The sequence below is a fragment of the Panthera tigris genome, chromosome D3 (genome assembly GCF_018350195.1).
Source record: "Panthera tigris isolate Pti1 chromosome D3, P.tigris_Pti1_mat1.1, whole genome shotgun sequence".
Taxonomy (NCBI): Eukaryota; Metazoa; Chordata; class Mammalia; order Carnivora; family Felidae; genus Panthera; species Panthera tigris.
Window position 1 is genome coordinate 61,582,359 of NC_056671.1, and position 72,089 is coordinate 61,654,447.

Below are 72,089 nucleotides of genomic sequence, written 5' to 3' on the forward strand. Positions count from 1 at the left end.
GCAATTATATGCCAATATAATGGGCAATCTGAAAGAAATGGACAAATTCCTAGAAACATATACACTACTAAAACTGAAACAGGAAGAAATAGAAAATTTGAATAGACCCATAACCAGTAAGGAAATCAAATTAGTAATCAAAAATCTCCCAAAAAACTAGAGTCCAGGGCCAGATGGCTTTCCAGGGAAATTCCAGCAAACATTTAAGGAAGAGTTAACACCTATTCTCTTGAAGCTGTTCCAAAAAATAGAAATGGAAGGAAAACTTCTAAACTCTTTCTATGAAGCCAGCATTACCTTGATTCCAAAACCTGACAGAGACCCCACTAAAAAGGAGAACTATAGACCAATTTCCCTGATGAACATGGATGCAAAAATCCTCAACAAGATATTAGCCAACTGACTCCAACAATACATTAAAAAAATTATTCACCATGACGAAGTGGGATTTATAACTGGGATGCAGGGCTGGTTCAATATCTGTAAAACAATTAACATGATTCATCACATCAATAAAAGAAAGGACAAGAACCATATGATCCTCTCAATAGATGCAGAGAAAGCATTTGACAAAATACAGCACCCTTTCTTGATAAAAACCCTTAAGAAAGTAGGGATAGAAGGAGCATTCCTTGAGATCATAAAAGCCATATGTGAACAACCCAACGCTAATATCATCCTCAATGGGGAAAAACTGAGAACTTTCCTCTTAAGGTCAGGAACAATACAGGGATGTCCACTGTTATTCAACATAGTATTGAAAGTCTTAGCCTTTGCAATCAGACAACACAAAGAAATAAAAGGCATCCAAATTGGGCAGGAGGAGGTCAAACTTTCACTCTTTGCAGATGACATGATACTCCATATGGAAAACCCTAAAGATTCCACCAAAAACCTGACAGAACTGATTCATGAATTCAGCAAAGTTGCAGGACACAAAATCAATGCACAGAAATTGGTTGCATTCCTATACACCAACAATAAAGCAACAGAAAGAGAAATCAAGGAATTGATCCCATTTACAGTTGCACAAAAAAACATAAAATACCTAGGAATAAATCTAACCAAAGAGGTGAAAAATATATACACTGAAAACTATATAAAGCTTATGAAAGAAATTGAAGAAGACACCAAAAAATGGAAAAAATAATCCATGCTCCTGGATAGGAAGAACAAATCATCGTTAAAATGTCAATACTACCCAAAGCAATCTACATATTCAATGCAGTCCTTATCAAAATAACACCAGCATTCTTCACAGAGCTAGAGCAAATAATCCTAACATTTGTATGGAACCAGAAAATACCCTGAATAGCCAAAGCCATCTTGAGAAAGAAAACCAAAGCAGGAAGCATCACAATCCCGGACTTCACACTATATTACAAAGCTCTAGTCATCAAGACAGTACGGTACTGGCACAAAAACAGACACTCAGATCAATGGAATAGAATAGAGAACCTAGAAATGGACTCAGAAACGTATGGACAACTAATCTTTGATAAAGCAGGAAAGAATATCCAATGGAATAAAGACAGTCTCTTCAGCAAGTGATGCTGGCAAAACTGGACAGTGACATGCAGAAGAATGAACCTGGACCACTTTCTTACACCATACACAAAAAGAAACTCAAAATGCATGAAAGACCTAAATGTAAGACAGGGAGCCATCAAAATCCTTGAGGAGAAAGCAGGCAAAAACCTCTTTGATCTGGGCCACAGCAACTTCTTACTCAACATGTCTCCAGAGGCAAGGGAAATAAAAGCAAAAATGAACTACTGGGACCTCATCAAAATAAAAATCTTCTGCATAGCGAAGGAAACAATCAGCAAAACTAAAAGGCAACCGACAGAATGGGAGAAGATATTTGCTAACGACATATCAGATAAAGAGTTAGTGACCAAAATCTATAAAGAACTTATCAAACTCAACACCCAAAAAACAAATAATCCAGTGAAGAAATGGGCAAAAGACATGAATAGACACTTCTCAAAGAAGACATCCAGATGGCCAACCAACACATGAAAAAATGCTCAACATCACTCATCGGGGAAATACAAATCAAACCCACAATGAGATACCACCTTACAACTGTCAGAATGGCTAACATTAACAACTCAGGCAACAACAGATGTTGGCGAGGATGTGGAGAAAGAGGATCTCTTTTGCATTGTTGGTGGGAATGCAAGCTGGTGCAGCCACTCTGGAAGCAGTATGGAGGTTCCTCAAAAACTAAAAATAGAACTACCCTATGGCCCAGCAACTGCACTACTAGGTATTTATCCAAGAGATACAGGTGTGCTGATTCGAAGGGACACATGCACCCCAATGTTTATAGCAGCACTATCAACAATAGCCAAAGTACGGAAAGAGCCCAAATGTCCATCAACTGACGAATGGATAAAGAAGATGTGTCGGCAATCAAAAAGAATGAAATCTTGTCATTTGCAACTATATGGATGGAACTAGACGGTATTATGCTAAGTGAAATTAGTCAGAGAAAGATAAATATCATATGACTTCACTCATATGATGACGTTAAGACACAGAACAGATGAACATAAGGAAAGGGAAGCAAAAATAATAAAAAAAAAAAAAACAGGGAAGGGACAAAGCATAAGAAACTCATAAATATGGAGAACAAATAGAGGGTTACTGGAGGGGGTGTGGGAGGGGGGATGGGCTAAATGGGTAAGGGGCACTATGGAATCTACTCCTGAAATCACTGTTGTACTATATGCTAATTTGGATGTAAATTAAAAAAAAATAAAATTTAAAAAAAAAAGAAAAGTATCCTTACATTAAAACCATTATGAAGTTTATAGAAAAACTAAATTTGCATCATATAATAATGGTGAAAGTGCAGTATCTAAAAATCTTCTACAATAAAAATGTAAGAGTTATCGTACTTGGGTTGAACAGCTATTGGGTAGGGAGACATATCACTATATCTTCAAATGTGGAAGAAAACACCCCATATGTTGAAACTCTCATTTGTTGCTTTCTAGCATTCTGTACCTCACCCAGTCTTACTCCAGACTTAAACTGAGAAGCAGCTGAGGAAACAGAGGAGAACTAAGTTATAGTGTGGGGAAAATTTCTGTTTCAGTCTAAAGAAATTTTAAAATAGACAATATTTTCTGAAGCCAAATCTAGCCCAATAAATAGGCAGAATAAACCCCTACATATTTGATGTAATATAAAACATCTCCTACTTCCTAAAAAATATTTCCTCTATTAACCTACTACAGTGCCTGGAATTTCTCCAATTAGAATTTATGTTTGTATATTAATGGTTAGGCTATAGCAATGAATCTCTCAAAGATCTCTATTAAAAGGCAAACTACTCTGAGGAGATAATATGCTATGCCTTGGATTTGGACATGGATGTGTTTACACAAAGCCAATCCTAGAGAAAATAAGTTGTATTGTAAGAAATCTTTGAGGGAAGGAAATTATAAAGGAGAGAACAGGAACTCTGGAAGTTGCCTCAAGAGAGTAGTTGTGTAAAAAACAACACTGAGAGTCCAGGAAGATGGAAAAAACATACCACCAGACCTCTGAAAAAAAAACCAAACTAATAAAGGTTCTAACTGGAAAGAGCAGAAGACAGCACAAGGAAGTGGGAAAACTCCAAAGAAAAATGTTGCCTACATCATAATGCAACTGCAGTACTTCCATTGTTCTCACATAGATCTTTGACATTTATATGATTTCTGAGTCACTTATAGTACTTTGCTGATTTACTCAACAAGGATATTGAACACCTACTGTTTTCCAACTTCCTTAAATTGGCTTTCCTCAAAGTTGACTTTATGACCAGAAAGCAGGAGAAGATAATTTATTTTGGAGGTAATTTTAGGAGCCACAATAAGAAAGTAGAGAAAAAGAGCAAAAGCAGAAAAAAATTTAAAAAAATATTAATTAGAAAATTAACTGAGGCTCAATACTTTTAGGGATTCCCTGAGAAACTGAGGATCATGCCTTTGAATCATTGCTCAGAGGCCAGGGAATTGAGCCATATTTCTGTGGATGACTTTTACTCAGTTAAATCTGTGTACTTCCAGATTATGCCTGCTAGTTGTGAAGCAATCGCTTGTAGTACCAATTGTCCTTAAGCAGAGAAAAAAAAAAAAAAAAAAGATGACACATTAAGTGTCCTGAGACTTGTCAAGCCTTGCTACATATGATCTCAAAGATGGAGATCTACTACTACATTAGAAATTCCACATTTATGGTCTGGAAGAAATAACAGAGAAGTAGTCATAGTAAAAACTCAAACAAATAAGATATAAACTGTGATTCAAGTACATAAAGGACAAAAAGGAATATGTTAATTAAAAGTGTGATCAAATAAACTAAAGAAGGCTTCCTGAAAGAGGCAAGATTTGACCAGCTCTTAACGGTGTTAATATGAATTAACAGTCTTGATTGAGTAGTACTGGTGGAGTGATGAGTATATCAATATACTGACCTAATATATTTCACACTAATTTGGAAAGTAAAAGAGAATTTGTTGGATGTTACAACATTTATAATTGCCCCATCCTGGATTGTGAAGCACAACCAAAATCTTAATGTTCACTAATACAAATGAATAAGATTACAAAGTCAGAATTGAAACACACACACACACACACACACACACACACACACACACACACACATCTAAATTTTAAGCACTGAGTTTTTGGGGGTTTTGTTGTATTTTACAACACTTTGCGTGGGAAACCCAGTTGTTACCTAAAGGCTTCCCAAATTCAAAATCAGACATTATTGAGACCATCAGCCTAGAGGCTAGAAGAGTTTAACTTCAGCCCAAAAGCAATTAAAGAATACATTAACTATATGTTCTAAACACATTTCTGAATGACTTAGGGTGAATTTGTCTTTGGAAAGATTATTTGCTTCATTAACATGTGATTTGGAGCTCTGAACATGATATTTTTCTCCTAATAACATTCACATTTTTGTGTATATATATATACATACATATGTATATATACATATGAATATATATGAATATGTGACTATATACCTATATTCATATTTATTACTGTAGATAATTCTCTGTCAAATCTTTTTTCCTTGCTTTTTTATAACCTATATGAAAGTAAGAAAACATGCAAACATTTTCACTTTATGCACTAAATTATGCGATATTTTTATAAGTACCTATATTTTAATTAACCCTGTTGTACAAGGATCCAATAGGTATCATCAGGTTTAGATTTAAGGTACTAAGTTTCAGATACTCAATCTTTACCCAAAGTACCTTTCTCCAGCTCTCCAAACAGTATTTTTATTTTTGGTAAGACTAGTTGTGTTTTAATTATAACTAGTGTGCAAAACACTGGAGTAGGAATAATATTTTTAAAAATATAAACTGTCCGACACTAGTCTAACATAATCTATACAATTTATTCGTTTGCATAACATTAATTGAGACATTGTAAGTCAAAATTCTAGGCAATAGCCCCAAATTCTAATTTTTATCTTAGGATAAAATAAAATAAGACAATACATAAACATATAGTTACAATATATATGGCACCTACAATGTACCACATGTCTGTAGTGTTATATAATTTATTTGAGAAAATAGGGGGCACTAACCCAGGCTAGGTTTTTGTTATGGGGAATGCCTAAAAATTTCTAAGTGTCAGGACAAGTCAGAGTTGTATTTTATCTGGATATTTCTGGCAGTTGTTCTAATGATAAGTTGAGGGGTGAAAATCGAGACAGAGAAGAATATGACATAGACTGAGTACATGTAAGAAATAATAGGAATGAGGGCAAGAGGAAGAGTGAAATGGATCATAGAAAGTACTTAAGAGGAAAAATTGGCAGGACTTGATAACTGCTTGTGCCAAGAGCAGAAGTATTATTAGGGACCTGAGCAGATATAGGATAGAGGTCACAGCCAAGCATAAGTCTTAAATTGTTAGTATGTGTAATAGGGGTGGATGGTGATATATACAACTAAGATAAAAAACTACCTCGCTAAAGAGTGTCTTTAGAAGGCATTATTATAAGTTTGGCATTAGCTTTGTATTTGGACATTTACATAAAAATATTCAGCAGATATATCACATCTGAAACTTCTGGATATAAACCCATAAGTATAGATGAGCTCTCCCAAAGAAAACTTATAGAACAAGTGTCCTCTATCTAAACTACAGACATTCAGACTCCAGGTACCATTCTGCAGGCACAATTTTCTCTATGTCATTAAATAATTTTCTCCCCTAAGGAAGGAGGCCACTGAATTCATAAGTTTATGAATTCATTTGTGATTACTTTTTCTCTCATCCCTCTCATCCAATCCATCAACATATCTAGTTGATTTGACTTCGAGATATATATGCCAAATTTTACCCATTTCCACTTTGACACCTTTATACATCTGCATGTATTTTTATCTGTTATAGTAAATATTATATTTTCTTAGGATAATAGCCAACAACCCAAATGTCCATCAACTGATAAATGGATAAACAACAATTACAGACACACACACACACACACACACACACACACACACACACACAGAAACAGTAGTCTGCAATAAAAAGAAATGAAATACTGATACATGCTACATGAACAAACATTGAAAACATTACGCTAAGTGTAAGAAACTGGTCACAGAGGCTGCATATTGCATTATTCCATTTATATAAAATGTCAAGAATAAGCAAATCCATAAAGACAGTAGAATAGTGAGGGGCTGAGAGATGGGGGAGGAGGAACAGAATGATGAGTGACTACTAATTATCACAGGGTTTCCTTTGAGGGTGGCAAAAATGTTCTAGAACCAGATAATGATGATGGTTGCACAACTCTGTGAATATATTGAAAACCATTAAGATTTATACTTCAAAATGATGAATTTTGTGGCATATGAGTTATATCTTAAAGAAATCAACAAGTGCTCTTAATTTGGGGAGGAGGGTGATAAAGTCTTCAGTAGGGTGGTAACAGTAAAGGAAGAGGGGCAATAATAATCATATGGCAAAATTTGCAGGAAGAAATGAAACAACTTGGTGACAAATTGAAAACAGAGCAAGGGAAGGAAACCAGCCAGGACAAGTGCCTTACTGGAACGAAGTAATTTGAAAAAGAATCCAATTGTAGGGAGAAGATTAATTCAGTTTCAAATATGTTGAGATTTGCACGAATATGAGGTTTTTTAAGCAAAGATGCCTTTAGGCAATTGAACATGTGGGACAAAGTTCAAGCTGCTGGAGACACAAAAATGAGAGTCATCAACTTAGAGGAGGCAGGGGGAGCCATGGGGATAATGCAGAAATAAGAATAGAAAATTAAGGACTGGAATTCTTGTGGGAGTATCCTTCACTTAGGGGATGGTCTTACAAAGGGATCTCAGAAAAAAAGAAAGTGAAAAAGATGGCAGAAAAGTGCATTAGTACAGAGGATAAGAGGGGAGAGAGCTGCAAGAAAGAACAATGGCAAATCCTGAAGAGCTGTCAGAGAATCTGGGTGAAAGAAAACAAAGTGAAGCTAACTGTTAGGACTATTTCATTAAGTTATATAATTAATTAAAGGTAAGAGTATGTCAAATTAAGATCCAGAGGAGGCTAGGGAGATCTTAAACTAATTTCAGATTGGACTTCTGAAATGAATGAAGTTAATTTTACCTAAGAGAGGCCGTATGTATTGCCATGGAGAAAGAAAGGTTAGGGAAAAATCACTGAAGCTTAGAACATAAACAGAGTGCACAGAACACCAACCAGGGGAAAGGATTAGAATAGAGAATGCAGGGGGTGCCTAGGTGGCTCAGTTGGTTGATCATCTGACTCTTGGTTTCAGCTCAGGTCATGATCTCACAGTTTTATGAGTTCAAGCCCCACATCAGGTGCTATGCTCACAGTGTGAAGCCTGCTTGGGATACTCTCTCCCTCTCTCTCTGCCCCTCCCCCCCCCAAAAAAACTCGTACTTTCTCTGTCTCTCTCAACATAAAAAAAAAAAAAAACTTTAAAGTAAGAGAGAGGCAAAAAGTGACATGACACGATCCATTCTTAAAATTGAATTAATTGAGTTGAAAGAAGATTGTTTTAGTAATTGTATTAGAAACCCTCTGGAGACTAGAACTTGAAGAAAGTGATAGCAGAGAGATGGAAATAGCATATCCAAGTAGCAAGATAGGCATGTGTACAGTATTTGGCAATGCACACCATTAAGAACAAAGTCAAGATCTCAAGTACAGAAACAGAAATGATATAATTTTCTCTCTTCATAAACTACACATATTTTTGACTACACATTAGCAGAACACTGATCTTACAGTGGACATTTTGTGGATTTCTGCCTCCCTGATATTAATGGTTTGTGAATGCTTCTGACAGTCCATCTTTTTCCTACTTCCCCTCTTCTCTACTGCCCCACATGAAAAGACAGTCTGTCAAAAAGTGAAAATGATTTTATATTTACAAGGCAAAGGAACCTTTAAATGACCTTAGAGGTTTACATGAGGTAGTCACAGCTCCAGGATGATCGGTAAGTTTGCTGTTGACAGATACCACTTGATGGACTGGAAATCAATTTGATCAGATGTTTTTATGGATTATAGTGGCCTTGGCTAATTACAAAAGATTGTCTTCCTAGATCCCACAGTTTTCAGAGCTGACTTTGAGCAGATGTACACAGGATTAAGCTGCAGGCTTGACAGTTTTCCCTAATTATCTGTCGCAAGGGCAACCCTTGGATCATCTTGACACTTACGTCAAAAACAGTATGAACTTTTATTTCTTTGGCCACATGCCTTTTTGTCATAGTCACCTATGTTTAAGTGATGAGGCTGATCATATTATTACCAGTTACCTAGAATTGGAAGAGTGAAAGAGACTGCAAATATGAATAAATGTATATAAAGTTTTAAAACTCTACCTAAAGCAGATAATGTGATCATTGACATGAAGGGGAAAAAAATGAATTTTGTGTAGATTAATCATTACAGAAACAGCTAGAAAACATGGGTTCATAACAGCATGATTTTTTTTTGTAAAAGAAGTTATAAGATGTCTTATTAAAAGAAGGGATAAAAGAGTGTGTTGTATGTCTTGATCAACAACTTTCTTTACCTGGCCTAATCATAGGCAGGTCTTATGAAAATTTAGGTTCACCATCAGGGAACTAAATTGTGTCATCTGTAGGAAGATTGTGACCAATGTAGAGCTGAAGTAAATGTTTTGCTTTCCACAAGGTAACTATTTCAAAAGAGAAAGCATTCCTTTGAAATGTAAATTATTATACATCTGTTAATTTAAGATGGTGTTGCAGCTAAGGTAAATTAAAATTCAGATATGTCTGAATATGAGGAACAAGGGTCCCTGAAGCATGAGTAAATCTGCACGTAGGTAAAACAGCCTGCACAGAGGTAATTTTGTATGGAAACAGGGAGAGAAAAGAGAGAAAGAATGAAGGGATGATAGAGAAGGACAGCTAAAAATCCTATCCTTATTTTGGCTGCATGAACGGGGTATGAGGCTTTGGGGAGCAAAGTTTTAGACTGGAACTAAAGAAACTGAAATCGCAAAAATTTATGTGACATGGATCCAAACATTTTTGCTGGAGCCCATGAGTGGCAGGATATATCACTGAGTGGGGAAAAAAATTCTTCTTCTTTGTCCTGTCTAGAACCCAGCATATGTCTGGTAACATAAGAGATTTGGAAGGTCTATGTGAATTCCTGGGAGCAACTGCTGAGTAAGGTAGAGAGTACAAGAGACAGCATTAGTGCTTGAGCAAAAAATCCCATTCATAATGATAGACTTTTTTTTTTACATATGGCTGGCATGGCAGAGTGACTTTGTAGAGAGTTAAAAAGTTATGCTATCATTATTTAACAAATATTTTTTATAGTTCATGCAATGTGTACTCTTCATTTAGGTATTAGGGATTCATAGTGAAAAATAAAACAGAAAAAAATCCCATAATCCTGTGAAATTTGAAATATGAGACCCTTTTTGCACTAACAATCTTGTAACATCTGGTGAATATTAGGTCACATTAACAGAATGTTAAAAAATATATAAATTATATTATTATCCTATTGACCAAAAATGATTTAATCTATACTCTATTTCAAAAAATAATCATCAGTTCTAAAGAATTTACTCATTGAAGAAACTTATTCACATGACACTTTAAGTTCTTATCTAATGATAAGGCTTTATCATTTTTGTTCCGATAATTACTTTTAAAATTAGAAATTGAGTTATAGTGGAGGCCAGCGACAATAGGAGAAAACAAAACAAAAATATTTAAAAGATTATGTGTTACAAGACTGGTTTCCTTAGAAGGGACAGTGGTTTCACTGAGCCACTTTGGATTGTTCTTTCAGATGCTGGATCATAAAAACAGATGACGTGTAGAAGAAACTACAACCACTGGCCCATAAAATGGCTGTAATCCCATCAAATACCAAGAACAATTATAGTCCAAACTTATATCACTAGACCTATCAAGTCATAATTTGTATATACCTATTTTAGAAACTGCATCATTTAACCTCACTCACAAAGGTGTTAGGAAGATTAACTAACTAGATAATTTCACAAAGTGCTTAGATAATAAAAGGTAAAGGGATAAATGCCAAGGATTATTACTTTAGACCCTCTGCCAACGCTAAAAGACCAAAGTTAATGTTTTGTTTCATTTTCCACTGTCTAGGTAGCTCAAGTTCATTAGTTCCAAGAATGGGACAGTGGGAGGCAAGAAGTGTCTCTCCTGGAAAAAGAGAACATAGAAGCATATCCCAAGGGGAGTCAAAGTCATGAGATTTTTCAGAGTATTTCTCAACTTAAAAAGTGTCAGAAGACAATTTTCCATGAGTTTTTCATGCTTCTTCATGTCTTGAAACCAAAGACATTTGAATTGCCTTTATGTTTAATCATCTTTTCAAGGAGGTTTATAGCCAAGAGCCTTGGAAGAAAGAGATTTTTTCTCCTTCCAGAGCCAAGGACAGGTTTGTTTGCAGTCTTGGATGATAAAAATAGTCCCTCTCTGGAACAAAGGGTAGACATGTTTATTGCCCATTCTAAAAGATCTGGATTCTCTATACCCAAGGCTCTTCTCCTGTTGTGTAACTCATCTGGATCTCTTTGTGTCGTCTGGTTTTCTGTGGTATTCTGTGAGAACTGAGGCTTAGAGAACTGGTGTAAGAAAATGCTGATAATCTGGCTACTGCTATTGCTCTAAGTAACAAAGTTTTTGTCTCTGACCTGGGAGTCTCATGTCTTCTGCTAGCATCCATGAAATTGTGTCAGGTTGGATAAAATCTCAAACCTTTGACAGCTCTTGAATATATATAATACATAAGTGATTTATATTATTATATAATAATATACATATGATTGCATATATATATTGAATATATATTCATTTAAAATAAATATCCTGTGTTGGTAAATCTCTGAAAGGATTTGAGATTTATTCTCGACATTCTCTTTAGACCCCTGTAGAGAAGTAATCATAAGCCAGAGAAAGTAATTTTAGAAGTTGAGCAAAACAATATGTAGCCATAAAGCATTATTCTATTTGATGTGGGGGATTAGCTCATCAAGGGCTGGTTCAGTAATACTTTCCTCATGCCATTCCATTCATTTTCCTTTTCAACCTTGCACAGTTACTCACTAAATGATTGCCACCGTGACCTGTTCCTCTTTTACCCTAAGGGTGATAGACTGTGCTTCCCAATGCTCATTCTCTGACTCCTGATTTATGACTTTGATAGCACTTCATTGAGTAAGGATTTGTGGCAATTTATGTCATTATACAAATTATACAAATTGCCATTAACTGATGTAATGTACTATAAAGAACTGAAAGCATGAAGTAAAAACTATCTGAATTTTCCTTCCACATGTTTGCAATACTTTATTACTTAATTTTACCATTCAATTAATATAAATGTATACTCTTAGGATAAATAGCTTTATGTTTACAATATCCACCTTATCCCCTCTTATTTTTAATTATTTACTTATTTTTCTTGTTAAAGTACCTCTTCTTTATTAAATATTTTTAATCTAATAACAGTCTCTAAAATATCAAATCTGCTACTATATCTAAAGTTAGAGAAGGAAGGATTAAATGTGGAATGTCATATTTAAAAAAGTACATTTTATTCAGGGTGGTTGGATATTGAGCGAAAAAAAAAATCGAGGCATTAAGGAAATCAGGCTGTGTGGGACTTTATCTAATGGGTGATATGAGTAAAACTGAAGTTCAATGTCAGATCTCTCCTCATTTCCATTTCCTCTGCTTCCTCCTTGTATTAGCCCTGACTGTTGACTTCCAGGACAGTCATGTGAATTTGGATTCTGGTCTACCTGTTTCATGTTTACTGATGACAGCAATAATTTGGAGAGGTAATCCAATTACAGTGTCTCAGAATAGTCCAGGATCACCTTATGTAAATGCAGCTGTTCTTCTGTTGCTAGGTAGCCTAATGTTGAAATGGAGGTGAAACAAGAAGACATAACCAGTCAGTCAAACAAGTCTCAATGAGTATCTACTTCACATTACAGGTCTAGAAATACAGGAGATTTAAGAAAAAAAAAAAAGTTGGAAATGGAAGAAAGGGAGAGAAAGGGCTTTTGGACAGAAATCAGAATATAGTAAGGGAACAGAGGCAGAAAGTATCTTAATACATGATTATTCTGTTTATGATTTCTTCCTTACCCAATTCTACTTGTCATGTCACACTTTATCCAACTTCACAACATGCTGACTTAGTCATGACCTTCCCAATTACCTTCAAAGCTTAATTTCTTCTAGAATCCAGAATCTAGTCTTACAATATCTATTAAATCCTCTCCTCCATTATTCTCCCCAAACTAACTTCTACCCCAGGCTAGCTTGACTAAACCTATAGTAGGTAAGATAGACTACCAACTGTCCTTCAAAAAACTTTCCTTATCTGCTTCATATTCATCAATCAAAACACATATATCCTCAGGACAAATAACATATCAGACTCCATTAATATTAAGAAAGATCCTTTCCTAAGAGCAGGATGGGTTATAAGGAGAGAATTGACAACATTAATCCATCGAAAAAGAATAGGGAGAAAAGATGATAAAGAATGAAATTTGGAAGTGATAAGAATCAACCTCACATTGCTGATTAAACCAGAGAATCTGGATCCTCATCTTGAATCTTCACTTCCTATATCAAATGTAAATATGCCTAAAGAACCCAGTAATACCAATATCTTATAGGAAAAAAAAACTTGTTTATGTTTAATTTGGACCCCAATGTCTGTCTTAAGGGACCTGTGATTTGGTTTTATGAACCATCAGACATAAGTTTTATTAAGAGTCTAGAATTGTTACTTAGTGACAAATGGTATCCTCAACAATTAACTACACTGAGATGCTATGAAGACTGAATATATAAAGGCTTAAAAAATGGAATAGGTCAGAATGGAGCCCGAGGCAAGCATTTTGATGTTCCCACTTAAGTCCTAGATTTTATTGTTTATTGGTGCCTTATGTTAACAGCAAAATTCCTTAGTATTTCCAAAATGTTTCCACAACTGAGTTTACTTATAAGTGCGTGGTTTCTAAGAAAAAAACAATTATGGAGAAGATTTTGGGGTTCTTTAAACCTCCTTTAAATAATAGAATTTGGATACGGCCATGAAGTTCAACCTTGTTTTTCCCAGCAGTAAATCCCATCCATCCTTACCACTACTCCCATTTTAATGTGTGTGAGAATGAATTGTAGGACAATGGGAGTTGATAGACATATACATGGCCATGGGTACGGAATAGGAAAGCACAGAAGTTAGTTTGAGAGAGAGGGATCACATAAATCACACAAGATTTTGTTTTGTTTTTTTCTTTTCTATGAAGTATAGGGTTTTTATCTTCGACACTGTTGATATTCTGGGCCTTATATTTCTTAATTGTAGGGGCCTGTTCTGTGCATTATAGAATGCTTATGAATATTCTTGGCTTCTATGAAACTACTTGCCAGTAGAGACCTCCCCACAAATTGTGAAAATCAAAACTGTCTCCATTGCCAAATGACAGACAAAATCACCCCTGCTTGAAAACCACTATTGTAGGGCCACCCAAATGAATCTACACAATTATAATACAATCATGGAGATTTTGAAGAATGGACTCTGTGCCCTTGGTCAAGTCATTTTCCAATTCTGGACTACCCTCTCCTCTTCTGTAAAATTAACTACTCCAAAATATTTTCTAGTTTTAAGACTGGATGAATTTAAGGGTTCTATTCCATAAAAGTGTTCTGCACATTTTTTCGATGTAATTAGAAAGATTCAGTGACAATTTTGTTGTGAGCTACCTGGAATAGACATAGAACTGTATTGTAGAGCCATCCTTTTTCTGATGTAACTTACAGTTATTTGATAAGGAAATAGATGGTAACTGACAATGGTTTTTATGGCTATTTGGATAGATTATGAATTACAACAGTAATTACATCTTAGATATAATTTATTCAGAGTATTAAGAATCATACAAATAAGAAGACATCAATTTAGGGAAGGAGAGCTCTCCCAAATTTCTGCTCAACTCCCTTGCATACGTCAAGCCATCCAGAAAATAAAAAGGTATCGCCATTCTTTTTGTTTTCTAATACACTTAAGTCTCAACGTGTGTTATGTTGTTAATGGTCTTCCATTATCTAAAACATCAGTTAACGTTGTCTTTTGGATTAAAAAGATATAAGTAAGACTATGTTATTCAATTTAGAAAAATAGGATCTCCCCAGGCCACTACCATATCTCCAAGGTCTGACTTAGTTACTATGTAGGACACAAAATATGAAGGAAAATAAAACATTATCTGTCATTAAAAAGCTGAAATCCAGTTAAAGTGATAGAGATTCAATAACAAGTAATAATAAGACACCATATATTTAAGTTAAAAAAAATGTACTGAAGTATCATAGGAGGGCTTCAGAAAGAAAGAGGTGTTATATTAGGTGAGAGGCAAAGCTTATTCCATACTAACATATTATGCTAGTATGCTTGAAAAAAGCCCTAAAATACATGCTTAGATAACATATAATTATCATGTTGCATCATATTTGATCATCAATAAAGATGGAATTAAAAATATGTATGTGTGTAATGGGGAGCTGCCTAGCATGCTTTCAAAGACTAGTAATATAGCTTTCCTAGATTTCATTGAAGTCATTTTAATTATCCTGGTCCTTTTGGAAACTGTTAGTATTTTCTGACAACTTCACTTCATATGGTAAGAGTTACATGTTTATCCTGTGCCATTTTGAGTAGGAATGCTTTTTCTTTTCCCTGTATGTGTTTCATTGGACTACATTTTGTCAGAATACAGGGATCTGGCCTAGAGGCCAGAAAGAGGAAGATCTTGCAAATACAGGAGTCACTGGGGAAAAATGAGTTTCTTCTCAGATCTCTCTCTATTCCATATGATAGCTACCTACTAGTGACTAAAACTGCTTACTAAAGAAAGCCCATTCTTATCTTGTTACTTCATTAGTAACACATAGGATTAGCTTTTGCTAACCATAAAAATATAGAAGTTAGCTTCTAATACATCTTAATAACTAGGACTTCTATTCCATAAATCTAATATTTCTATTTTTCATTACTTTTCTAAAAAGATTTGATTAACCAAAGCCACATAACACCAGACTTTGATGTCAACCACTGTGCCCCCTTAGTCTAAAGTAATCATCAATTTGAAAGTTCCTCTTGAAACTACTAATAGTGTCTTTGAACCTTTGTATTTACAGAATATCCCAGCAAAAGTGGGAGTGACAACAGTTAATATATCTCATTAGGTAGCTATAAAAATGAATCATTCTCCCTCAAACAACACCCAAAATATATTACCCTCTGTATGTTTCAATGGTTTCAATGTTCATGTCATAATCAGATGGACTAAGTTTGAAAGTAATTTTATGTAGGTCAAAGGGGTATATTTGTATACTAAAGCAATTAAGAATGAATTAAATGGACTTAGAACATATATTTCTTCCACTGAATATAATTTGGTGATGTTACTTCCATAGAGATCCTGCTTCTGCTCTTGCTTCACTTAACCACTCCAATACTTACTATTGCCATGATTCGGACAAATCACATCATATGTCTGAATCTCTATTTTCTCATTTTAAAATCAGAGGGTTAAAGTAAATTGTCACTATGATCCTCCACCCCCAACAGTATCTAAAAATTTGTAAGTACAATTTTAACCTCTATTTTCATCAATCTTATATGCATTAATATGCAGAGTAATCTTACCATTTCTAATGCACTATTTGAAAAGCTGATTAGGTTTCCAAGCATTTATTATTTGTTCAATTGTAATTATTTCTATGAATATCTTCCCTTTTAGTTCAATTTTAAGTATTTTAGGGATAGATTTAATATAATGTATACTTTATGTACTTTCAGTGTCATGATTCATAGATAGATATATAAATGGCATTTTTTTATTTGACCATTTGATTTCATAATAGGGCATCTCTCAGGTCCAGGAAATGCAAGAAAGGAACCAACATTTATTTAGCACTTACTATGCCAGACACATCTATAAGGTAACATGTTTGTTTTTTATAGGGAAGGAAAATGAAGACAGTAATAAATGGAACATCCAGAATTTATCCCCTAAATGTCTGATTCCAACAGCCATACATATCTTCTATTTAACAGATTATTTTTTTTTCATAAATAACATTTCTTGACCTTACAATTTTGCTTAAATTGCTTTGTTTCACCATCCTGAGTCTAGTGCCATGGCTACCCATAAAATTAATATGCCATTGTCTTTCTCTTCCATAACATACATGCATGCATACATACACAAATGTAAACAGTGCACATTCATACACTCATTAGGAACACTTAGATAGAATTCACTCCTTAGGGAAAATAAAGGAAAATGAAAAACAAAGGTCATCTCACCTACTCTGTCTCTTAATCTCTTGTCAGTATATTTATATTTTTATTTTTCTGATAACAGAAACCACTTGAATCATTACTAAGCAAGAAAACTCATAGTAAAAACTAAACTAAACTAAACAATGCTTATTAATGATAACTGACCAGCTCTTTAAATTCTACTAGAGTATAGGGGCACCTGGGTGGCTCAGTTGGTTAAGCATCCAACTCTTGATTCGGCTCAGGTCATGTTCTCACGGTTCCTGAAATAGAGCTCTGTGTCAGGCTCTGTGCTGATAGTGTGGAGCCTGCTTGGGATTCTCTCCCTCCTTCTTTCTCTGCTCCTCACCCGGTTACTCTCTCCCTCTCAAAATAAATAAACATTAAAAAATAAATATTAGGGTTGCCTGTGTGGCTCAGTCAGTTAAATGTCCAGCTTGGCTCTGGTCATGATCTCATGGCTTGTGAGTTCGAGCCCCATGTCAGGCTCTGTGCTGAAAGCTCAGAGCCTGGAGCCTGCTTCAGATTTTGTGTCTCCCTCTCTCTTTGCCCCTCCCTCACTCATACTTTGTCTCTCAAAAATAAAATTTAAAAAAAAACATTAAAAAATAAATAAATTCTAGAGCATAGAAGACACTTGAGAACTCTTAAGCTGAAGAATGCAGGGAAAGAAATGAAGTTAATTAAGAAATCTTTCCAATTGAAGCAATAGTTAAGACCTTGCTGGAACCATTGGAAATAGAATTGTGAACCTGGAGTTTGAAACTTGATATGATGCTAGTATGTGCTTGGGTACTGACCAATGCAATTATAAAGGCAACCAACATCATGGGGTAGGGAAAAATAAGAATTTAAGAATTCATCCATATCTCTCTCTGCTGATGTGATCTTTCCATGGTGAAACCGCCTAGGCCCTGACATCATAGGTTATTTTATCATGGCCCTCAAAATTGTTCTCATGTTGTATTGATGTGTCCAATTTCGTTCTCTCTTCTACCAGCAATTACATCTGGCCAGAGATTTTCATGTCCCATTGTGAAAGTAACACTTTGATTCAATTCTTAGCTTCCCTAGCCTGTAGTTTACATAGAGCAATCACAGAGCTATACTATAGTTTTGCAAATTTTGCTTTGGAGGAAATACAGCAGAATTGTGGATGCCCAAAATGTTGGGACAAAGTTATGTTTGGCTCTTAGTTAGTTTGCACATGAGCTCTATCTCGTCAATGATACTGAGACTTTGATTCAAACTCTATTCGTGCCACTTTACCCACTTTTGATAATGTTGCAATCTAAGTGCAGAGCATATATTTAAGAGTTTTCTTCTGGAAAACACATTGGTCTTAGTATCTGGATCTAGTCTTATTTAATGCACTAATAAGCCATGTGATCCTACGTAATTTATTTTACAGGTCTCAATTATTTTATCTACAAGATAAATACATTGAAATGTATGTCCCGTCTTCCTTCATTTCTAAAATGTTATGTATTATTATTCAATCATTCATTCTTTGGTTATTACCAAATATCAAGGGTTTTTGTTTGTTCTTTATTTGTTTTGTTTTACATAAACTAAGTATTGTCCTTGATTTTTTAAGACAACTTTGACGAGGGAGGTGCTCACATCATTAAGAAGTTACTGCTTAGTAATGTAGAAAGAAAGAGAGAAAGAAAGGAAGAAAGAAAGAAAGGGAAGAGAACAGAATATAAATGTAAAATAAACATGCCAGAATCAATAAGTATGTCCCTCCAAAAACTTGATTTCAAGCTGCCTACTCACTGGTTCACCTTTTACCTCAAAATGCCCCAAATCTACTTAGGTATCCCAAATCCTAGCTTCTCAGTTCCCTGGCCTCGTCATTTCCAATGAGCTTTCCATTCATATCATGTGAGTCATTCACTCCCATTATTATAATCTTGACCTTACCATCACCCATAGCCGTGAAATATCAAATCTTAGTATCTTATTTTCTGACCACCACCTAGCTATTCCAGGTCATTTACACTAGACCTTCACATTCAGCCAGTTGACTGCAACTTTTCTACTCCCTGCCATCCCAATGACATCTTTATCTCCATTCTTAATCTATGTAGGTTTTGTGGTCAAGCAGTATAAACACACACTTGTAAATACCTTTCACACTTCTGTCCTCTGCCCTACTTAGGGTTTATAAACCCTACTTGAAAAGTCTTGTTAAATCTAACAAACTGCTTATTCTATACATATACTTAAAAGCCAAATATGATTATAGATCATATAACTCTATTGACTAATTTTACTTGAATTTATCAACACGTCAAGATAATCTTACTACACCTTCCTAATTTCTTTCTCATTGTAGAAAACTACTATATGTTCTATTTTCCTCTCAAATATCCAAATCCCTCTATCCAGTCCATCTCTCACAGCTCATGACATCCTCTCATTTTTCATTAAGAAAATAGACAAAAAAAATGGACTTATCTATGTATCTATGTAAAGTGTTCCATCATTTCACATACATCTCTGCCCAGATTACTTTGTCTTCTCCTTCATTACTATGAAACAGATGTTGCTGCCTCTATCTAAAGTCAACCCCTCCAAATGGGACCTGAATCCCCATCACCTTCCTGGTACTCAAGGCCTAACATTGACTCTGCAATTCTCCCCTCACCTATTTCTCTTATATTATCAGTTCTCCCTTAAAACAGGATTTTTTTCGTAATTATTAAAACATGCCTAAATGTAACATTTTAAAAATCCTCCTTTGACCTCATTTTCTTCCCATCCTTTACCTCAGTCTCTGCCTCCTTTAAGAGTGAAACAAATAAAATGTTTTCTCTACTCACAGTCTCCATTTTCTCACCTCTCATTCTTTCTCTATTCACTATTATCTGACTTACGTTTCCACTACTGTCTAAGTAGCTCTTTGCAAGGTCACAAATCACCTTGTACACATTCAAGTTGTAGTCTTCTGTTCTCAACACAATGAACGTGTTCCAACATTTAACACAGCTGACCACTCCCTCCTTCCTAGAATACAGTTTTTCCCCATAAGTATTTTAGACACTGCACTCTGTTTTGTTTGTTTGTCTTACGCCTTTATTCTTTCTTTTCTTCTCAATCTAAATTTTTTCCTCCTCTTTTGCTTAACAGCTCAATCCTAGAGTGGCCTAGGCTTAGGCTTTGGCCTTTTTCTCTATTCATAGTCTATGCTAAAATGAGGTCATCTAACTCCATAAATTTAAATGCAGTTTCCATAATGTTGAGTCCTCAAAAATAATTTCCAACTCAATTGTTTCTTTGATAATTAAACTAATATGTCCAATGAATACATGGCACCTCCTTTTGGATATATATGAGCACCTCCAAAATTGATATGTCTAATTCAGAACTCTCAATTTTACTGCCAAGCTGCTTTTTTAATTTCCTGTCAGTCTTTATTAACTCGATATGTGCTACTGCCATCCACCCTGCTGCTAAGACTCATTATTAGATGCTTTCTCTCACCACTCCTCCACCATTACCAACTCTTATCAACCTACTTGTAGAATGTATCTAGAGTCTATTCAGTTCTTACCATGTACATTACTATAACTCTCATCCAAACTACTATCATCTGCCATCTGGACTACTGAAAGGGCTTTCTACCCAGTTTCTCTGCTCCTCTCCACAGTCAATTCTTCACTGGTATTACACAAAAGCCAGAATAATCTTTTGAAAGCATGTAACTGAATATATGGAGCCCCTCCTCAACATACACAGTTTAAACCATCCAGTGGCTTACTATTTCAATTAGAATAAAATAAAAAAAATTCATTCATAGATATTACATAGCTTATAAAGTCCTATGTGACCTGGAAAATGTCCTCATATCTGACTTGATCATTTTGGGACCACTTTATTTGCTTCCTCTTCATCCCCACCCAAAATGTTCTTCCCCTGGTATTGTGCAGGTTTGCCTCCTTCTTACTCTGATATTACTTTAAATGCATTATCTCTCAAGTCTCTTTCTGTGTAGTAGATCAAAGGTAGCTACCCCCCCATCCTGGTTGCTCTACACCCTCCTTATTACTTATCACTATTTGAATGTATCTCCTATATTTTTGCTTGACCATGATATGTCTTTTCTCACTAGAATGTAAACATCTTGAGGGCATGGACTTTATCTTTTCTATTATTCTAACTCTAGGCTAGAGTTCAATGCATATGGGCTGGATGAATGAATCTAAAGCTTGCTATAAAAAATGTATTAAATGAAATCAGGAAGTTCACAAAGTCATCTAAGCTGGGAAAGGATACAGAGTGGCAGAATTCTACCATTAAACAGAGGTGACCAGTCAGGGAGATATGAAAGTCTGGCATTCTCTGTGAAAACTAAAATTTTTAGTACGGTCTGAAGAGGGAATGTACACAGTAAACCGAGTCAACTGTCCAGGGAAATGTGGACTCAGTTTGAAAAAGTCATCACGTGACATATTAAGGTGTTTTCACTTTACCCACAAACACCGGGACATAAGAAAAGTGTTTTTACATAGAGTTGTGACATGATAAAATTTAAGCATATTGAAAATAACTAGGGTACAGAGAAACCTTGGTTTGCAGGCATAATTTGTTTTGGAAACATCCTTGTAATCCAAAGCATTTGTATATCAAAACAAATTTCAAGAACCATTGGCTCAGTTGTGATCATGTGACACTCAGTATCATGTACTACTCATATATACTACTTGTATAGCTCGCTTATCAAGTTAAAATTTATCAGAAATGTTTGCTCATCTTGTAGAATACTTGCATCACAAGTTACTCGCAAACCCAGGTTTTACTGTACTCTTTTTTTTTTCATTTTTTTTTTAACATTTATTCATTGTTGAGAGAGAGAGACAGAACCAGAATCAGGCTCCAGGCTCCAAGCTGTCAGCACAGAGCCCAACATGGGGCTCGAATTCACAAACCACGAGATCATGATCTGAGCTGAAGTCAGACATTCAACCAACTGAGCCACCCAGATGCCCCTTTACCGTATTCTTCATAGGAAAAACTGAAATTTCAAGATGTGGCCAAGAAGCAGACTACTTAGAAGGTATTGTCAGTGGTTTAGAAGGAGGTGGAAGAAGGCCTGAGGGGAGGTGGTGATGAAGAGGATAGAGGATCAGCACATACTTCAGGGCCTCATTTGAGTTTCAAAATGTTCCCATGTGAGTTTAATTCATTATACTCTCTAGATAACAATGATGTTAATTTCTGATCCTAACAGACATCCTCTGGCTGATGATTAGTTCATAAATTTGAAGACATCTAAAAATCTCAAATTGAAACTACAAATTTAACCCTGCCATTTACCTGACTGTATCTTAGTTTAAAATATCCCACTAAGAAATAAAAGCGATTTAGCACCATATTCTAATTATTTCACAAGAATAAGTGTGCACACATAGGAATATACAATGTGTTTCTATATACACCTGTGTGTGTATAAATAATACTTAAGGATACACATCACCTATAAGTATAAATATCGATTGACATGAATGCATTAATCTATGTATATATAAATAATATTTATCCATGAATATAGTAGATTTATACTGAAGAAAAATACATATAAATAGATCAAACAAAAACGTGAATGAAAATATTCCTTTCCATCCAAGAATTTTTACAAGCTTGAGTCTTGAGTAAAATGAAAAAACATGTTTTCTTTCAAATAGATGAGGAAGAAGACATAGTTTAAATCTTAAGTGAACTAATCTGATAGGAGAATGAGGTATGAGACTCGGAAGGTATGGGGGAACAGAGGAATCTGGAGCCATTTATTGTTGTACAATGACAAGCACTGAAATTTTGCATTAGATTATTGAAAAATGTGAAATTCTGCCTTGTGTAATTGAGCATGAGAAATCTCATTTCCAGCTTCTGTAGGTGTTTAAATTGCATTTAGAGTATGGACATAATTGTGTTTATTTGCTCACCTAACTATTCACTTAAGACTTGCAAAAATGTAGTCCACAGAGTACTAAGGAAGAGACTTGGGGGTAACTGATGAGAATTCTTAACTACATTTCAGGTAGAACTGTATGGCTATAATAATATGTTAAAGATTAATAAAACAGATTAAAATAGTAATGCATTCTCCTCCTAAGCACACTGTGAAGTGATGCCCATTCTACAGGCATAGAGAAGAGGGAGGTTGGAAATAAGCTGAATATAGGAGCAGAAGATGAAGAATACTTGCTGTATACATTCAGAGTGTGACTTATTTTTCTGGTCATTTTAAATTGTTGTTCAATCCCAACATGGGGATAAACAGCTTTGAAGGGTTTCTAAAGTAAGGACACATAAAATGTCTGCTTTTCAGCAGTTGGCAAATAATAATTCCCCTCTCAGAAAAGCCTTCAGCAAAAGAGCAACTTAGCATATAGACAGTCTCCCAGTGACCTGCCACTTAGCTGAGAATAGGTCGGGAAAAAGCATCCATGCCAATGAAACCTGCCTCAGATCTAAAACTTCCACTCTATTAATTCTTTTCTTTGGCAAACACAGAAATGAAAGGCAGAGGGAGGAAAAGCTGAGAAGACAGTGAGGTCTGAGAAACAAAGAGCAGTCTCTCTTTATCCAGGGCTTTGCCACAGCCTCCCTCATTTCCTGGGTATTGTTATCCAAGAAACCAGGTGGAATGCTGTGCAGGCAAATACAAGATTATCTCAGACAATGAGTGGTAGTGCATAGGAGTTAATCTATGTGCAATGGATCAATAGCATGATCCTTAAGATAGAGAAGTGGCCAAATCAAATGGGCTTTCTGTTTTCTTTGTTATTTAGGCTTTGAAGCTCTATTTTTAAAATTTTACTTTGTCTTGCATCTTAAAGGTGTTCATGCAAGTAAAAGACCATGCATTTTAGTCTGGGCTAAATACCCCTGGGCGTAATAAAGGCAAGTCAGTGCTAATTTGCAGCCTGGCTTTTTTAGACACAAAAGCACAGTTTGAGATAGACTGAGTTGTACAGCACTTGTTAAGTATCAAAAAGGAACTGATTTTTTTGTATTCTTTGGAGATGTGTTTGGACTTTGAAAATATTTCCATTTTAACTTCTATAATCCACCTCTCCTCTGGGTACTATCCTTAAAAAAAGAACTATATATATATCATGTACTCACCCTACAACTGATAGATTAAATTCATCCAGACTAAGCAAACTGAATTTAGACTTTATGTCATTTACTACTGAAAGAATTCAACTGGATATAATATTGACTCACTTTATATGTTTATCTAAACACTTACCTTAGAATTCATATCTTTCTCTAGACACTTTGTCGTTCCACCAAGTCAGACGAAATAATTTTTGATCTACAGTCATCTGTTGGCATTCCTAGGGTTTATACCACTTAGAAGAAACCATGAAATTTTGCATTATTCACACAAACTCCCCTAAATCTTCTTTGAGAGATAATACCTAGTTTATTTAGGGAGGTAAGAGGAAATAAGAGTAACTATTACATGTACAAAAGAGGTTGATACCCTTGAATTAAGTGGAAAGTCTCTAGGAAGGTCCCCTTGGCCTGAAATTTTACCACGAGAATCTTTTACGTATGAAGTCACTGGGCTGAGAGACAACAAACTCCACTCTATCCTCGTATCTGCCATATCCACTGTGTATTCACTAGCATAATGTTTCAATGTCTTGAAGGAAAAAATTTTGCCATGACTTTTAATAATCTATTTAAACCTTGAAATTTTAGTTATTATAACAGCAGAATATTTCAAACGTAACATTTAGAAACTTTTTTTTTTCTGGCAGCAGTGCTTCTCAAAATGTGATCCACTAAGCAGCAATCAGCATCACTTGGAAACCTGTGAGAAATACAAGTTCTCAGGCCCAGTGAAGACTTAGTGAATCAGGAGCTCTGGGAGAGGGGCCCTGAAAATAGTGTTTTAACAAACCCTCTAAGTGGCATACTCAAGTACAAGAACTGTTAGTCTATAGCATAAACACCACATTTTTTAATTTTTTTTTTTTTTTTTTTTTTGAGAGAGAGAGAGAGAGACAGAGACAGAGTGCAAGCCAGGGAGGGGCAGAGAGAGAGGGAGACACAGAATACGGAGCAGGCTCCAGGCTCTCAGCTATCAGCACAAAAGCCTGACACAGGGCTTGAACTCATGAACCACGAGATCATGACCTGAGCCGAAGTTGGACACTTAACTGATTGAACCACCTAGGTGCCCCAGCATAGGAACATTATTAACCACAGGAGTTGACATATGCTTGCTTTCATTTTAAAATACATTTCTTTTATTATCTGAGGCATACATTCTCAATGGAAACAATAATGCCCCCAAGAAGTGAAAATTGTTTTGAGGAGAAAATGAGAAAAAAAAATCTTAGATACTACAATAATTATTGCCCTTAAAAGCCAACAATACATAAATAGTGTATCTGTGGTCTTAAAATTTTATGAGGGAGGAAAGCAAATAGGAAAAGAAAATCTAAAAAGTCTTCTTAGTGGGTCAATAGTGGAACAGGAACAACAAAAAAGATTAAGAATCCCTAATCTGAGGAAGTGCTCTAATTTAAAACAAATTTTATCTCTAACCCCTTCTCCCCTAGATTCTACATATAAGATACTAGATTTTGGATTTTTGCCAAGAGTCCATTTAATTTAATGATACATAATTAAATCCAAAGTAAAGATTTACTTACATTATGTACATTAAAAAATCATGTATATACGTATACATGCATGTGCACACACACACACAAAAACACATATATAAAACATATATAACAAATAATCATTTTCCATACTAGAAAATCAAAGATCTGAAAGGTTGAATTACTATAATTAATCCATTCATTCATTCTAAAAGGATTTGTTGAGTGCCTAATATAGTATATGTGCTGCTGAAGCGAGCACAGTTGAGTGCCTAATATACGACACAATCTATTTCAGGCACTGATGATTAATAGTGAGCAAAATGGACAAAAGTCCCTGACCTCTTCAAACTCACCTCGTAATATGGAGGTACTCCATAAACAAGACAAATAATTAAAATGTACAGATTTTGAAACAGTGACTTGTTTGAAAGAAAAAAAAATGAACGGAAGCCTCAATGTTGGATGGGGATGGAAGATGGGGAAAAAAAATCACTGGGAAGGTTATTAAGGTTGTATAGGGTACAGAGGGAAGGCTCCATGGAAGAGGCAAGAATTTTAGGCTCACATCAGTGATGACAAGCTAGTCATCAAGAACCGTGGGGATAAATTACATGTGGCATGTTTGAGAGACAGAGTAATGGAAAAGTCTAATGACAGTAGATTTTATGAAAAATAAAACAGGTGATAATATTAGAGGGAGACACTGGGACACAACTGTAGTCTTCAAAATGCAAATAATTGTCAACCTCTCTAAAATAGGTTAATAGTAAAAGTGGTAAAAACATGAAGGAAACATGTTTCAAATGGTGTACTGATTAAATAAAAAGGAAGTAATAGGCAAAATATATTAGAGACAGGGTAAACAGAAAGGAATCAAACCAGAGTTTATTAGACTATCAACTCCTTAGAGGGTAAGATCTCTGTCTACACAGCAATGAATTTCCCACATCTAGGTTTTAGGTGTCCAGTAAATATATGCACAAAATTGCTCTACACACAAATATTTAAGGGCTAGAACTAGTAGTCTGGTAATGAGGAAAACATGGATATAAGAAACCTTACAAATCAAGTACTGAAAAGATTCAGTGAATGAATGTGGGAAATGAAGAAAAGGACATTCCAATGGTTTGAGTCTGATGGAGAATTATGAAAAGAAATTTATGAAAAGAATTATGATTTTTAATGTTTATTTATTTTTGAGAGAGAGAGACAGAGCATAAGCATGGAAGGGACAGAGGGAGAGGGAGACACAGAATCCAAAGCAGATTCCAGGCTCTGAGCTGTCAGTACAGAGCCTGATGCAGGGCTCGAACTCACGAACTGTGAGATCATGACCTGAGCCAAAGTCGGACACTTAACTGACTGAGCCACCCAGGTCCCCGAAAAGAATTATGATTTTATTAACTGCAATCATGACTCTTGAAGAGAGATTGGGGGAAAAAATAAATTTATGGTATCCTAATTTTGAGATTGTTAGTACATCCATCCAAGGTGGAAGCTTCATAGATGTGGCTAGAAAAGAAATCCCAGAAAAAGAGAGTTTAAGGATTACTTGTCACTATAAATGTGTTTGCAATTGTGAGGTTGAATGGCATGTGGCCAATTGAAAACTACTCTTCTATTACTTGCAAAAAGTCATTTCTTTTTCTCCTTGACCTCAGGTGCATTGACAAAATAATACCTTCCTAATTTAAATTTTAGGATTAAAGGTTTTACAATTTCTCATAAGAATGGAAGACCCAGAATCCAAATATTATGAACAAATCTATATGTAGATAACAAAATAGGGAAAAGCAGATAAAGAACAGAGATGTAAATATATCAGAATACTTCCTTGCCATTAGAACTAAGAAGAAAATTTATAGAAATGGAAGATGGTTGGAAGTATACATGCCAAAGACAAAGAAGCAGGAACAAAATCAAGCCCTAAGCCTGACTGTCATGCCTACTAAGAAGTTACCAAAGATCTTTGTGAAACTACCATCAGTTGAGGGGTGGGGCAAAAGCCAGACATCAGGATGCTACAAGGCATATAGCAGGATATGACAGGCTTCAATCATTCTGCTTGCCTTGGCATACATCTATTACCCACCTCTGTGGAATCTTTAAAAGCCACATATGTTGGCTTAGTAAAGACTAAGAAACATACAGCATTTCAATTAAAATCTGAGGCATCTAGGGGCCCCTGGGTGGCTCAGTCAGTTAAGTGTCCAACTCTTTGTTTCAGCTCAGGTCATGATCTGAGATGGCATCAGGCTCCATGCTGACAGCACACAGTCTGCTTGGGATTCTCTCTATCCCTCCTCTCTGTCACTGCATGAGTGCGCTCTCAAAATAAATAAAGTTAATTAATAATAAATAAATAAATTACACATATATGTATATATATACGTATACATATATATATATATATGTATACGTATATATATACACATACATACACACATTGAACATTGAAATCAGGGATAGTGTGCCTGCGTGGCTCAGTTGGTTCAACATTCAACTCTTGTTTTCGACTCAGGTCATGCATGATCTCACAGTTGGTGGGTTCAAGCTTGGTGTCAGACTCTGCACTGACAATGTGGAGCCTGCTTGGGATTCTCTCTCTCTCCCTCTGTCTACCCCTCCCTTACTTGTGCTCTCCCTCTCTCTCTCAAAATAAATAAATAAACTTAAAAAAAATATTCACAGCATCTACCCATTTGCCCTAGGAATCATTAGAGACTGAGATTGGGATTCTTAAATTTGGTTATATCACCATCTTCCTATGATTTTTACATATTTAATACTTAATACTCCCATAGTGACAAAGTGTTTGCATTTGAGTAACACAGGATGGTAACTGCTTTGGAAGTCATTATCCCAAATACAAAAGATTTTGAATAATCCTTCAATGCATCAAGGTGCATATCATGTAAGCAATTATTAAATATTTTTTGTAGAGAAAGAAATTTATTTAAAGTACTTGTGATATTTAATACCACGAAGGACATTTGTGGAAAAATTCTAACACTAATGTACCTGTCAACCCATATTGTCCCTCCTGAGGTCAGAATGAGCCTCAGGCAAAATTATGCTTCCTGGAAGGTTCATTTTTTATGGCCCCAGTTCCCAGTTTTCAGTACATTCCTTTCCAACCTTTGGTGCCCTTCCCTTTTTTTTTTTTTTTAATCTTTAGGAGGCTATGTGCTTCCGGCTCACTCTGAAATCATTCCAGAGGCTTTTCAGCTGATAAGAGCTCAAAGTATTAGCTCATTGTGGGTATTTGCATTTCAAAAGCGAACTCTGGAAGACGAAACACTTTGAGATCCAAAGTGTAAATGTACAAAGATTCAATCTCAAGCATTGATGACAATGGAGGGGAAAGGGATTTGGAAAGAGTAAAAAAAAATTTGGCACCCCTCAAATCATGTTATAGGTGTCCCAAGTCTTCCTGAACACTGTTAACAGACTAGAAATTATTTTTTTTAATTTTTTTAATGTTTATTTATTTTTGAGAGACAGAGCATGGGCGGGGGAGGTGCAGAGAAAGAGGCAGACACAGAATCTGAACCAGGCTCTAGGCTCTGACCTGTGAGCACAGAGCCCGAGGCAGGGCTCAAACTCCCAAACTGTGAGATCATGACTTGAGCTGAAGTTGGACACTCAACCGACTGAGCCAACCGGGCTCAAAATTATTAATAGGGGAACAACAGTTCACTCTCAACTGACTTGAAAACGATTGAGGCCATCTTACAATAACTAATTCCAAACAGCTTGGCTGAGTTTACATAAAAAGTAATTTCACTTCAGGAGTTGTGTATTAAAAAAATAAATTTTTTTCTATTTAACAAAAAAATCTATAGCACTACCTTCTCAAGATTTAGACTTCTCACTACATTAGGCATTGGAAAATATTCAACAGAATCAATGGTATCTCTTGTTTTACTTTGCAAGGAGTGTCTGGCTTCTTAGATATCAACGAAATTAATTTCCATCATGAATTTCCTGCTTCATCAGTAAGAGCCAATCATGTACAAAGTCGATGTAGCATCAACAGAAACTTTCATAGCTTTAACATAAAATCTTCATGTTGTCCTTGTATCTTTAGGAAAAAAGCAAAATTCTTTCTTTGGATTGATTTTAGAGGCAGTGTAGCCTAGTGGGATATTTGTTTGAAAACATGGTTACTAATTTGCTGTCACTTCTTGCAAGTCACTAAGCTTGTGTGGACCTCAGTTTCCACATTTATAAATAAATATAAAATTATCTTCAATATAAAAATAAATGGAGAGTTGGGATAACGTTCTCCAAAAGTTTCTTCTCATTTGCATATGTCACTTTCCTGAACTCAAGCATTTCTAAAAATTCTCCCTTTCAAAAGAAAAATAAAAAAATTGAAAGCAAGCAAGTTTTTATCTCTGGTGATCATGTGCCCTTCTCTCATCTGCTTGTTCATGTTTTGTTCAAGTAGTGGCTATGCCTCAGAAGCAGTTTATCTAACACTGCTCTAAGCCTAGATCAGGATAGTGAAATAATTTCCGAATCTCCCAGACAAGGCTATAGAGCTGTGAAGTTAGAATACTGTTCCTAATTTAGTCCTCTTTTTAAAGTGGTCTCCTTCTTCCGACACAACCTTGATGTCTACGAGAAAACAGAACAGACCCTGAATATACTGTGACCGGGTAAATTTCTTATGCCAAGTCTACTTTTTCCAATGACCTTTATTTCATTATTACCACCCCTCTCTCAGGTGCCTGGTGCCCTCGAGTTTCCTCTCTACCTGCCCCTCCAGCCCTCACTCCCAACTCCAGACGCTCACTCACAGATGGTGCTTCATCTAGGCCTGCCTGGACGAGAATGATTCCCTTAAGGGGGCTGCCTGTGTGTTTTATTCTTGCAAGGACACTCATTAATTATATGAGGAAAATGGAAATGTATTCCCAATATAATATAAATGGTAAATGTTAGAATAAGTCTTATTTACTCTCCCTTAAATGCCAACATGGCGGCTGTGTATCACTTTAACTTAAATGATTCAGTTGTTGAAAGATCTAACTGTGAGGTTTGCGTATTTTTTTGAGCCAAGTATTTATTGTATAGGCTTATTGTAGTAGTATATGTAGTACAAAGCCCTCAAGTTCTCTTCCATGTTTATCTCTTAAAACTCTGTACACTGACTACACCCTTCAGTCAAACTAAACTAATCACTGCTTTTAAGAATAATTATTATCCATTTAAAAGGTGGTTCTCCCATACACTCATGTTTAAAGCACAGCTGACGTGTAACTTTTTTTAATGTTTATTTATTTTGAGGGACAGAGAGAGAACATGAAGTGTGCACAGAAGCAGAGGAGGGGCAGAGAGAGAGAGAGAGGGAGAGAGAGCAATCCAGCAATCTGTCAACACAGAGCCCAACCTGGGGCTCGATCTCATAAACAGTGAGATGATGACGTAAGCTGAAATCAAGTTCGGATGTTTAACCCACTGAGTCACCCAGACACCCCTAAATGTAACTTTTCTAAATCTTAACTTTATACAGTTTTGTTTGCATTTACCTCATAGGATTGTGAGAATTCAATGAAGTGAGTACATATAAAGCACTTACCATAGTGAAATGGTGACCATTATTAAATTATTTGTTATATCTTCTCTTTTTATCACTTTAGCACTGACAGAAATATTTTACACAACTATTATTCAAATTAATAATGAATAATTCCTGGATTAATATTTGTTAATTGGTTAACTTAATAATATAAAAAATAGCACTCAGGCTAAAATGAACAAATCAGGAGACTATAGATGCTGGTGAGGATATGGAAAAATGGGAACCCTCTTGCACTGTTGGTGGGAATGCAAACTGGTGCAGCCACTTTGGAAAACAGTGTGGAGGTTCCTCAAAAAATTTAAAATAGATCTACCCTATGACCCAGCAATAGCACTGCTAAGAATTTACCCAAGGGATACAGGAGTGCTGATGCATAGGGGCACTTGTACCCCAATGTTTATAGCAGCACTTTCAACAATAGCCAAATTATGGCAAGAGCCTAAATGTCCATCAATTGATGAATGGATAAAGAAATTGTGGTTTATATACACAATGGAATACTACTTGGCAGTGAGAAAGAATGAAATATGGCCTTTTGCAGCAACATGGATGGAACTGGAGAGTGTTATGCTAAGTGAAGTAAGTCATACAGAGAAAGACAGATACCATATGTTTTCACTCTTATGTGGGTCCTGAGAAACTTAACAGAAGACCATCGGGGAGGGGAAGGGAAAAAAAAGAGTTAGAGAGGGAGACAGCCAAACCATAAGAGACTCTTAAAAGCTGAGAATAAACTGAGGGTTGATGGAGGGCTGGAGGGAGGGGAGGGTGGATGATGGGCAGTGAGGAGGGAACCTGTTGGGATGACCACTGGGTGTTGTATGGAAACCAATTTGACAATAAATTTATATATAAAAAAAAGAGAAGATAGCACTCAAAAGGGGGATGGAGAAACAAACAACAATAGTCCAAATAAACATGGACAAAATCAAAACAACTGTACGGATTTCAGTAGACCTCTGGCAGCAGCTGTGGAGAAAGCACTCAAAGGAGTGACTGTCTTTCCTATTTCTGGATCAATTTTCTTTTTTGAAGGAATCGTTAATAACTAAAGAAAAAGTATAGTAGATATAGCTGCTTTATTTTTGCAATAGTTTTGTGCCTTTACATTTTTACACAACTCAATCAACTTTTCAGTTTTTCTTTTAAAATCCTTTCCTTTTCCCATTAGTCTGTTAATAGTTGTTGCTTTCCTGGCATCCCCACTTTGTCAGGTTATTATGCATTCCTCAGCATTGTGAAAAATGAAAAGTGGAAAAATCACATATTTTTCAGCTGACTTAACACTGCATAAAGTGCTGAAATTATTAATTGAACATCTTGATTATAAATTAGGTGGAAATAATGTTGAAGAAGCAGCCCCTAGTCATATAGGATTATTATTAGGGCTACACACTGAATGATTTGAGTTTCATTCTGATAATAGTAAATACAGTTAATACCAGTGAATATGGGCTCATAGATTTTGGCTGAGTATCAACCAAATCAGGCCAGCAATTGTCCAAACAATTTTGAGGTTTACATCCTAAAACCACATGATTAAAACATCTTTGCCCCTTTAACTGCTTGAGAACTACAGCAAGAGCTTAGAGCCAAGCTAATAGCAATCTCCCTTCTGGAAACATTTAATCCAAAATCACAACATTTTTGAAACCTCAGTAAAATTCACACCACTAATTTCAAAGAGGTAACAATCCAGAATGAAGGTTGGTAGATATTCACCTTTAAATAGTGCCATCTTTAAAAATGTGTCCATCTTGGCTAAATTAAAGTATCACCCACATTTTAACAAGTGTTTAACTTGCTAAATAAACAACTTTAAGCTCAGAGTAAAATATACTAGCATATCAATATTTAATGTTTAATTACAAGTTTGTTTTTTCTATTCTTGGACGTAGTCCTGGAAAGATCTCTATTTAGCAATGTTTTGTATATTATTTGGGGTAGGCTTAGCCAAGGTAACAAATCTCAAAATTTCAGTGGTGTTAACAATAAACTTTTAGTTCTTGCTCACATAACGTTTCTATGTGTGTGCTCAGATTATCAAGGGAGCTTATTTCTACACAGTGGTAGGAACCTGGTGATAGTTTTATGCCAGCTTAGGCTATAGTACCCAGTTATTCAATCAAACATTATTCTAAGTGCTGTTGTGAAGGTACTTTGTAGATGTGATTAACATCCACAATCAGTTGACTTTAAATAAAGGAGATTATATCCCATAATGTGGGTAGACTTCATTTAAAAGTGCAAAGGCCTTAAGGACAAATTAGGTTTCCCCAAAGGGAAAGGAATTCGGCCTCAAGACTATAGCATCAGATCCTGCCTAAGTTTCTAGCCTCCAGACCTACCCTACTACTTTCAGACTTGTCAAGCCCCACAATCACATGAGTCAATCCCTCGAAATAAATATCTTTATATATTTTTCATTTCCATATATATGTCAACACATATATATGATATACACACATATATATGATTATATATATTCATGCCCTACTTATTCTGTTTCTCTGGAGAAACCTTTCTGATACTAATACTGATCCCCTAACTCCTTCCATCTGGTGGCTCCGCCATTGTCATTTTCCTAGCAGACAAGAAAGAACACAGAAAGAGTATTTAAAGAGGAACACACCTAAAAGCTTTTATAGATTTGTAAATGGCATATAGCATTATCTGTTTACCTTCCTTAAAGATACTTAGTCATGAGGCTAGGCCTAAATGCTGGAAAATGCCTCCTAGATGAGGCCCCAAAATAGGGAGCAGATTTTGGTGAACAGCCAGTGTGCTCTATTAAAATTTTCAGGAATATGATTTATAACACAGTTTAAAAATTAAATTTTGGGGCGCCTGGGTGGCACAGTCGGTTAAGCGTCCGACTTCAGCCAGGTCACGATCTCGCGGTCCGTGAGTTCGAGCCCCGCGTCAGGCTCTGGGCTGATGGCTCGGAGCCTGGAGCCTGTTTCCGATTCTGTGTCTCCCTCTCTCTCTGACCCTCCCCCGTTCATGCTCTGTCTCTCTCTGTCCCAAAAATAAATAAAAAACGTTGAAAAAAAAAATTAAAAAAAAAAAAAATTAAATTTTAAGCAATTTATATTTTATATTTATTTTAACTTTCAATGGAACATTGAAGGTGAGTCCCACATTTGGATGGAAAGAAATGGAGGGAAGATCATTGTATATTGCAGGGATAGAGAAAATTTGAAGAAAGGGAGAAGTGTAGAAGAGGAAAGCAGAACCTGTAAGATATGAAGAAGGGATACACCTCTTGAGAAACGGATCTGATCCTCTTTGCCCATCCCTCTCTGTTAGTGAATCACCATCTTGGTTAGCCACCACTACAGATGGAAATTGCATATTCCTCAAGCATGTTTGAACAATAACTGCAAACAGTTTTATACACTGATCTAGATCTTAGAGTATGTAAAAAGATGGAGAGAAATGAGGCTAGAAAAGTATAATCACTTCAAATGCATTGTCAAGAATTTGGATTTTCCTCTTTAGACAGTGAGGAATTTATAAAGTTTTTATGCAAGGATTGATGCAACCAATGTCAGTATCAGGCATTAGATATATCAGGCTGTATTATTTAAAAATGGATGGGATGGGAGAGATAGGAATTAGACTAGTTAAAAAGAAGATTGCAGTAAAGGTACAGAGCAGAGCTAAATAACTGCTTTGTGGCAGGTGGCAGTGAGAATTGAAAGAAAAAATATATAAGCAATATCATGGCAGTAGTATGGACAGAACTTAATGTTTCATTGTATATAGGAATAAGGGGAAAATATTTAAAAATATTACCTAGGTTTCATATTATGGTAATGGGAGGCTGGTGTAACCTACTTGAAATTAGGGATATTTTACCTATTCTCTGGTATAAATTACCTTTCCCGGAATAGATGATCAAGGTACTAGGTCCTACTTGTGGCACACAAAGCTGTGGGAGCCCAGAGGAGGGGGTGACCCTTACAAGAATGCCCTGTTTCCTTTGCCATCTTCAGACCTCTTGTATTACTATCCCCTACTTCATCACTCCAGAAAGACATTTAATGTTCATTAAGGAGATATAAATAGGTTGCTCCCTTATCAACCTGGCAACTGGGTCAATTTCACACTGAGTCATTAAATGTCTTAAGAACTGGTAATCTATCATGTTTTAATGACAACTTTAAAATGGTATTTCAAAACCAAAAGATTTATATCCCATTAAGAAATGATTGTAATATACTAATGCAAGACTTCACTTACCCATTGAGAGCTGTATTTTATGAAGGAAGTGGGGGTGACTGGGTAACTACCTTGCAATATTGAAAACAGCTGACCATTTAGATATTTCGTGTAGAGCCAACATTCACTTAATTTGTATTTTGGCAGACACATAGGTAGCCAATAAATGATACCTTTACTAATATTCGAATGGGGTATTTTAAGCCATAAATGTGAATCCAAGAAGCTGGACAAAAAAGAAAAGCCAAAAACAAATCAGCAAAAATACAAGCAATATTCCAGTTGTTAAAGAGCTAAATTAAACCCACATATCAAGGATAACAATATAGTTACATATACTATTTTGTTGATGGGAAAATATGTATCACCGGATCGGTTCCCATCTTTTTTCCTCACTAAGGGATTATAATGGATGAAGAGAGACATACTCATTGCTAGCTGTCACTATTTCTCTTGTCTTTTTTCAGTCTTGGTAATAGTCATGAGAGTCATTTTAAGAGATGGCTGTGTCTGTATATATTCTATTATAGTTCTTTAGAATTTTATAATGTTTGCAGATAAGTTTCATTAGATGTTCTAGATTGTGGGGACATAGTTGCAACTCAATATTTATAAGTTATAAATAGAAGAGGGCAAAATTTACATTTCAAAAACTAGCAATAAGACCTTGGACATCTAATTTAATTTAAACTTTAATTTCTTCACTGTTAAAATAATCTGCTATTAAAATGTATCCTTGTTACAGCATTCAGTAGTCTATGAATTATTTGCCATATTAATGATGCCACCTAGAAATTTCATGCAATTTTCATTAAAATATGTTTCATTGTCTCATTCTCAAACTATGTAGGAAAAGAATTATTATAGTTTTTTATACAAAGGTAGTGGGCCAGGGAAGTGAAATGAATGGTTCAGGCACACAACTACATAGTGTTTGCAGTAGATGTAATTTATTTTTCTACCTCTGCTTTTTGTCCGATTTACTTTTATATATCAGATATAAAAAAAGTTCTGTAAATTTACTTAAGTGAGCAGCAGAAAAAAAAAATTAACAGCAGCGATTTATATGTAATTCCTATTTATGATTTAGTGATCAACTATTTTTTTAAATATTTATTTATTTTGAGAGAGATAGAGGGAGAGTGAGAATGTCAATCCCTGATGTGGGGTTCGATCTCAGGAACCATGAGACCCTGACTGAAGCCGAAATCAAGAGTCAGATGCTTAACAGATTGTACCACCCAGATGCTACTCAACAATTTTTATGCCTCAGAGCTAAGGAATATCTATGGTGTTTAGACTCAAGATGGAGATGCAAATGAATTTTTAAAATTTTTAATGCTTATTTTTATTTTTAAGAGAGAGATACAGACAGAGCATGAGTGGGGGAGGGGTAGAGAGAGAGGGAGACAGAATGTGAGCTGTCAGCACAGAGACCAAATGGGGCCTCAAACTCATGAAGCACGAGATCATGACCTGAGCAGAAGTTGGATGCTTAACCAACTAAGCCACCCAGGTATTCAAAAATATACATTATTGGGTACTTCTATCTTTGACATCAACACAGAGCCATTTTCTCTTTGGGATGCAATTGAAGCAGGAGCTAGAACTATGATTAGATCAATGGGCATGGTCTATACAGTGGGCCAACCCGGAATTACCCTTTATAGTTTCATATTTATTTCTTGAGAGTTAGGATTTGAAATATCAATTAATTTCTTCAAGATACTTAATCCATTGCCTCCCTTATCAGTTCTCCTTCTCTATTCTCCATCATTTACACCCCTTTGGTAGTTGCATAAGAGGACAGTTTTAACAATATAATCTGTTGTGTAAAAACAGCAGTTAAGGTTCATCATAAGATTTTTTAATGTTAATTGATACAATTTAAATAATCTAGATTTCGGAAAAGTCAATATTAGAGAAGAAAATACAGTACTAAAAATAAAGACAACCAGGTATTACATACTTCCTGGTATAAGTATGTTATACGACCTAAACAAATACTATTTTCAAAAAGATCAAACTTAAATCTAATTAAATCTCTTGATGAAACCTTAATTTTTAGAAAATGAAGAAGATAAATAAAATATGAAACAATGCTATGGGAAAAATAATCATTAAAATTCAAACTGTGGGACAATCTGCAGCCCAAAGATTCAGTTTTTTAAATAATTTTCAATGAAAAAAAAATGTAGGAGCAATCTACAGGTTAGAAGAGAACTGAAGACACATCAACTATCACAGTGAATATTCCTGTGTTGAATCCACATTAAATAAAATTTTAAATATTTATTAAGATAATTGACATACATGATAGGAAGTACTTACTAATTGTTTTAGGTAGCATAGATGTCTGATTTATTTTTATTTTTATTTTTATTTTTTTATTTTTTTTATTTTTAGGTAGCATAGATGTCTGATTTTATTTATTTTCCATACCTGTTAGATATGCCTACTGAAATATTTGCAGATAAAAACACAAATAATATGTGGGACTTGCTTTAAAAGAATATGGGATGAGGGAAAGTAGTATAGATAAAATAGTATTGGATAAGAGTTGATAAAAACTGAACATAGGTGAAGTGCTCATGGTTATTAATTTTAATATTCTTTGTACTTCTTATTGTGTTTGGAACTTTCCATGATAAATTTAAGGAATAACAAATAAATTATAACAGACAGGTAGATCTTTGAATGCATTTGAACTTCTATGCCATAATCTAGAAAGATAATTATAGCAGCAAAATATGAAAATATTACTATGGAATGATATATTGATGTGAATATTTAATTCAGAAACACCACATTTTAAAAGGGATTATTCGTAAAAACTAAAAGGTGAGACAAGGACAGATGAACATATACATGGTTGCAAAAGCCAAGAACAAAACAACACGTTCCTCCCTGGCTTTATGCCTTTGCGAATTAGTCACAGTATCAAGTTGTTGGAGAGGCACTTTAATTTGATACCTTTTGTGCTTTGGGGATACTTTTACTGGGTTAAAATTGCTGCTGTTAGAAAAATCAGTGTCAACCATGGAGTTATGTTGACCCTCCGGGCAAAGGTGAGATGAGAGGGTCAGGCTGAGAAATGAAGACAAGAGGGGAAACGTGCAAGGCGGGGAGCAAAATGTCAGAGAAAACTTTTTTTTTTTTTAAATGAGCTGGATTTTTTTTCCCTGTGCCCAGGAAGTCATGTTATGCTTTGTCTCGGGAGAGGAGCAGAGAAGCACCTCTTGCTGCCCTCTGCTAGGATCCTGATCATCAGTGTCAACAGAGGAGCCCTGCTACCCTTTCAGTAGCAGCAGAGAAATTGAGAGCAGTTCCAGATCTGCCCAATTACAGTCTATAGAGCCTGGCCCCTGTAAAAGCAAAAGATCAGCACTTTCTCCTTTCATGGTCTGTAAAGGTTCACTCTCGGACACCCTGCCCCTTCAAAATCAATGGATTCTCAATAAATCAAAATCAAAAGATTTGGGTTCTGGTTCGAGATCTGCCACTTTTCCTCCCAGAATGTGAATCTCTCACTTGAGTCTCTCATTTTACAAATGAGAGACTTGAAATATATGATCATGGAGGTTTTGTTGAATTCGGTCAGTCTGTAAGTTTATATTCATTGATAGCTGCTGTTAAGTGTGGACAAGCTTCCTCACAGCTCTTCTATTTGAAACTGAGTGAGAGCAGAGGGAAGTAGAGGGATTCTCTTATTTGTGTGAGTCATACAAAGTTTACTTTGGTTCTATTCTGTTTCTGTTTGTTCATTTTTTTGCTTTATTTTTTTTTTCTGTATGACTACATTATACATTAGATGTTCTTCAGAGACAGCAGGTGATTTTTTTAATAGGGTAGTAAACTATTGCAAACCATCTTACCTGGAGACTAGAGAAATAACCATCCCCTATTTATTTCAATTTTGGGTATTCCCAGATGTCTCGTCCCTGCAAATCCATCCTATGCACAGGATCTTTTCCACATCTTATATGCAAGTCTAATCACAACAATGCCCTGCTCAAGCACATCTCTGGTTTCCCAGTTCCTACTAGCCTGTGGTTCTTTGTAATTTTCTTTATATAGGAAATTTCATAATTCATACAGTAATTGACATAATATACTTCACTAATTTGAAATACAAAAACCATAATATCACAATTATTTTTTCACATGCTTTTCTTTGTGGAACTGCCGTTTTCTCGAGACCTCTTATTTCTGAATTACCCAGGTACCCCAGGGTTACTCAGTCCAAGGAGGAATTCCAAAGGCCAGGCTTAAAAGGAGAGTCAACTGGCATGTCCTAGTAGTACACTTACAGTATGAATTTGGTTGTTCCCGCTGGTATCCTTTTTAAACATGGGTCACACACAGAGGGCTTTGGTTAAGTTCCTATGACTCAGGTTTCATTTAGCCCATAAACGAGCTACAAGATTATACTCATGTTGCCCAAAGCCCAGGCTTTGTGACAAAAGGGCTGGGCACACAGAGGCTTCAAGGTTCCTGTATATGTTATTTCAGAATTAGTACAGCCTCATGAATTCTGAGTCCAGGTTAACAGCCTAGATTCTGTTCCCTCACTGTTGAGTTCCCCTTTAAGGTCTTCCCCTTCCTGTGAACATTAGGCAGTTTCACCCAGTGAACTCTGACAAGTTTCTTGAATTTTAATTCTCAAAGAGAGGAAAATGGTATTTAGTCCCATTCCTTCCCCACCAAAGCCCTCAGTTCCTTAGGAATAAATAAATAAATAAATAAATAAATAAATAAATAAACAAACAAACAAACAAAACAAAACAAGGGATGTTCCATCCCTGCCCCTGAGCTCTGTACACAAAGATCAGGGGTCTTTTTAGGGGTTTCACACACGCTCACACACACAGAGTCAAGATCCACTTATTCCCTTTCTCTATGTAAGGGAGTGTATATATTTAGTTATTATAAGTAGGTAATTGTGCAATTATTGGTTACTATATGCCTCTTAAGCAGATTAATAGTTGTGTGCATACAAGAATAGTATTTTTCTCATTCTTGCCTACCAGCACAATACCTGGGCATATGATATACGTCAAAATGTGCTTGTTAAATAAATTAATGAAGAGCATGCAGATTTCAAGTGTTCTATGACATACAAATTATGCATCAAAGAAGAGTTAGCCAGGAGAAGGAATAGTACACACAAAATATTAGAAAGCGGGGCGCCTGGGTGGCGCAGTCGGTTAAGCGTCCGACTTCAGCCAGGTCACGATCTCGCGGTCCGTGAGTTCGAGCCCCGCGTCAGGCTCTGGGCTGATGGCTCGGAGCCTGGAGCCTGTTTCCGATTCTGTGTCTCCCTCTCTCTCTGCCCCTCCCCCGTTCATGCTCTGTCTCTCTCTGTCCCAAAAATAAATAAGAAACGTTGAAAAAAAAAAATTTTTAAAAAAAAAAATATTAGAAAGCTCTGGATCATAGCGTTGGGTGAGGATGGGAAGGTCAGAGGAAGTGCAGAGAGAGAAGATCATGAAGATACTCATAAACATTACTATGGAGTGGGACTTTATCTTAAGGTCAGTGGGAAAATTTTACAGAATAAAAAGCAGAGAAAAGTATTTTAGAAATAGTACTCTGGCTCCAATATGGAGAATGCATTGGAAAAAAAACAAAAATTCAAGTCCACTTTATTGATTTAGATAAGCAATCATGGAGTCCTGAATTAGGGTAGTAACACAAGAGTAGAGGAAAGACTACATATGTAAAAGGTAGAAATGACAAGATTCTATAGCTGATAATAGATGGGGTTGAGGGGAACAGATAAGCCAAAGTTAATTCTGAGATTTCTGCTAGGACGTAACTGAAAGGATGGTGATAGCCTTTGCAGTGGCAAGAGAGGAAACATATGAGGAGAAGGTTGGGTGAGAGGGGAAAGACTGAATTCCATTTCAGACATTCACTTGGAGCACACAAGCAGTTGCATCTATGTGTGTGAAGCTCAGGAAAAGGATCTAGTGAAGATGCCTGTTTGGTGGCATTCTATTTAAGGCACAGGAATGGCAAAGGGTTTTATCTTCTGTGTCTACTCTGGAATATGGTAGCATTTTTCTAGAGTCCTGAGTTGAAAACAGACTTTGAGGTAAAATTCCTTCATAGTGGAAAAAATGTGTTTATTGATTAGAGGTTTGGCATGCGTCTAGAGAGAAGTGGGAATGGAGGCATATTTGTAGCATTCATTTAACGTGATCTGGATGGTAACTGATGTCATGGGATATATGGGATTGTATACAGCATGTATATAGAAGAAGGGTGAAAAGGAATTAGGGGGAAATTCTGAAGTACCCTAATATTTATAGAACCATACAGAAGAATTCTGGTCCTGATAATTTAGGCAATGGACTAGAAAGGAATGTTTTGTTACCACTTTATCATTGCTGCAAGCAGAGTGAGATTACAGCTAAGAATGCTAATAAAATATTTCGGTATTTTTATTTTCAATGCCCCCCTTTTGTGCCAATCACATCCCAACATTCTTACCCTTGAAGGAATTAAAGAATCACCAATTAAGGCTGCACCAATTCTGTACAACATTCTGCACTGACTGCCGTGAGTGTGCTGCCATCTTGGTCCTGTAAGCAGGTGTCTATGCACATGTGAGCCACAATGCCTGGGTTTCTTTCTACTCGTCTAAGAGATGCCTTGGTAGCCCCTTGATTTCCTGGTTCTCCCTCCTCACCTTTTGTTCTCATCCCGGGCGCTGTCTTGTCAGCACTGTGAGTAAGCCACATTATTGGCGACCATGTTTTCCTATTACAGACTACTGGGTTGCCTACTTTCTTAGACTTTTGTATTAATAACTTAATTCAGCATATATGGATTTTCTCCTGCATTCCAGGCCCTCTGTCACTTTGTTCTTTGGGCACACCAGTCCTATATAGTAAATGAAAGAGTGAGACAAATAATCTAATAATCACAATACTTCTGTAAATGTCACAGAGGTGATAAGAGAGAACAGATAAATGAGAATGTTACTTGTTTCCTAGAATCAATGAATGATTTCCAGAGTATAAGTTAGTGGGCTGAGGTTGAGAAACAAGCAGGGATTGTTTATAGTTTATTCTCTGATCCCATGGATACACCAGTTAGATGCACAGGATAAAATATGGCTACATATAACTGAAAAATCAACAGTAGATTAAATGAAGAAATGTTTATGTATCTTTCCTAAATAAAAGGAGTTTGAAAGGGTCAGTCTAGGACTGGTACGGTGGCTCCACAGTCACCAATCACCGTTCTCAGTGCTTGGCTTCCATCCTTAAGTTCACTTCACAATACAGTATGGCTGCTGAATATCCTACTGTCATCCTTCTGTGATTCAGGCAACAAAAAAGGAAAAGAATAAAAGGGAAAAGCAGGTGCATCTCCTGGATGAGACACTCTGGCATATAGGAGAGGAGTCAGTTGATAGGGCAAGGAGAGCATAGAAGGTGCAAGAAAGGAGAGAGGAGACAAGATGGTCAAGGATGGAAGGAACAAGATAGTGTCCATAATGGTAATGCTGTGATTTCAGAAAGAACCACATATACAAAATAATACAATCCCTTGCAGTAAAACACCACCACCAAGTACACAACAACATACCATGAAAACTGGTTTTCATTCATCAGAAGAACAATAATTACATCACTGATGCTATTTTTAATAGCTGTGTTTTTCCAAATTTATTTCTCCCAATTGGAAGAGGCCCATGAAATTCTCATTCACTGAGGATTTGGACTGTATTTTGTTTCTGAACTGAAGAAACTGTTTGAAAACTTGGACCGTGTATTTATGGATTGCTTTGCCAACCTGTAGTGGCAATAACTTTTGAGACACTCAGCGGGGTTGACTTTGTCAAGTGTAACAAAGAATATTTCAAATATTCGGGGCTTGGCAAAATCTTCAGTGTGGTTTGCCAGGTGCTGTTCCATCAATTTTTAACACCCATTTTTTTAAGAGACATTTAATCTATACTTATTTCTTACTGCTTTACTTCTTAACTCATCAAAATGTTATATTTCAAGAGCTCTTTGATGTGTATGATACCTTTGGGTTCCCCCCCTTCCCCACTGCCTTCTTATAAACAGGAAGTTATGTTAGCTAAGGGGATAAAAGTGGGAAGAAAATCTCTGAATTTTGAAAAAGGTGTTGGTTCTGGTTGCAAAAGCCTCAAGGTTTGAGTCAGTGCTGAGCATGATAGAAATTGTCATCTTGGAAAGGAGGAAATTGATCATGAACGGATTTTTATTTTTTTACAATCATAGATGCAATGTGAGAGGACATCATGGATTATGGAATTCCATCTTCCACCTAAGGACTGAATTCCTCCCAACAGGCTATTGTCATGGTTCTGTTCCAGTACCTCTAATAATAAGAAACTCAGTACCTGATAAGGTCAACGGATCTTCCCCACCCCCCCCCCCCCCCCCCCCAAATCTGATGGTTATAGCTTTAAATTCTTTCTCATGGTAACTTTTTCCCCCCACTCCTCTCTGATGTATGTTCCCAACATCCCTCTCTGAGAGGTCTTTCTGGGGTCCCGTTCTCCTACCTCACATTTCCGGCATTCTTCTCTCTGACGACGTGATCCCAGCATGCCTCTCCCAGAGAGTTGTTCCCAGCATTTCTGACGACCTGCTCCCAGAACGCGCTGATGGGTGTGGCTGGCATCTGTTCCCCTGAGGCTGTTCCCAGCATCCCCCTCTCTCTGACGGAGGTTCCCGGCATCCCTGTGGGAGGGTTCCGGAATCCACCCTACCCCCACCCCACGTCTCTCTCTGAAACAATGTTTTTGGTTTCCCTCTCTGATGCAGTGTTGAGGCATCCGCCTCTTCCTCGGACGTAGGTTCCGGGCGTCCCCCTCTTTTAAATCATATTCCCAGGATTCCTCTCTGGCAGCACGCTCCGGTCTTGTTTCTCTCTTATGTGTTCCCAGAATGCCTCTCTCGGACGAGCGTTCCCCGCATTCCTTCCGCCGAGGGTGTTCCCAGCATTCCTCTCTTTCTCCACTGTAATTTCTATCCTTCGGTTTTCACGTGCCTTGCTGGGCCACACAGAATCCGTGGTTTTCTTCCGCTACATTGTCGGTTTTTCAGATGCTTGAGACAGCTATGTTGTCTCCCTGATTCTCATGTTCTTGAAGTATAAAATGCGAACTTTGTTAAACTGCTCATATGGCAAGGTTTTATTTTCATCCAGTAACTAAGGGAATCCTCTCCATGCACCAATGTTTGTCAATATTACTCTTGAATTTTATTATCCATAATTAATAAGATAATTTAAATGTGTCACCAGTCATGCAGCCTAAATTCTTTCACCTATGTCTATTCTCTCCTCTCTCTCTCTCTCTCTCTCTCTCTCTCTCTCTCACACACACACACACACACACACACACACACACACACACACAAAATACATACATCAGGAAAGGAACAAGAATTATATGCATAACATATGGCATTAGGGACTGCTTACAGGATTCTTTTTAGACCTAAAATGGATACTGGGTATTCAATTAGAAACTAATGGTAAATGAGAACACACACACACACACACACACACACACACATTTTTCTGAATCTTTGGACTCAGATACACAGCATTTAATGCCTTGAATTTACTATACAATTATAGCAAGTTCACTACTTAGTATAACAGCTTTTGAAACATATCAGTTTAAGTGTTTTAGAAATTTATAAGGGAAGGGAAGTTTACAGAAATCTATCAGGCTGAGTTTATCAGATTTTACAAATGCTATAAGGACTTCTCAAACACAACCTTATTCTCTTGATCTAAATGTATGCTAATGAAATTCTAAAGTTATCATGATTAAAAAAGAAGTATGTCCTTAGTTTTGATCCACCAATATCCACTGCTGAAATCATTTTTAGCATCCTAAATCGTATACAGAAAGCCTTCTTAAATTTCCTTAGCTGAAATTCTTTCCTTTCTCTTAGATATTACCATAGCACTGTATATATTCTAGTTATCATAAGTCAACTGTGGTACAGTGCCAGGATCCTTATCTTACAGTGAAAATCACTGTAAATAAAAATGAAAACTTTGAACCCAAATTCTAGCATTAATAGCTAAGTAAATGTATACGTTACTCTGTCTGGTTGGTTAGGTTTTTTTGTGAAAAGAGAAGAGTATCTAATTCTCAGGAGTGTGTGTGCATATAAGGGAAGGAATTAATAAAGAAAATACATGTCAACACTTACCTTCCAAATATTTGGTGACAGTTATGTTATCTACTGTAATGTCTGGCCCATAGTTAGTTTTTAGTAAATATCTGTATTTTATCTCTCTGTGCCCAATGATTAGTTTGTATAGATTTAGTAAGCACCACTGTTTACCTAGCAACCTGTATAGAGTCACCAATCCAACTATCTACTTTGGCTGCTTGCTAAAAGTTCTGAAGTGAAAGAAACACAGTTCTGATCAGGGCTCCACTCTTAAAAACAAAACAAGCAAGCAGACTTATGCATATATTCCTATTTCCTACATTTATTTCCCATAAACAGTACCCACCACGTCCCCAGGGACTCCCAAGGTTTTGGGGAAATTAAAATCAGACATCCCTAGTAATTCAGCTATGTGAGTAAGAATCACTACTTAGACTTAACTTTCAATATTACATATTATTGTAAATCTCTGGAGACAATTACATTACAGTAATGATCAAAATATCTACTAGCATTATTTTTAAAGAATTTGGGAACTGTAACATATATGACAAGAAAAATATTGGCATATAATAGGAAAAAACTTATATTTTAGATGATACAATGATCTCAAAACACCTAAAATAACCTATGGAGAAAGCATATTAAGGTAGACAAATATAAAAATACATAAGAAAATAATTGTGTCTATATGAATTAGAAATAATCCATACAAAAATGTAATAAAATCACATTTGAAAGTGCACACAAAAACATAACTAAGAAAAAACTTGAAAAGAAATCAATCAGAGGTTATCTGGTTATCTAAAAAACAAACAAAGAAAAACTACTGAACTTGACTGAGGGATATAAATATATCCTAACTAAATTCAAAATACAATGTTGCAAAGATGTCCTCTCTCCCAAATGAATTTATAAGTACAATACAACTTCAATAAATATTAAGAAGGGTTAGTTTGGAAGTTGATAATAAAATTCACGTGAGAGGATAAATGGGTAAGGATAGTGTGGAAAGAAGAAATTTTTACTACTACATATTAAGTGATATTGTAAAATTACAAGGTTTAACACATTTATGTGTGAGGTGGAAAAAAAAAAAAAAAGAAAGAAAAAAAACCCCTGAAAGTCTTGGTGTATGGGTAGTTGGGACAACAAAGATATGGGATGGATGGAATACTTGCATCTGAGAACATGAAGGAGACATCAGCCTGACACCACCACAGAAAGTAGAGCGAAGAGAAAACATTTAAGATCTGGAGTGGGGTTTGGGGTATGTGTGTAGATACAGTCCAAAAGACAGAGTATTTAAAGCAAAGTGACTAAGCTTTAAACTTGCCAATGATTGGGATATTTGAACTTTGCAGAAAAGAAAAAAAAAAGTATTTCTGGGACAGAAGGAATACCCTGAAGTGGAATAGAATATGTTGCGCACTGAAAGATAAGATTAATTACAGAAAAACAAAGAAAAAATTTTGCCCACTTTCATTTATGACATTCCGGTCTATGCCTCTTACATGTATATACCAAATACTCTAACAGGCATGTATCTCTTTCATAAAAAAAATGTAATAAATGTTATATAAAGGATAATTCTGGAGTTTCTAACCAAAAAAAGCAAATCTAATTAGGAATCTTAGACTTTTACAAATAGATGAAGAAATACCTGTTATGTTCATAAAACAGTATCAAAGGGAGATAAATAAGGACTTGTCAAGCTTTTGCAAAACTGCAGAGTTGTCACTTTTGGGTAAATGAATTAGAGGAATGGATAAAAGGAAGAATGCTTCTCTGATATGTGCATTTATTTATTAGGCTATCTGAGAGAGCTAATCTCAATGGATTCACTTAGTAGTAGAAATTATTGCAGAGCAGAAAGCTTACATAATCCATTATGAGTCAGAATTTTTGTCCAAACTACCTAATTAAAAGTTCTTTTCCTTCTTAAACTGCTTAATGAGGGTTGCATCATGCCTCCTGGATGAGTCAGGGGTTTTCAAGGATTTAAGAATAAAGTAAGCAAACCCATAGCATGATAAAAAAAAACTTCACCATCACACAGTTTCACAGGAGCCAAAATAACACAAACATTGTTATTTATTGCAATAAAATGTAGAATCATTGACTACCATCATCACTGTTCTCTCAGAGGAAGCTGCTCTTTTTCCTGAACTTTTCCACCTTGAGACATGTATTCTTAAATTTACTTTTCCCTGTTATTATCATTGCCTCCTTCTACTCCTTTCCCCATGGACAATCACCCTAATAGCTAAAGTATACATTTTTGTTGGGAAGTTTTCTTGCAAAATGTTTATTGTTGATATATGAGCACAAGTAAATATTACATATTCTGCTATATAATACACTCTCAATCTGATACTTACATCACTAGACGTCCATGTCACTGTGTGACTATCTAGCCTAATGTATCTAACTGCATGAACCTCCACTGCTTTTTACCTGGTCACTCCCCAGGCCATGGATGCCCTCCAACTCCACTATCAAGTACACTAATATTGTGGTTAGTTAGCATCCACCTGCACCCTCCCCATTTGAAATGTCTGAAAATTCCTTTAGAATATATATTTAGGAGGTAAACTCCTACTTAATAGAGTATGCAGCTAATTAATTGATGGTTTTCTGCCAGAATGCTATCTGGAACAATTGCTCCTATGTGCACTTCCACTCTAATACCACCTTATCCTGGCTTCACTTGTTCCAAAATGGATGTGAGTGGTTTTTTGTTTTTTGTTTGTTTTTTTTTTTAACTGGGGACTCTGAGGTCCCAGCATCCTGTCTGTCACTGGTTAGGACTATCTCTGCTAGACTCCTCTCCCTCTTTAGGAACTGACTTCAGAAAAGCAACAGGGTGGAAAGGCTCCCAGCGGTCCCAGATCCAGAGGGTAGGAGTAATCTATCCCTAAAAGAAGGCCTACTCAGATGAGCCACCTTCTGGATTTCTTTCAGACGGTGAAAGACAGCAAGGCAGGAGGGTCGTAAGTAGTTTTTGGTTTACTATGTCCCTCTATTTTACTGCAAAAAGCAAATGCTCTTCTTGGGGCCCAGGCTGCCTGCCATGGGACCTTCTCTTAAAGGTGGTACCATAACTTAATTAAACCTGGAACCACTAAAAAAATAAATAAAAATCCAAAAAAAACCCCAAAACAAAACCTTAGTATGTACACAAATACAGTGCACAGGTGCTATACTGATAGGTAAAAAGTTATATCCTTTGGCCATTTTGATTGTGCTTCTCTGGTTACTAACGAGTTTGAACATTTCCTCATATGCTAATATCTTTTAGGTTTTCTCTTCCCATACTGAGCATTGTGTCCTTTGTCCATTTTTCTTTTGTGGATATTGTATTTTTCTTGTTTATTTGCAGGAAATCCTTTATATTTTAGATGTTAGTCCCCTGGTATTTTTATGAGCAGAAAATGTCTTTTCACATTTGTTATCAATTTGTGAACTTGTCCACAATGTTTTCCATTGAATAAACCCCAATTAAAAAAATATATATATATATATTGGGGCACCTGGGTGACTCAGCTGGTTAAGCATCTGATGCTTGATTTCGGCTCAGGTCATGATCTCAGGATCTGAGACTGAGCCCCACGTCGGGCTCCATGCTGGGCATGGAGTCTGCTTGAGATTGTCTCTCTCCCTCTCTCTCTCTCTCTGCCCCTCCTCTGCTTGCACACATTCTCTCCTAAAAAACTGTAGTTCATGGTTTGGGAATTTTTAATGTCTTTCCCCACAATAGGATCACAAAGATGTTTTTGTATATTTGCTCCTAGTAATTTAAAAGTTTTACCTTTTGTGTATAAGTCTTTAATCCATCTGGAGTCCATTTGTAAATGGTCTTCATTAGATATCTAAATTTATCTCCATATAGTGAGGCATAAAAACATCATTTATTTTCCGCAATTTTATTATGTATTAAGTTGCCAACGTCCCCATGCATAAGTGTTCTGTCTCTAAACTCTCCATTCTGTTCTCAGACTATTTCTACATTTTTGTACTAATGCAACATTAATTTGTATTGCTATGTCATTGTAGTATGTCATAATTTCTGAGAGGCAATCTCTCTATCCCAATTTATACTTTTTCAAAGTTGACTTTATTCTTTTATATTGATTAAGGTTCTGTTGCCAGCTTTTATTAAGCTCCTAAAAAATTTCAGTTGAAAATGTGATTGAGATTGCTTTTAATATACAGATAATTTATTAGAACCAGCATCTTAAAAAGTTAAATTATTTCATCCAAAAGTATGGAACTAATTTTGATTATCTTTCATGGCTTTTATTGGAATATTAAATTTCTCTCCATAGAAATTATATATTTTTAATTAGGATAAAATGTAAGTAATGGACAGTTAATACTGCTTTTATGAGGAATATTTGTTTGTATACTGTTTTCTGGCTTTGTATACTGTTTTATTAATGATAATTGTTATCATTATAACAGAGGCTACTACCTCCAATATTATGTTAAACAGTGGTGATAGCATCATCTATATATTGTTTCTAATCTTAAGAGAGAGAATCTAATATTTTGTCTTTCTATATTTTGCTGTAAGTTCATGATGTAGAACTCTTGCCAAATTAAAGCATTCATTTCTATTCTTCTTTGCAAAGGTTGCTTTTTAAATCATAAATAGATACTGAATTTTCTAAGTAAATGTTAATTAAAATGTAACATACATTTAGGGGCACTTGAGTGGCTCAGTCAGTCAAGCCTCTGACTTTGGCTCAGGTCATGAACTCAAGGTTTGTAAGTTTGAGCCCTCCATAGGACTCTGAGCTGTTAGTGCAGAACCTGCTTCAGATCTTCTGTTTCCCTCTCTCTCTGCCCCTCCCCTGCTCATGCTCTTTATCTTTCTCAAAAATAAAATAAAACATTTAAATATATATATATTTATATATATATTTAATATAAAATATACATTTAAAAAAATGGACAAAATCATAAGACCATGGCTTAAGAGTTTTACTTCTGTTTTGTTTTTCTTTAAATAAAATTTTTACTTGGAATAATTTTAAGTTTACAGAAAAGTTGCAAAGATAGTACAGAGAGTTCCCAAATATTCCTCTAATTTTAAGATCTTAATTATTATGGCATACTTGTCAAAATCAAGGACCAATATTGCATAACTACTATCTAGTCCCAACCTTTAGTCAAATATCAGCGGTTTGTCCATTAATGTACTTTTTCTATCCCATCCCAGGATCCAATCCAGAACGCTACATTTCATTTAGTTGTCATGTCTCCTTGCTTTCCTCTGGTTGGTGATAGCTTTTCAGTCATTGCTTGTTTTTCACGATCTTGAAGGTTTTGAGGAATACCAATCAGGTATTTTGTAGGATTTTCCTTAATTTGGGTTTGTCTGATTTATTTTCTTATGAGTAGACTTGGATTATGGTTTTGGGGAAAGAATACTGTACAAAGTTGAAAAGTCTTTCTCATCCCATCATATCAAGGATATACAATAGCCACACGCTGTCATTGGTGATGTTAACCTGGATTACTTTGTTAAGGTTCTGTTGCCAGGTTTATTCACTGTAAAGTTACTCCCTCTGTTCTGCCTCATTCCTTTTCATATGTATTATATGGAAGGAAAATACTAAGTCCATCCTATACTCAAGAGTAGGGGTGGGGGAAGATTAAGCTCTACCGGCTGGTAGGCAGCATTTACATATATCACTTGGAATTATTTTGTAAGGAAATTTGTCTCTTCCACTTATTTATTCAATCATTTAATTATATCAACATGGCCTCATGCATATTTATTTTATACTTCAGGTCATATACAAAGTTGTTCTTTGTGGTTGTTGTTGTTTTAAACTGAGCTTTGGCCATTGGGAGCTCTTTCAGGTTGGCTCCTGGGTCTCTTTGACATACCCTATCCTTTACTTATTTTTAGTACTTTCTTACTGTCTGGTCCTACAGGCTGTTCCTAGTTCATCTGGAAAATTAAGTCAAGTGGCTAAAGGGTGCCTGAGTGACTCAGTTGGTTAAGCATCTGATTTTGATTTGGGCTCAGGTCATGATGTCATGATTTGTGGTTCAAGCCTCAGGTCAGGCAGTGCAGAGCCTGCTTGGGATTCTGTCTATTCCTCTTTCCTTTTCCTCCCCCACTCATGCTGTCTCTCTCTCTCTCAAAAATAAATAAACTTTAAAAAAAAAGTTCCAAGACTGTTCTTTTTAAAGAAATGGATGAACACATTGTGTTTTTTGTTGTCAGTTTCCCACATTTAAGAAACAATAAGTTTTCCCTGTGACTCTTTTTTCTTCATCTTTCAGTTAATTGCATATTTCCTCCATAGAGTACAATATGGGTTTCAGGATCACAGTAAAATGATTCTCTAATTACATTTTATTCTTAGCTCTTCAGAAAAGTAAAACCGTTAAGACATGCTAATGGTCTTGACTATAGATAGGAGCTCACAACTAACAGCAGGGCCAAGCAAAGAGACTTTTCACTCTCAGCACTGGCCTATGCAAGGCAAGAACTGTAGTAGACGGGACACAGAAGTGAATCAATTCAGTCAGAGGGTAAGGTGGGCTCATGGGAAAGAGGTGAGATCATCCATATTTGATTTTTATTGCCTATGTTTCCTAGTAATGATGACATGATACTCATTTGAGATATGAAGCATCTCCCATTTCAGTATTTAATGTGCTGCCCTTCTGCAAAGGGGCATAGCGGGTACTTCTGCAATGTAGAGAGTTGAGAGGGACCATGGGTGACCTGAATACAGATGTCCCACCAGGAGCTCAACAAAGAAAAGAAATGGATTTGGGCAGGGCTTTTCATTTTCTTTTCCTGTTTTTTTCTTTTTATTCATTAATATTATTTTTGAGGGCATTAGTAATAAAGATTAAGTTCTGAAACATGATATTTAAAATAGCATAAAAAAATCTATTGAATTTACACAGCCATAGGTGACAAAATCAGAAGTATGTTGTAAGGAAAGTATTAATCAGTAAGTACTACACATATCACCATTTTAGTTCACAACAAGTATATAAAATTCTATTGTGACACACAGACTCCTGGATAAGCAAGAATAACAGGAGAAAAGGAGGCACAGTCGTCATTAATAAATGGTCCCCTTCACTTTTTCTGTTGTATAATAAAAGTTTAAGAACCTCAGGGTTTTTTGGCTCTCCTTGGTTGGATTGGTCCATTCTCTCAATTCCAAAAGCATTTGGTATCTGGCTTATACCACACAAAAAAGTAGAGTTGTTTCCACAATTTAAGAGTTGTTTTAAAAATGTTAAAGGTAAAAAAAAAAGTTAAAGGTACCTTAAAATACATGAATTTAATTTATTATAGCTACAACTATTCACTGCCCTTTCTACTACTTCAAAGGTGAATCTTCAGTATAAATCAATGACAAAATTTATCTAACTTATTTAGATAAAAGCAGAGACAATTTTGTTGAATTTTAAGTTTGGTTTCTTCCATAATATAGTTTTAACATTTCAATATTCCTAAATAAAAATGCAATGATTAAAGAAAATTATTATTTTTAAGGTTCCAATAAAAGTTGTTTATTCTTTCTGAATCATCCACCATTCCCTAATATCTTATTTAATTTTTTATATTTCTAATGTTTGTTTATTTTTGAGAGCTAGAGAGACAGAGTGTAAGAAGGGTAGGGGCAGAAAGAGAGACATACACAAAATTGGAAGCAGGCTCCCGGCTCTGAGCTGTCAGCACAGAGCCCGACAAGGGGCTCGAACTCACCAGCCATGTGATCATGTCCTGAGCTGAAGTCGGACGCTCAACCGACTGAGCCACTGAGGCACCCCCCCACTCCCTGATATCTTTAACTAAATACTGCTGAAAAAGAGTAATTCAAAATAATTATGAGAAAACGTTTTGTATCTTTCCTTTGAGGAGATCCTGAGAATACCACTACAGTGCTACAATTCCATATTTTGAAGATCCTCTTAGGGCTTTGCTTGCCCATATGCAACCCTCTTCTGATTTCTGAAACTTGTTATGAACTAAAATGGTGATATGTTTACTAGTTACTGATTAATACTTTCCTTACAACATACTACTGACTTTGTCACCTATGGCTATGTAAGGGCTTAATATGCAGAACCTTTTTCTCCACAACAAGAATGTAGACTTTTAGCAGTGAGTATCTATTGGACATGGTCCTTTTTTCTCATCACATTAATGGAAGTGGGTTCTGCAGTGAAACCCAGAAGGAGGTGAAAAATTTAATTTTTGTTTTAGGTAAAGTCAAACTTAAGAGTAGGAACGACAATTTTTTATGAAGGCAATATATGAGTTTCAGCAGGAAATTAATCTGATTTCTTTGAAATGTATCTGACATTTAACAGTGACCTAGCATGGAGGGCCTCCCTGGCATTTGTGCTGACTCAGCAGGAGCCAAAACTTAACCCACCCACAAGAGCATGGAAAGCTAAGATCTTGAGGAAAGGGAAGCATCCTCAAATGATCAGAAAAAGAAGGAAGCATTTTTAGGGAAAGTGGTTACAAAGAGAAAATACAGGATGCCACGAGGGAAAAAGTGGCTGTAGAAAACATAGGAGTTTTCCTGTGGAGCACTCTCTGGAGACCTAGCATCAGCAAATCTATATTATATGGTCTTTAAAGTGGGGAATATACATTCCAGAGAATGCACAAGACATTTAAGCAGTCATGGGAAAAAACTTCTACTTACCTCTCAGAAAAAACATCAGGAATGTGTTAATACATTGATTGGCATTGGTGCTCTGTCTTAAAAAGATTATTCTGGACCCAATTCAACTGTGCAGGGTAGGACGGTTCCCCCCATATCAATAATTCTATACTAGCTGTGTGCCCCACAATTCAACTGAATTGCTATACTATTTACTTGGAGAAAGCTCCAGATCCCACAAGTTGAGGGTTCAGTCCTACAAGAGTTCCTCCTCCCAGAAGGCAGTTGAAAGTTCAGGTTATCACCTGTGCTTTTGACCATTTAGCTATGGATTGGAGATTCCAGAAACCCCTGCCTTAAGTTTGATTAATTTGCTAGAACCAGCTCACAGAACTCAGAGCAACATTTAACTTAACTAGCTTACTGGTTTATTATAAAAGGATATAAGTCAGGAGTAGCCAGACGGAAGAGATGCACAGGGCAAAGTATAAGAAAAGAGCATGGAGCTTTCTTGACGTTTCTGAGTGTCTCAACCTCCCCAAATAAATCTACATGCTCACCAACCTGAGAACTCTCCAAACCCCATCCTTTTAGATTTTTTTGGAGGCTTCATTACACAGGCATGACTGATTAATTTTTGGCCATTGGCAAGTAGTTCAATCCCTAGCCCTTCTCCCCTCCTGGGAGGTCAGGGAGTAGGACTAAAAGTTTCAAGCCTCCAATCATATGAGTTGTTCTCTTGGCAACCAGCCGCATACTTAAGTGGCCTAAAAGTCACTTCATTAACATAAAAAAACATTACCTCTGTTGCTCTTACCACTTAGAAAATCCAAGGGTTTTAGGAGCTAAGTGTCAGACAAAGAGACAAAGACCGAATGTATATTTCTTATTGTAAGTCACAATATCACACTATGTAAGGAAGTAATATGTCACATATTGTATATGAGACAAGTGAGAGAATTAAGATATCCTAAAAAAAAGTAGTTCTCAAAGTGAGGTCTTCAGACCAGCTTTGTGGGTGGGGCCCAACAATCTGTATTTTAACAAGCCTTCCAACTGATTCTGATGTTTATCACCACCACCACCACCACCATCATCATCATAGTCATTTTCACCTCATTAAACATATATCCTCAGCATTCCAAAAAGGAGAGAAAAGTGACTGGGCTTACTAGCCTCTTCAGAAAAAGGAATTAAGAATTCAGTTTCTTGACATCTGTAAATTTTCAATATTTATAATTATGTTTTAAGGGGTCCCTGCAGCAGAGTCAATCCCTGAGGCTTGCCCAGCAGCAAGATCAAAAAAAAAAGACCTTACTGAAGATTTTTCTGGGTAGTATATCCCAGTGTCAACCACATTACTGAGATTTTTATGTTTATATTCTGCCTTAGTACATTAGACTCGGACTGATATACCTTTGAGCATTGGTTATGCTCTTTGTAACCACTCTAACTCCTTGAAAATGCTTCCTTTTCTTTCTAATCATTTAAAGATGCCTCCCTTGCCTCAGGATTAATTAGGTTTTCAGGCTCCCGTGGATCTTATAAACTCCACGTTCTATCTTTTCTCACATCTTCAGCTTCAACAAGTTACTTAACTTCTCTGGGTCTCACTCACCTTGCCAAGAAAATGGGAATAATTATATCTATTTCATAAGATTGGTGTGAAAATTAAATAAGATTACTCTTTCAGTAATTTAACATAATGCTATGTATAATTACGGTATGCACTTAAGAAAAAAAATGTTCTCTTACTGCCCTTTCTGGAATCTGAAAAAGTATGAGATTCATTTGGGTACTGCTGAGCTCGAAGTGATATATAAAATAAAAAAAAAATATGAAATTTTCATATGGTCTATGCTGTAGAAAGTTGGAATAGCTTCAACACTATGGAGTATTAAAGACAACTGTCTATCGTCTGCCTACAGAATGGCTGCCATAGCTGAGCTGCTAATTAAGCTCATAGTGGCACATCATAAGGAATAGATGATGCTTTTGGCCTTGGGGATACTTCATTTCATGTGGTAGTTGGACATTTTAAAGTGATTTTTCTTAAATAAAAGAAATAGAATATTGCAGATAAAGTTGAAATTCCTTTTATTACATTCTCCTCAGGAGTAATCACTATCATAAATTTGCTATGGATTCTTCCAGTCTGTTTTACACTTCTAATATATGCATGTATACATACACTCTATCATATATTGCTCTGTGTGTTTTTAAAATGATATAGTCTCTATCATACTATATGTATTATTTAGCAAATTGAATTTTCACCTATATTTAGAGATCTATGCTGTTCATGTTAGGTATATATTGCTTATTTAAAAACTTGCCATATGGAATTTTGGGCTTCCAGCCCCGGGCACAGAAATGGAAGAAGAGTCACTTTAACCCTTGCAACAAAAAAGAGCCAAACTAACTTCAAATCCATGCATTTTCTGAACCTTCTGGAGAGCTTAAGTTGGAAAGCAAACAACCGTTCTAAAATCTAAAAAGGGTTGATGCCTATGAGACAGAAGTGTTACAAGCAGGTTCTCATGCCAGACAGAAGCAACAGTCGTGTAAAGAGTTAAGCTAGAAGAGTTAGTAATTTTGGTCAAGCGAAGTATGACTTAACGGGACAGTATGTAACCCTGAAAGCAGCAGAAATTGGGAGGTCCACACCCTCTAACAGGCTCTTTCCCCACAGATACCACCAGAAAGTAAGTTTGAAAATACTAAAAAATTATCCACTTTGGTGAAGCTAAACAAGGGGAAAAGCAGTCATTCTGGAGGGATAAGAAATTCTGCCTAGATCCTTCTCCATCTCCAGTATGGAACAAACCCTCAAATTGTGAGGGAAAAGATAACAAGTGCTGCTGTTGTAAAAACTCACAAAAGTCATTGTTGCTGGAAAAAAAGAACAGGAGGGAAAAAAGAGAGGGGCAGGGTTGTGAGATAGACTCACAACCACAGCTGAGGGAAAGGCAGAACTGAGAAGACCATTCCCCAAGATCCAGAGACACAATGCTTCCTTGTCAGAGGCTAAACAGAATAATATGAAAAACACACTCTCAGATGCTCTGCCACCAAGCTACCAACCTTCAAAGACAACAGAATTCTGCTAGAAGAGAAACAGGAGAGGAAAAGGAAAGAACAAAGGGAGCCACTTGGAAGCACAGCACAGTAGGAAACACTAATTTCAACACTAAATAGACACTATTTTGATAAATCAACACCTACTCAAATTGAAGCCAGTGGTGGTACAAAATGGTGACTTATAGCAACAACAAATTCAAACCCAGCCCAAATCGTATCTAGACTAACTCAAAGCCTGCATTAAGAGACTAGCAGAACTGGAGCAACTGGGTGGCTCAGTCAGTCAAGTGTCTGACTTCATTCAGCTCAGATCATGATCTCACGATTGGTGAGTTCGAACCCCACTGACAGCTGAGAGCCTGGAGCCTGATTCAGATTCTGTGTCTCCCTCTCTCTCTGCACCTTCCCCTCTCACACTCTGTCTCTCTCTGTCTCAAAAACAAATAAAAGTTAAAAACCTAAGTAAATAAATAAAATAAAAGACTGGCAGAATTTGTGCACATTTTCATTTGTGTGCATTTTAATGCATAAAGGCCATTAACCTCCATCTCTACTGTTTTATGTCTAACTTCCAGCAAAAAAATCACAAGGCATAGAAAAGGCAAGGAAAACATGCTCAGAAAAGACAAAACAATTATCAGAACTAAACTCAGGTATAACAAACATGTATGGAACACCCTGACAAGAAATTTAAAGTAAATATGACTAATGTGTTCAAAGCTCTAATGGAAATGATGGACAGCATGCAAATTAGAGGGGTGATTTCAGTAGAAGAGATAGAAATTATGAGAAAGAAAAGAAAGTGCTAGAACTGAAAAACACAGTACTACAGATAAAGAATATCTTTTAAGGAATCATCTGGAGACTCCATACACTAGGAAAGAATCAAAGAACTTGAAGATAGAGCAATAGAAATTATCCACACTGAAATGTAAAGAGAAAAAAAGAATGAAAAATGTTTTTTTTTTAAAAGGGAAAAAGAGTATCCAAATTGTGGGACAATATCAAACACTCTAATATACAGGTGACTATTCTCAGAAGAAAAGATTTGAAGATATAAGGTCTGAGAATTTTCCAAAATTCATAAATTTGGAAGCTCAAAGAACACCAATAAGGATAAGATAAATACCACCTTAGCTTCCAGAAAAACTTCCTAGGCATACCTTACTGCTGAAAACAAAAGACAAAGGGAATATCTTCAAAACAGCCAGAGGGAAAAAAAATAACATTATATTCAGAGAGACAAGGAAAAATTTAGAGCCAACTTCTGAACCTAGGTTTCTGAACCCAGCAAGTCAGAAGACAATGGAAAAATATTCTATTATTACTTTATTCTCTCTCAGTTCCAAGTTGAACATTAATTTGTTGATATATGAAAATAGAACAAGGTCCTTTATTTTTCCTTTGCTAGTGGGTATGATGCTAAGTTTTTTCAGTTAAAGACACCGGTGAGATGTTACAGGAGGAAGTAATTCCGGAATTCCAATGAGTTCTTAGCAGGTTTTTGCAGTGCCCATGGCATTTCCTGTACTCATGTCCTGAAGTATAGGGAGCTTCTCCAGCCTATAGCTACCGATGTGAATAGTGATAAGCAACAACCAGAAGCCTGAAGCTTCTCCAGCAACTCCCTTGGTTGGTTTTAATAGCAAAGTGCCTTCAGTGAGATACATTGCTACAAACAGCCTTTCCTGGCACCCTAAAGGCCATATTTCTGGGAAGGTCCAGATTGTGGATTTCCATCACATTCTGCCATGGCAGCACCATAGCTACTCCTCTAACATTCAGTGAACTAAAGTCATAATCTTCTGTATCTTAGTCCTAGGAAGAAGGCTGTTCTTTGGGTGTTCTATCTCAGCCCAAGGGATAGAAGTTATTCTTGCTATTCCTATATTCTCTATCATTCTCTTAATTCTTTCTAGCCAAACTTGTTTCTCTGGTTCTCTAAGTTAATAATTCTTTATTTCTAAGTTAACAAGTCTTTTTTAATAAATATTTCTTGTTCATATTACTGTGTGGTTTCTGTCTTGTTAACAATTCTAATACAATATTACATAGATTCGAGTGGCCCTCCTGAGTAGTTCTCCTACACAAAGGACCCCCTTCCATACTTTGTCTCTTTCATATTCAGTCTTTCACTTCCAGGGTTTCAGAACAGAAACAAAGAAAGAGCAAACACAGATAACTCAGAAGTGGTTTACATGACTTTTTCTCACATTGTATGGTCTCAATCTAGATACTAAGGAGGCTGAATAATATAGTATTCCTGTATTCCAAGAAAGAAAGGATGGTCTTGGTAAGCATCTAGCAAGTCTCTGCAACAACGTACAAAACTTCCTATGTTCTCAACTGAACTGTATAATACCTCTCTCCACCACCCACAAATCTTCCCCATCTTTCACCTCGTCCTCAGTAAATGTTACAATCATTCACCCGTTTATCAAGTAAAAAGCTTGTGGCCATCCATAACGCTTGTCTCTCTTACACTTCACATCAGTGAATTCTCTTACAAAACTAACTACCCTCATCTTATCCAAGCCATGTGAACCTCTGCCCTAGATTATTTCAAGGAACTAACTTCTACCTGGTCTCTCTGCTACCACTCTTTTCTCTACAGTATATTCTCCTTAGGGAAGCCAGAGGCATCATCTGAAACCTAAAAAGATCATGTAATGACTCCACTCTCATCCCATCAGTGGTTTCCCATCTCACTTAAGACTATAATTTAGGGGGGCCTGGGTGGCTCAGTCAGTTAAGTGTCTGACTCTTGATATCAGCTCAGGTCATGATCTCGCTATTGTGGGATTGAGCCCTGATCGGCGCTGGGCATGGAGCCTACTTAGGATTCTCTCTCTCCCTTTCTCTTTGCCCCTCCCTGCTCACACTTTCTCTCTTTCAAAATAAATAAATAAACATTGAAAAAACAACAGACTAAAATTTAAAGTCCTTTCGTATCCTACCAATTCCTACATGGTCTGATCTCTAGTTACCTTCCCTAGCCCTTCTTACCTGTGTTCACGCCCCTCTGACCACGTAGGAGTTCTTGTAGTTTTATCTCTAGATCTCTTCTCTTGTTGTGTCCTAATCCAGGAATGCTCCTTTCTCTGTTATTTTAATGGACACATTTTCTACATTCAGACTTAAGTTTTACCATCTCAGAAAATCCATCTCAGTCATCAATCCAAAATATCACCTTCTATTTTGATTGATTTAGATTCTGTCATACCACTAATCACTGCCAGACATTATTATATTAATTCTTTTATTATATTAATCTCTTAATCACTAAAATATAAGCTCCATGAAACAAGGACTTTGCTGTTTCCTCACTATAAAATCAGTGTGTCTAACAGTTCTAGGAAATGAAGGGCTTAATTAATATTAGTTGAATGAATGCATTCATGTTAGACTTGAAGAGAAAGCATCTGTACGCCACATTTGGAGGGCAGATATGTGGTGGAAAAAGAAAACAGCATTGAAAATCTTTGAATCTTTTGTGAACTAGGAAACAACGTATAGCATAATTTGGAAACTGTATGAGTTTCCATGAGGTAGGAAAATCAAATGCAAAAGTACCAGGACCAAGAAGCAGACAGGGATCACTTAACAGAACTGGGGAGTTTGGATTTTATTACAAGCAGATTAGGAGGCCATTGGAAGTTTGGCTTTAGCAGGAAAGCCGCCCAGTCAGATTTAAGGCTTAGGACTATCATATTGGCTGCAACATAAGAATAACTTAGACAGAAGAGAGACTTAAGGAAAAAGACACCAATTTTATCCAGTAGTCTAGGTGAGATGTGACTAGCCTGGACTAGGATGATGGCAGTTGGAATAAAGAGAAATGGAAAGTTCAAAAGATGTTTCAGAAATAAAATCAACAGAATATAGTTTTGCCATCGATTTTGAATGTGGATGTGAGAAAAACATTCTGCTGATCTTCAGATAGAGAAAAGGTAAATTTCACCTCCCTATTTAAACAACAACAATAACAACAACACCTCAGTTTCTAGTTCTTGCACTCAATCACAGAGAAAAATGTTAATCACTAGTCTCTTTAAATTTGATAAAAACACAGTAGGTTGAAAATAAAAGTTGTTTTCTTAACATGAAAATAAAGACTGTCATTCCATTTGTTAATTTAAAGGAATGATGTCTGGTATGTATAGGTCAAAGAAACACCTTTCCTAAAGACTGCCCAGTACTCCATATCTTGCTACCTAAAGTGTTCTAAGGCAGAACACTCACAAACTCTTGAGAAAAAAAAACAGATAGATGCCTGCCAAACATTAGAAGCTATTTAAATATTATCATAACATGCAATGTAATTGTAACAATTCAATCTCCTGGAAAACGCAATAACCACTTTCCCTACTTAGTACAGGGAAAGTGAATGTGAACTGCCCAGGTTGTATAACTTTTATCTCCGGTATTCTGCCAAACAAAGAAATGTTACTATAAAATGTAAAGGAACTATTTTAATATAGTTTTATATTCATAATTCCTGTTTTGTTTTTCCTCAAATATGGATCAGAAGACCCTAAAATTTACCTTTTTAAGTATAGAAGATCATATTTTTACCTTTATAAGTACGGATAGGTAGAGGCCAGGATGGAGTGGCATAGATTTTCATACAGATTTTGAAGCCAACTCCATCATTTTAGAGACGGTAATTTGAAATAGAGCATGGTTTCAATATCAAGATCCTCTTTTCCTAAACTTTCAACAGCTTCCCAGCAAAAGTGGCTATGAAAGTTATGGAACCCACTGCATAATTAAAATGTGGAGTCCCTTGTTGGAAAATTAAGAATTTCAAACTAGCAAGAGTAGAACATTCAATGCAGTGTGAGGCTCTTCTGAGCATGGGGTCTCATGCAAGCCCTCAAAACCAGTCCTACTCCCATGTTTGAACAAAAAAAGAGGTTCTAATTTTGATCATTATTTGTAAATGATAGCTCAGATTAATTTTTCTTTCAATTTAGACAGTTTATCCTATAATTTTGTTTCTCCAGCCAGGCAGACTATGTCCCCAGCAACACAAACTGATCTAGTATGATTGACCAGAAACCTGGGCATTTCTTCATCTCACTCACTATAAAAGCAAACTTTAACATATTCTTATGAATTATGTCATGTAAAAATACTCTCATCTCTTTAACAAGACCCAGGTGTGATACAAACTTGTCATACTGAGTTATCCACCACCTCTTTCAAATCATTGGAAAAAATGCACAATCACTGCTGGTTCAGCAGTTTTAATGAGCATGGCCAGTCACTCAAGCTAAAACATTGGTTGATTAAGGCAGGTAGGTATTCAAAGTCAGATAAGCCAGTGTTGTATTGAATTTGCTGATCAATGCAATCAAATGGCTAATCTAGAAATCCTTTGTTATGCCAGAGTTGGTGATGTCACTGGCTGCTGCAGCAGTTTAGCAGGGGGAAGGGAACCTGGTGAAGGTGCCCTTGGTAGTGACACCATTTCCCACTATTGCCCTTGCCACCAGTTTGAGTTCCTCTTCCTCTCTTCCCTCAGGGCTGCTTGTAATTTCAAAGGTGACCTGGTAGGTAGGTTTTGATTCTATCTATACTCCAGGCTATACAGCCTCATTTCCCTTTCCTTTTTTCCCCCTTTTCCTACCATGTTACACCCCTCCATCCAACCCTTAAATTAGTGCCATGGACACGACTCCTTTCAGGGAGTGTGTACACACATACACACAAGACACACACACACACACACACACACACACACACCAGTCCTGCACTAAATTCTCCAGTCTAACCAGAATTATGCATGTGAGTAGTTGAAGAGCAAGTACTCACGATGAAATTCAAATACAATTTCCACATAGCCACAAAGGACAGCTTGTGGGTACAGCTTTTATTCAGCATAAGATAAAATAGAGAAAATCAGCCTATGGAATAATTTTCCTGCTACTTTATTGTTGAAACCCCAAATAGCAGTTTTGACCACTATTATTTTTCTATAACAAGCTTCATTTAACCAATGTAATATTGCCTTTGAAGCCAGGCCCATTCAATGTGAGATGAAGTAGAGATGCATGAGTTACTTAGTATCTTTGAGTATCATTGATAAGATGTCTTATTTTTCTTTAAGTAAAATTATTCAGTGGCTTCTACTATGCAAATGTAACTTACTACACTTTGCTTTTTTTTAAAATAAAATTTTGTTAATTTCACCCTATCTCTGAACCATTCTGTCCTTCACTTGCAAAAGTCAATCTCTGTGGTCCGTAACTGAAATCTTTTCTTTTTCAAACTATTAAACATTCTAAAATAATTATTTTCAATCTATGTATATTCCTCTCTTATTCCTAAATAGGCAAAAACATCATTCTGGCTTTAAAATAAATCAATCATTAATAATTCATATGAGAGTTATGATCCCTGATCATATAATACCAATTCCTTACAAGTAAATCATTTAATCTTCTCATAATTGCTTAGATTTGCTTGACTCCATTACTGTGATTTTTTTACCCTTATTTATGCAAAATATCTTTTGTATATATTTATGTGTATCTATCAAATAAAAGCCTTTGAAAATGCTAAACCACAAATCTAATTACATCATTATTTCTGTAGTCATGCATATATACACATACAACCTCAGAACAAAATGGAGAATTAATTCAATCCTATGTTTGTTTTGGTTAAGTCTGAGCATGAAATGTAACATATTTTTTATGTCTCAAGTTCTGCTAAATTCCTCAGTTTTGACAGTAAATGGACCAGTTCTATTTCTTTATTTCTAGAACTAAAATACAGAGGTGGGGAAGGTGGGGGAGGTGGGAGCTGCCAGATAAGGTAGAATTTATCAAGATCTCTGTTTCTCAAAATTACTAGACAGATAAAAATATTTGAGAAAATAAATAATGAAGGATTGGAAAAGTTTCATATTATTTTCTTTAGGATCAAGATGTTTTTATTTTTTTTAATGTTTATTTGAGAGAGAGAGAGAGAGAGAGAGAGAGAGAGAGCGCATGAATGGAGGAGAGACAGACAGAGAGAGGGAGATACAGAATCTGAAGCAGGCTCCAGGCTCTGAGCTGTCAACACAGAGCTCAACGTGGGGCTCGAACTCAGACTGCAGTATCATGACCTGGGCTTAAGTCTGACAGTTAATCAACTGAGCCACTCAGGCACCCCAAGGATCAAGATATTTTTAATTGAAACTCTTCTGGGTTTTGTAAGAGGTACTGTTATAGATGAAGATGCATTGTATAATAAATGCTAATTTGTCTTGTCAGCTGAAAAGGTATACACAAAAATTTTGTGTTGCTTGCTTATCAAACATTCATGGAAGTTGTCTTCTGCTTATATTTTGATAGCCAGTATTAAAGATTTTGCTGGTGATATTCTTAGTAAAATTCTCTTTTCTCAGTCCTATCAACGAATTTCTACCACATCATTACAATTTGAATCAATAAATCAATAGAAATAATAATTCATATATCAATTTATTATTCTATCAAACTTCCTTTGCCGAAAAACAAACAAACAAACAAACAAACAAATACTCATGGTCATATTTGAGACCTATCCTCATTTTATGGCTAAATATTTGGGGCTGAGCTAAGTAAAACAGTTTAATTTTCCCTACAACATTTGCCTCCCATTTAAGTATTATTTTGCCTTCTGCTGGGTTTTTAATTAAAATATTTCCCAGATTTTAATTTCTTGATATAGTATGCTATGGCAGGAAGAACCTGACTAAGTCTGTTTGGGCTACTCTAACCAGATACCATAGACTAGGAAGAGATCTCGAGGCTAGAAAGTCCAAGATCAAGATTTGATCAATAGATTGGGCATCTGGTAAGAGCTCACTTCCTACATAGCTTCCCCCACCCTGCCCTGCTCCGTTTCACATGATGGAAGGGGTGACAGAGCTCTTTCCTTTATAAAGGCACTAATTCCTTTCATGAGACTCTGCCATTACCAACATATCTCCCCAAGTCCCCACCTCCAAATTCTATGACCTTGGGGGTTAGAATTTCAACATATGAATGGGGACTGGGATAAACATTCAGACAATAGCAGAGCCCAAGAATAAAAAAAAATGTGGTCAATTCTGGACTATAGCCCAGAATCTATGCTGTGACCAAGAGAATCATATAAACTTTCTAATATTTAGGCCCAGTCTCTGACAAAAAGGGTATCCACCTTATTAGCTTGTTGGTGGAGGATTCAAATGAAGAAATTGCAGTAAGGTGCTCTTACCAACTCTGAACCTAATATAAATGTCTCCAGAGGCCATTATTAAAATAGGAAGGGGGGGGCACCAGGGTGGCTGTCAATTAAACAGCTGACTCTTGATTTCAGCGCAGGTCATGATCTCATAGTTTCAAGCCCCACATTGGGCTCTGCACTCACAGCATGGAGCCTCTTTCGATCCTCTGTTTCCATCTTTCTGACTCTCTTTCTCTCTCTCAAAAATAAATAAATGTTAATTTTTTTTTATTATGAAGAAGAGAGAAATGGTTGTTTGGGAGAAGGGGACTAGCCATCTAAAGATTCTCCATCAAATACATTAGCACACTGTCAATCCAACAGAATGCCCATGCTCTTAGAACAGGAATGAGAATAATCCCAATGTCAACTGATACATTGATAAAGAAATTAATTTAATCATGAATTTTCTCCAAATACACAAAACCTGGGTTTGAATTCTGGCTCTCTTATTAGCTATGCAACCACATGTAAATTATTTAGGCCTTTTGTCTCATTTATTCCATCTGTAAAGTGATGGTAATAAACCTATGATCTACTCATAGGGTTACTGGTGGAACTTAATTAGTTAATGTATTTAAAATGCGCATACTCGAGCTTGACACATTGTAAGTGCTCTGGTCACTGTTGTTATTATCAAGTCACATGTTACAGAGCACGTGCCGTTTGGCTGAGACCATGATTGTCGAGAATTAGGCTGCATTTGGTTGAGACCATGATTGTCGAGAATTAGGCTGCAGCTAATTGGACAGTCAAATATAGGGTCTGTATAGTCCACACTACTTGTTTTCAAAGCAATGGATAATTTACTTAATAGTTATGGACAAACCTATGTGATAATTAATATTACCCACTAGACTGGGTGTTTTAAGCCCAGGAGTAAAGATAAGAATTCGAGAGTTGAAATCAAAATGGCAGGTCTTCAAATTTTAAAATCATTGACTCTCCAGGGATGGTAGATAAGATACAGAGCAAGGTAATGCTGGTGATAGAGGACTCACTCTCCCTAACTCCCTTCTGTAAACATTTCCAGCCGACTGACAGAGCCTTAACGACAATACAGATCTAGACAATAATGAGAATTAACATACATAACATATTAAATGAGATAATGACTATAAAGTGCTACGAACTTTAATAACACTTTATCATTATAGTTGTGTGGATGCTCATCATCATTTGTGCTTCAAATTTCATAAAGTCAGGGACTATATCTCTTCTGCTCAATGCTACCAGACCTGCATGATGATGCAGTAATAAAACACCAAACATGACTTCCAAAAGATACTGGAACACAATGGAAATCTTTGTGGCATACCAAGGAGGCAGTTAAATTCATGGACACAAGACAAATGCCCTGAAGACCCTTTCTACCTTTCTTCTTATACTTTCTCACAATTTACTCCCTCCAGATCTCTGATTTCTCTTTTTCCAACTTTAGGCCAACTTGGCTTTTCCTCCTTCCTACTCTTTCTAATCTGAACCAACATAGCTTTCCTCAGCATTTTACATTTTCTCTTCCAGAATTCTCCTTAGAAGATATAAGAGGAAAAGCTGTGAAAACACAGGCCTGTATGGAACGAAGTATGGATTGAATGAAGGTTTAGAAGCATAAATTTCATTCAGCAAAGACATACTTTGGTCGTTTGGCCTGGATGTTTGGAAATGAATTAAAACCTAATGCCGGTCCCAGATAAGAACAGAATGCTGCAAGCAGACTAGGCAGGAACTCAGGAAATTATTTCATAGTGCAAAAAAATCTGAAATAAAAGAACCAAAGCCTTATTAGCAGGATTTATCATTTTAACTCAGGTTCAGATTCAAGTGATTCTTTCAGAGCACTCCTTTCAGTCTCCTGGCCTCTGTTCTCCAGGTCATTCATCGCTTTTTCTCAGATATTTTACTGAGTCTGCACCTCTTCAACAAGCTCAAAAATCCAAAATTGCTCTTTAATTTTTCAACCATGATTATTTTTCTTTTCCTTTTGGGTGTGTTACTATAAGGGAATCAGTCTACAACTCTCCTTCTCATGGATGCTTTTCTTTTTAAAGACAAGAGCCACAGATTACTTATTATTGCAGCTTTTAGATGCACCTGAAACCATGCTTCTCTCCTAAGGCTCCACAAAAAGTACATTTTACATTGAATGACTAAAGTGTTATAGAGTTTAGTACAGAAATTAATTCAGGTTTTAATTTTCCTCATTATACACTATTATAAGTCCCCTCCTTAGAACAATATCTTATATGAGGAGGGCCCTTTAATAACCTTAACTCAAGCTCAAGATGAAGGAGAGACAGAAGTTTCTTAAGGAGAGAACTTTAAGACATCACCAAACAACCAAAAGGCAGAGAAATGCTTTTAGGAAAACAAGCTCTCTCACCTCATGCACAAAATGTTCAGGCCAGAATTCAAGAGGAAGAGTAGCTCAGCTTCCTAATTACTAGCCCTTGGGCCTTTACAAAGGGAGAAAAATGGACTCCCCGAGGTTCCTCACATTTGGTCCTTTGATCAAGTTTAGTTACAGAAACCTGGATGCTTAGTGCATCCTGAATGTTTGTTTTCATTTAATTTTCTGCCAAGACACTGGACATTGATTTCCTCTTGCATTTTATTTAAAGTGAATTCACGATTGTGGATGGGAAAACCAGAGCCAAAATCTTTGCCCTGAGCATAAACCAAAGTAAAATCAAAGCATTTCTGAGAGTGTGAGTTGTTCAGTTAAATTTGCTTTTAAAAAAAAATCATCAAGCAATTGCACTGCTGAAATGGATCAGACATGGAGGCAGAAATCAGACGAGAAACTCTCGGTGTGCCAACTTGTGCAGTATAATTTTCACATCAAAGCACTTCAAAATAGGATTTTTGCAAGTATTTTAACTTTTAGCTAGCTGACTCAAATGCTTTCTGGAAGTAAGCAGGTTATAAATTAGAACTACATAAATAAATAAATCTCACGGTAGTATCCAGATAGCATGCAGTTCAAGGTTTGCCCACCCTATCGCCATCTCGTCCTGTGCCGTTAGGGTTAGAGCTTTCTTTACATCACAGCTCTTTTCCTTTACAAAACTGGACAGATATGAGGAGGAAGGATAGGTATGTGCTTGAAGGGTTTGAAAAGAGGACTGGAGGGCTTAGTAACACAGAGCTCAATGTGAGGAGAGGGTCGAGTGCATTGAGATGAGGCCAGAAATGTAAATTCAGATGACTTTGAGAAGAGCTTCTGTGCTACTGTAAGGACTTTTTCCTGTGCACAATGCCATCTTAGAAGCTGGATTAATTTACAGTTGGTTTATAGCTTATTTTTGTTTCTAGCTACCTGTATGAGCTGCTTAATTATTCTGACATCAGTTTATTCATCTATACATGATGGAATTTAGATTAAAGCTCTATGTTTCATGTGTATTTATATATAACATATATATATGTGTGTGTGTGTGTGTGTGTGTATTACATACCTACCCACACACACACACACACACACACATTCTGAAAGAAAAAAGTAAATGCTACTACAACTAGATTTCAATTCTTAATAATTATTTGGAATATAAACATCTCTGCACTGTCTAATCTTTTTAGCTACATCTTTCACCACACAGTCCCACTTACTCTCTTTATGTCATGTGTCCGAGGTTTTCTTGATCCCTTGTTCCTCCTCACTTGGTGCTGTCTCTCTGCAACCATTCTGATCTCATAACATCTATTAAAGTCATGGCTATCCCTTAGATGCCAGCATAAGCTCTACCTCCTCCAAGAAATCATCCAGGTATCTTCATAATAAATTTAGAATCATCTTTCCTCAAATTCCCAGGGTATATTTACATTCTTTGTACCTATGACGTCTTACTTAGAGCTCCTTGCTGGTCTTCATTCCTTACTGTTAGATTATCAGTTACTATAGGAAATATGCTCAGATTTGTTACTTTTCCATGCAGTTTCCTAGTAACTCCAAATTATTTTGTAGATAGACGTTGTTCGATAATACTCCATGAAACTGTATTGAATGCATAATTTGGATCATTCGATAGAGAAAGCTACAATGTTACTTATCAGTGCTTACACATAAAAAGGGCTTCACTGAAATTAATTAATTAATTTATTTTTATTTTTTTTAACATTTATTTATTTTTGAGACAGAGAGAGACAGAGCATGAACAGGGGAGGAGCAGAGAGAGAGGGAGACACAGAATCTGAAACAGGCTCCAGGCTCCGAGCTGTCAGCACAGAGCCCGACGCGGGGCTCAAACTCATGGACCGTGAGATCATGACCTGAGCCGAAGTCGGACGCTTAACCGACCAAGCCACCCAGGCGCCCCTGAAATTAATTTTTATGCAGTAAATAGGAACATATAAATAAACAGTGGCTACAGGGGCAAGAAAGAAATTCTTAGCAGATTGAGGTAGGGAGAGTAGGTACGTATTCTTCTCTGGAAATTTCTCAAAAGTCTGTTCCTATTTTATGAACTAATCATCCTGCATTTTTCTATCATGGTGCATCTTCCTCATGAAATATGAATTTGTGCAGGGTGGTGCATTTACAGACCACTAAATGAGAAATTTTAAGACCAGTCTTCTGGAACCAGATCTTCCTCTCCATTATAGTTTAAATTGGGAATGTAACTTAACCTCTTGAACTACCATGTCCTCTTCTATAAAATAGGAAAATGGATGCCTGTGTCTTCTATTTGATAGGGCTCTCTTAAAATCAAGAGATGAATATTCAAAAACAAATCACAGATTTTATTCCATCAATTTTTCTTTAGTTCCTGAATATGTAATGGAGATCAATCCTCCATAACTATTTGCATGTTGTTTTCTGTGTGTAAAAATCCATTCTCCTCTTTTATGTAATTAATTCTAATTTTCCTAATAAAATGCAGCACAATGATCATCTTCTCAGGAAGACTTCATAGATGCCCACACTTGCTATATGCTCTACCACAGCTCTTCTTGCACTGAATCATAATCCTTAATTTTTAGTCTCCCTCATGATGATGCAAAATCCCTGACTGCAGAGACTAAAACCTGGGTAACCATTAAATCTTTAACACACTGGTGTTCAGTAAATGTTTATTGGCTGAATAAACTTTGAATGACATCTCAGAATTGATCTCATCTCCTATGAGCTGGGTACAGTGATCTAGTTTTTAATTTTGTGAAAGCTGTGATCTGGTTTCATAAAATTGACAGTGGTGCACCTTGAATCTGAGATCTGGTAGAGAGCCTAATACATATTTATTACAAGGGTATCTTACCTGTAGAAGGTATTTCTTTCTCTATTTTGTTCTATAGATACTTCATAAAATATTTCTCAGGAATAATAGTGAAAAAAAATTAAAAAAGAAAGAAAGAAGAAGCTTGGGCATAGGGCCTGCTTTGTAAAAAGGCATGTTTTACTTGGTAATTTATTTTTCTTAAATTTCTCCTTAATCCTATTTCAATATGCTAATCTTCCTTGTTTCTTGATCAAGCCTGCTTTTGAATTGTTTTATTAACAATGGCCTCCCACTCTGGAGAGGTGACTAAACTTTAATGGCTGCCTAAGTGCCCCCTGTATCAATATATTTAAAGACACAGAAATAGGGCACTGCAATAGGCCATAAAGATAAAATACATTATTAAGTGGCATTATTGTCATTGTTATTATTCTCGCATCGAGCAAGGAGATGAAGAGCTGAATTGCACACCATATGGTAATTGCTTGGAAGATAACCACAACTTACGGTTGCACCTTCCGCATCCAATGACATTGTTTGCTGCATTTCAGGTGCCAGTGTGGCAGAAGGCCAGCCCAGGAAAGATGAACTGGCAGAGAGAGAATGACAGACATTAGGCATAAGTACTTTTCATGTCAAGCCTTTGGCATGTTCATTGTCGAAAAAATCTGTTCTCAGAAATGCCTTCCAAAATACGCAAGTTATGCTATGAAGGCATATGACAACTTCTGCCATCCAGGGATATGTTAATATGGACCATCCTGGGAGATGCCAACTCATAGCCAAGATAATGGGTGATTCCAGATGTCTGTCCAATCCCATTCCTACTGCCCAAGGGAAGTTCAGAAATTTTTTAAAAATCAACATTTATATTGAATTTTTTAGTGTGCAATGACTTTCTCTACCAGTGGTCAATTTTGTAAGAGAAAAAGAACAACTGGAACCTTTACAGTTTACTATGTACAGCCTTCCATTGTTAGCACCTGATTTAAATCATAGATTTGAATTATCTTCCTTCCCAACAGTAAGGTGAACATTTTTTAAAAAATATTAAAGGTGAGTTCCTATTTTAGATGACAGTGTTGTTCAGTTTATTAAATGTTATTTTTACACAATGAATCTTCCCAAGAACTTCATCCCATAAATACCACTTTCCATTTTCTTTCCAGATGAACCATCTTAAGGAAACAGAAAAATAACGTGCCTAAAGTCACCCAATTGGATTTTACTGGAGGTAGAACCAAAACCTAGTTTGCATTTTCAAGTCAAATGGTCTTAAGAAATTTGGCTTATGTCAATGAGCTATCATTTATTACAATTTTCTACTGGGAA